Genomic DNA, 72089 nt, shown 5'->3' on the forward strand with positions numbered 1-72089 from the left:
CTGATATCAAATAATAATACCATCATACTGATACCAAAAAATAATACCACCATACTGCTACCAAATAATATTACCACCATACTGCTACCAAATAATAATAGTACCATAGTGCTACCAAATAATAATACCACCATACTGATACCAAATAATATTACCACCATACTGATAACAAATAATAATACCACCATACTGATACCAAATAATAATACCACCATACTGATACCTAATAATATTACCACCATACTGATAACAAATAATAATACCACCATACTGATAACAAATAATAATACCACCATACTGATAACAAATAATAATAGCACCATACTGATACCAAATAATAATAGCACCATACTGCTACCAAATAATAATACCACCATACTGATAACAAATAATAATAGCACCATACTGATACCAAATAATAATACCACCATACTGATACCAAATAATAATACCACCATACTGATAACAAATAATAATAGCACCATACTGCTACCAAATAATATTACCACCATACTGCTACCAAATAATAATAGTACCATAGTGCTACCAAATAATAATACCACCATACTGATACCAAATAATATTACCACCATACTGATAACAAATAATAATACCACCATACTGATAACAAATAATAATACCACCATACTGATAACAAATAATAATAGCACCATACTGATAACAAATAATAATACCACCATACTGATACCAAATAATAATACCACCATACTGATAACAAATAATAATAGCACCATACTGCTACCAAATAATTATACCACCATACTGATACCAAATAATAATAGCACCATACTGCTACCAAATAATTATACCACCATACTGATACCAAATAATAATAGCACCATACTGATACCAAATCATAATACCACCATACTGATACCAAATAATAATACCACCATACTGATACCAAATAATAATACCACCATACTGATAACAAATAATAATAGCACCATACTGCTACCAAATAATTATACCACCATACTGATAACAAATAATAATAGCACCATACTGATACTAAATAATTATACCACCATACTGATAACAAATAATAATAGCACCATACTGATAACAAATAATAATAGCACCATACTGATACCAAATAATAATACCACCATACTGATAACAAATAATAATACCACCATACTGATACCAAATAATAATACCACCACACGGATAACAAATAATTATACCACCATACTGATAACAAATAATAATAGCACCATACTGATACCAAATAATAATACCACCATACTGATAACAAATAATAATACCACCATACTGATAACAAATAATAATACCACCATACCGCTACCAAATAATAATACCACCATACTGATACCAAATAATAATACCACCATACCGCTACCAAATAAAACTAGCATAAGACCAATATTCCAAACAATAGCGCTACAACAGGAAGAAAATACCAACATCCTGATAATGAGCACAAGAATCTATACACAGACCAGTATTATCAATAATTTACCCAATATAAACTCCATTTACTGATGATCTTTAAAACCATATTGTTATTATACAAACACCACTGTGCACAGGACAATATCACTAATGACTCCTCTGTACAATGTCCAAATAATAGCATTACATCATACTTATTACCACTATACTGTATAATGACTGAATAATACTGCAATGCTAAAGGATAACCTTTACAAACAGACCAGTATGTACCACCATATAGTGACCATATAGTAGTAGTTACCAGTCCTGCACAGAGGCCGCAGTGCAAAAAATGACTTACAGTCTCTTCCCTTCAGTCTGAACTTCCAGGCGACTTCTTCCAGCCACGACTCGTCTCTATGGGTTCATAAAACAGACATGGTTGTATATTCGTCACACCTGCTTAATACAAAAACAGTGATGTCACCGCACAAGGGGTTAACACACACACAATGATGTCACTGTACAGAGTGTTAATACACACACAGTGATGTCACATTACAGGGAGTTAATATATACAGTAGTGTTACAGCACAGGGGGTTAATACAAACACACAGTGATGTCACAACACAGGGGGTTAATACACACACAGTGATGTCACAGCACAGGGGGTTAATACACACACAGTGATGTCACAGCATAGGGAGTTAATATACACAGACATAATGTACTATACTCACTCTTTCCTGCAGCATTAGCTCTGGCTAATGTGATTGACAGCTCCTCACACTAGTCACCTCCTCCTTGTGTTGTCCAGATCTCTTACTTCTGGCCCATTGAGGATGGGGCTCTCATCGTATATAAGAGTCCTGTCCACTCTTCCTAGGCTACTGACTATAGAGTTTATCCTAGTTAGCATCTATCCTTGCTCATTATTGTCCCGGTTTCCTTATCATTGGCTCTTGTTCAGACTACTCTACTGTTTTTGTGATTTTGTACTTCAATTACTCTCTCTTGTGTGATCCAGCAACTATACCAATCTGTACTGTTTAGTCCTTGTCTACATGTTTTGCACTTTGGCATAGGAAGGAATTGCCAACCAGATACCGACCCATTAGGGTGGCTTCAAATAAGTAGGAATGGTGAGTATGGTAAGTTCAGATTTAGGGCTCACCGTCTTGTTCATGTTCCTGTATCTGGTCCCCTCACTACAGGCAGAGAATCTTTCCGAAGGAGCCCCCACTCTCTAGAGATATGTTACAATGTTGTATATGTCCAGCTGTCGGTGTGAAATAATCAATAGGGAGGATATTGGACAGGGACCAATTGATCTAGAGCCTTGAGTGGAGGCTGAATTCCTTAATTACCCTCAATACAGCACTCAGGGAATGGCTTATAGGAAAAGTAGTGTGTCAAAAGCATAAACGCTCAACACCCCCCCCAACCCCTCAACGCCAGTCCTCGGACACCCACAGGTTCCACAGTCGAATACCTTGACTGTATCCAGTAAGACCAAGACCTTTGACCCAACATTGTCCTGGACTTCCTGCAAGTTTAAAAAGAGACTATGGAACTTCTACGTCAACCTAACATCCACCTGTTCCAGGGAGATAGGCCTGTAAGGCCCATAATGTGGGGTCTTTCCCCACTTGGGGAGTAACTACAATTCACGCTCCAGTCATTGAACCCGGGAGAACATCACACTATTTCGTTTTACACCTCTAAATCGCACCACTTGACAGGAGAAATTGTCACCAGATATTCCAAGTTATTCACTTGTGCCGTCTAGCGCAATGACAGATTGGCATAATCCTTATGTATAAGGCTCATTACTTACACACATAAATAAGTATAATCTCGATAAAAGTTGTAATTTATATCGCCTTCTTATTTATTCCCCTCCACTTTCTAATTATACGTCAGCCCCGGGATGGAAGACTCGATAATGAAACTCATGTAACTTATTTTCGCAGTCCAATCACAGAGAAGAAAACTCAAATTAAAATCTGATTTATGAAATTGACACGATTTTCCTGCTACATCGGGAAATATGATTCCGGCCTCTTCTGCAGAAGCGAAACGGGTAACAAAGCATTACGATATTTTCATTAGATCTAGACTATTTAATCCCACTCCTGATGAGTTGGCAAATATATTAAGAATAAAAGAAAATCATTTATTATAAATTGCAGAATTATATCTGGGAGAGATTACATTTCATTATAATTGTTATTAAGGATGGAACATGTTTTTTTTTTTTCTCATTTTTTAATTTGTAGCGAAAGGCGGCACGAAACAAAGACATTCAAAACACATTACGGCAAAGCAGATCAATATATCCCCAGCATGAAATCAAATTATACCAGATACTAAACACAAGTTATAAATGATTCACATTAGCAGAAAACAACATATACGTCGTAGATGACTTTTTTATTACAAAAATATGATGACATTTTTTTAAAAGTTTTCCGAGATACTAAGACAAGAAGAATATTGTGATGTCAGAAAACTACAATGAGAAACGAGTGAGAAGATCACCGTATAATAGATCTAACCTTTGAAGGAACCTACCATGCCGAATCTACCATCAGAAGTAGGTCTGATGGTAGATTTCTCTTGCCTGTCTCTGCTCTAATCTGTAATTTACAGTATATACTCGAGTATAAGCCGAGTTTTTCAGCACAAAAAAATGTACTGAAAAACCCTAACACGGCTTATACCCGAGTCAAGAAATAAACACCTTCCGACGCCCCCAGATAGGTCCTCTTCTATGCATCGCGACCATGGCATCAGCTCCGTTTCCCTGCTCGGTCCATCGCAGGCACCATGACGTCAGCCGCTCACTGACATGCGTGTGCTCGAATGTCAGCGAGTGGCTGGCGTCATGGTGCCTGCGACAGACCGTGCAGGGAAACGGAGCCAATGCCGGAGCATAGAAGAGGACCTGCCGGGGGGGTGTCGGAAGGTGAGTACACTGTTTGCTTTTTTTCTAACAGGCATTATATTGGGGGCAGTGGCTGGCAGGCTATAAACTAGAGGGGCTGGCAGGCTATATACTAGAGGGGGTATCAGGCTATATAGTAGAGGAGGCTGACTATATACTACAGGGGGCTGGCTGGCTATATACTACATGGGGCTGGCTGGGTATATGCTAGAGGGGACTGGTAGGATCTTTACTACAGGGGATGTGACCAATGTATCTCCTACCCTCGGCTTATACTCAAGTCAATAGGTTTTTCCAGTTTTTTGTTTGAAATTAAGGGTCTGGGCTTATACTTGGGACGGCTCATACTCGAGTATATACGGTAATAATCCTGGAACCTAACCTAAGTTGTTATAAACTTTATTTTAGTAATATGTAAATAAACTGAAGAGGCTACTTGGGCGTATCCTAGCATGGTCGGGCACTGGGAGCTTAGGGTACTAAACCATGTGCAGTTAATTTACATATTACTAAAATAAAGTTAGGTTAGGTTCCAGGATTATTAAATTACAGATTAAGGCAGAGACAGGCAGGAGGAATCTACCATCAGATCTACTTCTGTTATTTCTGTTTTGGCTCCTATCCCTCAGTGATGGTCAGTGTGTGATTCAGAGTGTGGTCGGGGACTCTCTAAGCAGACAATTCATGATTCCTCTTTGCTATGATATGCTGTAAGCTGCCAATGTGCTTAGATTATCAGGGTACAGGGTTTATCTACACTTTTATTTAGCTTCTGGACATTCTGCTAGTACCTGACACATAGAAAAAGAGATGAGACAGATCAGAGATGAGAGATGACAGTTCCATGAGATGAATATAAGACGTGATGACAATCTCAGCTCTGCAATAAAGACCTTATCTTGCTTGTAGCTGAGCTGGTCTTAAAAGGCGGGGAGGGGAGGTAGGAGGCAGAGAGCACAGCAGTGTGCAGACAAGAGAAGCTATTCATGAGAAGTATCCAAGAAGATCCAGTCAGATCCAGGGGCAAATACAATTGTATACACTAGGATTGTCTTTGTCTCTCACACTGGCACTGTTGGGGATTTAATCACAATTGATGGTATACTGAACTAGCATGGTTACCACAGCATCTTGCAGCGGCTACTGTTCCATCCGGTTTGCATTTAGATGGACCATCATTTATTTTTCAACAGGCCAATGACCCCAAACACACTTCCAGGCTGTGAAAGGGCTATTTGACCAAGAAGGAGAGTAAAGAGGTGCTACACCAGATGACTTTGCCTCCATATTCACCAGACCTGAACCCAATCGAGATGGTGTGGGGTGAGCTGGACCGCAGAGTGAAGGCAAAAGAGCCAACAAGTGCTAAGCATCACTGGGAACTCCTTCAAGACTGTTGGAAGACCATTTTAGGTGACTACCTCTAGAAGCTCATCAAGAGAATACCAAGAGTGTGTAAAGCAGTAATCAAAGCAAAAGGAACTAGAATATAAGACATATTTTCAGTTGTTTCACACCTTTTTGTCAAGTATATAATTCCACATGTGTAAATTCATAGTTTTGATGTCGTGCAAATCTACCATTTTTATGGTCACGAAAAAACAGAAAACTCTTTGAAGAAGAAGGTATGTCCATTACTTTAGTCTGTACTATATATATATATATACATATATACACACTCACCGGCCACTTTATTAGGTACACCTGTCCAACTGCTCGTTAACACTTAATTTCTAATCAGCCAATCACATGGCGGTAACTCAGTGCATTTAGGCATGTAGACATGGTCAAGACAATCTCCTGCAGTTCAAACCGAGCATCAGTATGGGGAAGAAAAGTGATTTGAGTGCCTTTGAACGTGCCATGGTTGTTGGTGCCAGAAGGGCTGGTCTGAGTATTTCAGAAACTGCTGATCTACTGGGATTTTCACGCACAACCATCTCTAGGGTTTACAGAGAATGGTCCGAAAAAGAAAAGACATCCAGTGAGCGGCAGTTCTGTGGGCGGAAATGCCTTGTTGATGCCAGAGGTCAGAGGAGAATGGGCAGACTGTTTCGAGCTGATAGAAAGGCAACAGTGACTCAAATCGCCACCCGTTACAACCAAGGTAGGCAGGAGAGCATCTCTGAATGCACAGTACATTGAACTTTGAGGCAGATGGGCTACAGCAGCAGAAGACGACACCGGGTGCCACTCCTTTCAGCTAAGAACAGGAAACTGAGGCTACAATTTGCACAAGCTCATCGAAATTGGACAGTAGAAGATTGGAAAAACGTTGCCTGGTCTGATGAGTCTCAATTTCTGCTGCGACATTCGGATGGTAGGGTCAGAATTTGGCGTCAACAACATGAAAGCATGGATCCATCCTTCCTTGTATCAATGGTTCAGGCTGGTGGTGGTGGTGTCATGGTGTGGGGAATATTTTCTTGGCACTCTTTGGGCCCCTTGGTACCAATTGAGCATCGTTGCAACGCCACCGCCTACCTGAGTATTGTTGCTGACCATGTCCATCCCTTTATGGCCACAATGTACCCTGTAACATCTGATGGCTACTTTCAGCAGGATAATGCGCCATGTCATAAAGCTGGAATCATCTCAGACTGGTTTCTTGAACATGACAATGAGTTCACTGAACTCACTGTCACCAGATCTCCACAGTCACCAGATCTCAATCCAATAGAGCATCTTTGGGATGTGGTGGAACGGGAGATTCGCATCATGGATGTGCAGCCGACAAATCTGCGGCAACTGTGTGATGCCATCATGTCAATATGGACCAAAATCTCTGAGGAGCTTCCAGCACCTTGTTGTATCTATGCCACGAAGAATTGAGGCAGTTCTGAAGGCAAAAGGGGGTCCAACCCGTTACTAGCATGGTGTACCTAATAAAGTGGCCGGTGAGTGTACACAGCCCTTAGGATTAGCCCTTACCAGTGTAAGAATAGCCAAAGTACCAGAGGTCCTCAGCAAATAGATAGATAGATATGAGAAAGATAGATAGAAATGAGATAGATAGATAGATAGATAGATAGATAGATAGATAGAAGATAGATCGATAGATAGATAGATAGATAGATAGATAGATAGATATGAGATAGATAGATAGATAGATGGATAGATAGATAGATACTTATCAATAAAAGCCATGAAAGTGCTTCCCATCCCCCTTCCCCTTGCTGGTCACATAACTATGTTATTACTATTGACTATCTTCTGTCCTTGTATGTAGCATTATCGAGGCATCACTTAGATCAGACCCTTTGTACACTACACAAAAAGTTACAAAGGGTCACATTTTTAGATGTTTACAAATTGGATTTAATGGGCGTTAAAGGACTGTCCCTGACTACTTAAACAACAGGTAACATTTACTAATATTTTAGTTGTAGATTACTCTACACCCTGGTCACCTTCCTATTGTAGACACATCCATTTCTGCAGCACAGATGACCAAAAGTCGGGTGAGGTCAAACAAGAAAGTGAAGTTCTCATTATGTAGACTCCATCGATGAAGAACTGCTCAACAATGAATGGAAAGAAAACAACACTCTCTCTATTGTTCCTTGTTCTTTTACAGAGTTGATCTCTGCAATAGCATATTGTTATAGAGAGAGGATTTATGCCTCTACAGCCTTGACATTTTTGATCAAAAGAACAATGGAGACTAGATGCAGAACTAGATACGGTCCATCATAACACATCCTTCCTGTGGGTACAATTTACCAGGTCTTGTAACAAAAAATATCCCAAAGAAAAATTTCTGAAAAATTCTGAATCATTTGATGAACATTAAAGGGCAGGATGAATGACTGGATGCAAATAAGCCTCAGGGGTTCCAGTCTCCATAGGTGTTAATGGAGCCTGGAGTCCCTCAGGCTCATTTGCATCCAGCCCTTCATCCTGGTGGTAGATATCCTTTAATGGATTATTATTACATTAGTAATGCTAAATAGGAAACTTATGTAAAAGAGTGGCCAACCCCTTTAACCTCTTCCCACTCTGAGTCCGACATATCGGACGCTGAGTACAGTGACTTACCGCTCAGCATCCAATATATCGGATGCAGAGCCAATGCCGGTTCAGCTCAAGATCTGAGCCGAACCGGCATCGGGAAACACAGGGTGCTGGCTATAACTAACAGCCGACACTCCACTGTAACACCCGCGGTTGGAGTGGGCTCTCATCGCGGGTGTTTAACCCGTTAAATGCTGCGGTCAGTGCGACCGCTGCATTTAACTTGGTTTTGGGGGGTCTTTTCCCCACGATCGCCACCCCAAACCGTTTTTGGGGGGTGCCGATTGTTGCTATAGAAACTATGACCCCAGAGTTCCCTGTAAAAACTGCCTGTAAGATGGAGTCAGTGACGTCATCTTACAGGCAGAGTGTCAGCCCATGCATATGCATAGGCTGACACTGCTAATACCCTGCAATACATGAGTATTGCAGAGTATTATCATGAACAAGCAATCAGATGATTGCTTGTTCATGTCCCACGATGGAAACTGTAAAAAAGTAAAAAAAAAAATAGTGTTATTCATTAAAAAATAAAGCAATAAATCAATAAAAAATGCCCATAAGCCCCAAAACATATAAAGAGACGTGTAATACAAAAAAAGTCTAAATCATAACACAAACCCCACATATATAGTATCACCGCGTCCGTAACAACCCGTAGAATAACAGTAAATCATTATTGAACCTGCACGGCGATAAAAAAAATCTGTTATAAACCCTCCAAAAATTATGAGTTTTACCTATTCAATCCCACAAAAAAAATGCAATAAAAAGTGATCAAAAAAACATATGTACTCCATAATGATACTGGTGTAAAGTACAACATGTCCCTCAAAAAAACAAGCCATCAACCAGTAAAAGTAGATAGATAGATAGATAGATAGATAGATAGATAGATAGATAGATAGGATAGATACTGTTTTTGTTTTTCTGGTCTGATGAAGACCTCAATATGGTGATAAAAGGCGTAACCCAAATAAAACTTCTGTAATTACATTCTAAGGTGTGGCGGGTCTACTAATCAAACTCCTCTTTTTTCTTGTCACAATTGTCTATACTGTGACTGGACCCTCCCAACTTGGGGTTTTTGATGCTGCCAGGTACCAACGTTCCCACACCAACTGTCACAATTTTGGCATTTTTAGCTCGATTTGAATCTCTACTTTTTAAAACTTTTCTTTATATACATTGAGTAAGAGCAATAGAAGGCTTCTGGTTGTATTTTACAGCAGAGGGGAAGGGCTTGCTGAGATCAAGGAACACAGCGGTGTGAGGGCACTCCCCCAGTTCACAATGTCCAGATACAATCCTGTAATATTAATGCATTTTCACAGTTCTGCTGCTACTAAGAAAGGTCTAATTGTTTTAAGAAACTCAATGTGGCTTAATTACTAAGGGTCTTGCGGCCGCATTTCCATCGGGTTTTCCGACTTTTCGGGGATTCTGGCGCCGGGACATGGATTTAGAAGGGGATTGAGATCGGATTGTTGCCCATCGCACCGTCTATCCGGCGACACAAATCGGGGGGCGGGCCATTGGATGATCCGACGGATTCAGACAAATCGCGGGATTTAACATTTATATTGTGTCGTAAGCCAAGCACTTACATGCACCGGGAAGAAGCTGAACTCTGTCGAACCTAAGCGACACATGCAGGATATCGGGTGCACAATCTTTGTGAATCGCGGCACAGTGCATTATCATCGGGGAACGCACCTCGGGGATTGCGCAGGAAGTGGTAAGTAAATCTGCCCCACTGTCTAACATAGCCATATCATATTAATTTTAAAGGGTGTTCCTGAAATTCTAGTCCTATAATAATAATTCTTTATTTATATAGCGCACACAGATTATGCAGCGCTGCACAGAGCTTGCAAATCAGTCCCTGTCCCCAATGGGGCTCACAATCTAATCAACCTAACAGTATGTTTTGGAGTGTGGGAGGAAAACGGAGGAAACCCACACAAACACAGAGAGAACATACAAACTCTTTGCAGATGTTGACCTGGATGGGACTTGAACCCAGGATCCCAGCGATGCAAGTCTGTAGTGCTAACCAGTGAGTCACCGTTCTGTCCTACATCTAAAACTCTCTATATCTGTCGAGAAAAGTAACATTGAAAATAGAAAAGACAATCCAAATCCAATGTGTTCTTCAATCATTCAGGACCCGCTGTATATAATATGTGTTTGGTTTTCATTGGCCCTTGGCAATTGTTTCTTAAGACTGTCACATAAAATGTTTAACTTCTTATCCAACGATAGACCAAAGAAATGTGAGTTTTACTGCTTCGGTAGGTTACTGGGTCAACAGCGGCGAGTGCATGAGCACGGTAATTCATCACACGAGCTGTCAGCCGGGGATCCACCAGAAAAGGAGTAATAAAGTTGTGTTCAGTCAACGGAGAACAACATTCAGTCTGAAGCTAAGACTTGTAATTACCATCCGAGAAAGCGAGAAGATGCAGGTAGGACAAAGGCCACAAACTACATCTTATTATGAGAGGGAGTTTGATAGATGTTTCAAAGGCAGATTTAAAAAAAAAAAAAAAAAAACATTAAAAAAATCTGTTTTCAGACCCTGATCCGAAGTTTTTTCTAATTCACTTCAGATGGATCTTGTATGAGTCTAACTGATCCACTACTTGTCCACTGAGTTGACTCAACTGACTTTTGATGTTTCTTTTATTGTCCGTCAGTTATTATTGTTTTAGTGAGAACTGAACACTCAAAAATGTATAAAAGAAAAACGGGATTGGAACTTTTTATTAAAAATCTGTGTTTTCCAGGACAAGAGAGGTTATCAAGGATGGATTGTGACTGCCATGGGCCCTGGGCTGTATGAATATTATAGCCCCTACAAGTCTGGAATCACTTCCTACATCTGGTACTAGAATCAGCTTCTTGGGGAATGGAGGATGTGTCCCTTCTACTGTTTCAATCTGAGGTTTCAGGACCATTGAAGGACCTTCAAAGGTCCTGAAATGGCTCTTGTTTAAATGTGGGAGCAGGATTAGATGTACCAGGATTTCATGAGTGAAGGTCCTTCTCAGTATAAAATTTGGTGGCCGATTTTAGAAATGGCTCTTGTGTGCATAGGCCTCCTTGAAGGCTTCGGCCGCAGGCTACTGCCCAAACCGCCTATATTATAATCCACCACTGGCAGTTATATACCAATTTCCAAGACAATTAAAGCAAAAATGGTTCAGACCAAATAATTTGTAACCCAAATTGAATCTCTCTCTTGAATAATTTGCTTATCTCTAGTCATTGGTATGGGATCGGTGAAGATCTGACACCCAACACCCTCACCAATCATCTGATGTCATCAGTTATGGCAAAAACAAAATAAGATACAAAAATTAAGATTTGGCGGCCAATAAAAAAATTTCTCACCTGTGCTGTCTCTATCTCTATATATCACATGATGATGGTTGCGACTCCTAGTTACAGACGGACCTTTCTGTCCCCTCTGACCTCTGAATGTGATTTCAGTCCAAGGCTGACATGACCAGCTGTAAGGTGTCTGTAATAAAGCTTTATTGATAAACCTTGTCCCCTTGACAGCACAAAATTTGGAAAATTAAATTGTCAAAAGACACAAAAAATTTGTCTGGAGCTACAATTAAAAAAAAAAAAAACTTTTTGACTTACATGCAAATTCAACTTAAGTACAAAGCTAAATTCAATTACTTCCTGTATTTGAACCTATGGAAAGCTATATCAGAGCTTGCTATATGATGATAGAATCTCCAACGACGTATAATGGCTACTTATAGTTATAAGATAGGTTCCTGTCACACAGTTTACTCCTACATCCCAAAAATAAAATTAACCGAGGGGTAATAAGGTTCATGACATTGATATTATGGAGGATGTCTGGAGTTTTTTAGACAATGAGAAAGAATGTTGCTACAACTAAACTAAAAAAAAAAAAGTAAAGTGTCTATAAAATCATTTGTTTCTACAATTTGTAGAACTTTAAAGGGGTATTCCCACAGAGACAATATTCTTAAATGTACTCACGATAACAAAATAACACGTTCTCTAATTCACTGTTATTAACAAAAATATAGGATTTCACAGCTAACCCGTCTCAGTTCTGGTGTTTACATTTTGGTTGTCCCTGGATACGACCATAAACTCCTGACTATGGTCAGCCAAATTCCTCTAGCTTCTCCTGTACTGCAGGAGCAGGGGGAGGGACAGGAGGTAGACAGCACTACAGACATCGGCACTTCCTATTCAGCAGCAGAGGAAACATCAGCAGCTCTACAGACAAGATAAGCTTTGGATCCAAGGAGTATGTTTTATAGGTGAGCTGAGTGTGTCATTGTGTCTTATATCCTTAGTATATCTCATGCACCTCATAACTCTGTTGTGTCTCTTCTCTCTTTTTCTATATGTCAAATACAAATTTTCATAAGTTAAATGAAGAGTAGCTAAGCCTTTTGCCCTGATAATCTAAGCACATTGTCAGCACACAGCATCTCATAGCACAGATGAATCATGAAGTGTCTGCTTAGAGAGTCCCTGCTCACACTCTGGAATCTTACACCGACCATCACTGAGTTATAGAAGCTAAAAGAGCTGAAAACCTGAGTAATATTGCAAAGTAAGGGGTTAAAAATGATTTTATTGTATAAACATCACTAGGGAATTAAAATTTATTTATCACACAGAACAATGCTACAGATGCTGCTAGTTTTGCGGAAGTGTACCATGGTCGTGCAGACTGCAAGGATGTCCACCAGACACATCTAACTGGTGCAACAACTGCAGACCACCAGCCCCGGACCTCCACATGAAGCATCTTCATAATACCATGAATAATAACCTACAACTGGTTGGAAACGCGTAGATCAGTTACCTCAAGTACATTCTTGATCTCGAGTACATGATCCAGTATCTTTGTCTCCAAGATCGTCTAAGACCAACCACCCGGACAGCTTCTGCAACAGTTGGCAAAGTCAAAGAATTTCTGCAAAAAATTGTCAGAAACCATTTCAGGGAAGCTCCTCTTCACGCATACAGATTTCATGGATGAATCCCGGTTTGCACCGTACAGGCCAGATGGCAGGCTGAGTGTATGGTGCGTGGGTAGGCGGTTTGCTGATATCAGCGTTGTGAATGGAGTGGCCCATTAGGGCAGCGGGGTTATGGTATGGGCAGGTGTGCACAAATGCATTTTATTGATGGCACTTTGAATGCACAGAGATACCGATATGAGATCCTAAGGCCAATAGTTGTGCCGTTCATCCATGACCATCCCCTGATGTTGCAGCATGATTATACACAGCTCCATGTTGCAAGGATCTATACACAATTTCTTGAAACTGAAAAGTCCCAGCGTAAATTTCCTAGCTGCCTCACCCCAAGGTAGATAGTGGGACTCAACTCAACCCAGTTATTCAGCTCAACCTTTTAATTACTCTATGTCAATCCCCTGGGTAAGCTATGTATGGCTACCACACTACCATTAAGTGGCTGAAATAGCAAAGTAATTGTACTGTATTATTAATGTGTTGAACTGTTTGCAACTTGTAAGAGTTAATGTTTTATTTATGTAATCATGTATCTTCCTGTGAGTTACCATGCTTATGATTTGCTGGCATCCCAGAACATTCCAGAACAGGGAGATTATAAATTTGTTTTCTGTCTTGAATTTTTGGGCTCCTTTTTGGATTTTTCTCACTCTAGAGATTAGTGTGTTTCTCATTTCTAAGAATGTCGGTCTCTCTCCTGAGATACGGGGGCACATTTACTTACCCAGTCCCCGCACGATCCCCGTTCCGGACTGTCCAACGAGGATGAACTCTGCCGCGATTCACTAACATCGTGCGCCCGATATCCTGCAAGTGTCGCTTCCCCTCTCAGGTCCGACGGAGTTCACCTTTTTCTTCCCCTTCCTGGTGCATGTAAGTGCATGGCTTGTGACACAATTTTAAAGTTCCGAATCCATCGGATTGTCTGACGGCACGCCCCCCGATTGTGTCGCACACGATCACATTTTGGCGCAATCGCGCCAGCTTCCATGCGCCACAATCCCCTTTTAAATACCTGTCTCAGCAGTGCAAAACAGAAATTGTCGGGATGTCCGACGAAAGTGCGGTCCGCGGGAACCTTAGTAAATGAGCCCCAGTGTGAGAGATTGCACATTTCTACTGTCGTGCTATTGATGCAGCAAAGCCAATACGGCTTTATCGGAAAACCTCTACAACTAGCTGACCAAAGGTGCAGGCTGCCATTCCTTCAAGCCACCGGCACTCATCGCCTCAACCAGCCAATCTACAACCCTGTTTGAATCCTGTCAATAAAAGAACTGTGCATTAAGGATCTCCTCTCTGTGTGTCTGTGGCCTCCCACTACCATCACGGGTCTCCCATATAACATCTGCTGGGAGATAGACCTCTATACCAGGAGTGCCCCAGGCAAATATCTTCTACGCATGAGCCTCCCCTTCTTCTTGCTTCACCTTGCCAGTCTGGACGGATGCGTAAGAGGCCCACATCAGGACATTGGGTTTCTATGTACAATCTGCTCAGCTCCTCCTGCTCTATAACATACAGCCTACACATAGGACACTATGTAAAATCTGTTTAGCTCACACTGCTCTATAATATACCGCCTATAGAACAGACTGCAGTTTTATGGTGACTGGTTACCTTTAAGTCAATATGGGTTTTTATTTTTGACACCTTTGCAGTTCGAGTCTCATTATATTTTGGGAATTCCTATTCAATTGTCGGTGATAATTTCCTTTTAAATAGAGTAAGTCGCGGGTAATCAGATCTGTGACATTATCTGTGCGGCTTTTGTACTTTTCATGTGAAAGTAATAGAATTGTTGGCAGCGCCGGTCCTCATCTACTATTGATTCTCCGCATTTATATTGATGTATTGAGCCTTCTTGTTATGCATTATTTCTGACAACATAATGATATACTTAAGGCATAATTCAGGACTCTTGTACTTTCCAGGGCCTTTTCCATTGTCCGTGTACAGTATTTGGAGTTGGTAAGTGATGCCTTGCAATGCGCATCTCTCATTTTGTCACTTCTATTTCACACTTCATAATTTTGTTTCAACCTCGGAGATGCAAGCAGAGGTATTTGGCTGCTCGGAGGATTACGCTGCTCTAATGAAACCATTGGAAATACAATTAAACTCAGATGCTTAAAGAGAATGCATTCCTGGTAATCTGGAAATCAGTTACAATCCACTTGTTCTTAGATTTTAGGATGTGGATAACTTTTAACATGAAGGAAGAAATGTTAAAGCAAATGAACAGTTTTTCAATTGCCTTTCATGTTGTCGGATCTGTAGGAAGAATAATGTAGAGCATGAGGCGCTGAGTGGATTGATACAAATTGATTATTTGGAAAATATTCAGTATACCTTGCTGGGTCGGATCATGAGAGAGGCTCCTGGGGCGCAGGCCCCGGGGCCCCCACCAATTTGCTTTTACAGGGGCCACCACCAATGGTGGATTACAGTGTGGGCTGTTACCTTGCATTAATGGGGTTCTCCAGTGACATACAAGTTAGTCCCTACACAAAGGATAGGGGCTAACTTGCTGATCAGTGGGGGTCTTAGTGATGGAACCCCTACGGATCACCAGGAAGGGGGTCTTTTGTACCCCTGTCATAGTCAGATATGAAGAGAGAGCAGCCGGTCATGCGTGTGCCACTTCTCTATTCATCTGTATCGCGCTGAGGATACTACCGAGAATGGCACTCGGCTATAGTCATAGGTGCCATAGAGATGAATGGAGTAGCTGCTGAATGCGCAACCTGGTGCTCTCTTCATACCTGACTATGACAGGGGTACAACAAACCCCCATCCTGGTGATCCGTGGGGGTCCCATCACTGAGACATGCTACTCTCTTCATATTGAGCTACTGAAGGTGTACAACAAACCCCTTTACATTTTATAAAACATTCCTTTAAGACATATTTCTTTGCTTAGGATTCCCATAGGTGGCCCAATCACCAACTTGGGCTTCCCAATGGACTCCAACATGAAGGAATGGATGAGGTTCAAGTGATGAAAATACAAGTTATATCAATCTTTCCTTTCAAAACTAAATATTAGTCTGCAGCCTCTTTATAAGATATTAATGTACAATCTACTGAGCTCCTCCTGCTATATAATATGCTGCCCACAGGTAACACTTCACCGCTGTTTCCTTTAAAGAATCTTAGCAAATTGTCTAATTAAAAATATGCTATAGTTTTGTGTGCACAACACCTCTGCACCTATAGAAAACAATCTTGTTTGTACTGTACCTTTAATCTTTCCGCTACTTCTCCTTCATACATATTTTTGGGACAAAGGCCAGATATAAATTTTGTTTGTATAGAACACAAAAATAAATGCTGCCTTTATGTAGTTGTATCCATACCTTTCTGCAAGCTAATTTTCTCATAGGGGGCTGGAACTCCACTCACCGGACCCTTCAGCCTCCCAGCTCCTTCACGTCCCTCCACGCCCACTTGACTTGGCGGTGGCATGAGTATGAAATAATTGCAATTCCTGGTGGGTCACAAGACCTGATAAATCTCCGGCATAAAGTACCTGACAGGGAGTGTTACTTTTTGGTTGACTTACCTATTAAATTTGTCAGTAACTTTGGAGTCTTGGCCTAACAGAATCCTTTCCAATCCTATAACTCGGTCAGATATTTTAATCTGATTATGACTTTGTTTGTTGCTGGTCGTTGTCTAGTACTTGGTTGGTTGGTTGTTTGTCTGTTCCTTTCCTTAACTTCTATTCTCTTGGCTCTCAAAGCTCTTCTCTGATTTCCTTCATTTTTCACCTGCCTATTTTTTCGGCTTTAACCATTTTATTCTGGCCTGACTCAATTGTAAACAAAGGGTAGCTCCCATTCAGACATGATACCTGGTGCCAGATGGTTACCCAGTGGTGGCTTTTAAAGGGGTTGAATGGAAAGTAAAATAACAAACACCCTATGCTCTGAGAGGTATATTTTCCACTAGGCACCAAGGACAAGGTGACTAAGGTGCCCAATGAAGGAGGGATGGCTGACGGGGCATGTAAAAAAAATAGTCAATAAGCAACAGAGGTAAGTGGCTCCCGGCTTGGGATTGATGGCTTGTTTCTTCCCTTCAATCATGAGGTAGGATGATGTAGGTAGTCTAAGAGGAGAGAAGCTTCTATGAGAAGAGGAGCATGCACAAGTTCTTCCAGCTGAGGTAGCTTAAACCTGTGTGCTTTGTCTTGGGTTAAAGCCAGTTAAACTCTAGAGCGGCATGAAGTCTAAACAGAACCCTGGCTGTGTTCAACTATCTCTAGCTCTGTAGTCCAGTGACATATCCCATCACTATTGGCTTCTGTTTGTATACAAAGGCCTAGTGGTGATGTCGGGCCACCCCTGCCGGAGCAAGCTGCTGACTCAGCATCACTGTTTAATCCAATGGGGACAGGAGACACTGCACTGAATTGACCAATGCTCTGGAGTGTCAGGTATAGGGTGTTTGTTATTTTCACACCACCTGCGGCCCATATAAAAAATCCTTTAAGGTCGGTGGGGTATTGTCTTGCCAGTTACCTGTAGACTTTGGAAAAGTACAAACAACTCCCAAAAGGATTGGGGTGGTCAAAAGTCTCATCTCGGAATCAAAAGGAAATGTAATAAGAAGAGGAATTAGTATAATTATTATTACTATTATGACTATTATTAGGATTTATATGTTTTATATTGTCTCTTTATTATATTGAATTTTCATTATTTTTTCAGTAATGAATAGAAATATATTTAAAAGGGAATTTAAAAAAAAAGAAACATCTTAGAGTAACTTCTTTTTTTTTGCCATCTTTGTAGTTTTCATATCTATAATTTATTTTATAGTTCGTCTGATTGCCAAAAGAATCAATTGCTTTTTATTGTATAGTAAAAAAAAAAATCTTGAAAAGGTTTTTGAAAACAGCAGGGTCCAGCTCAGCCGCCTGCTGCTACCTTCAACGCAACATTTTGAAGCTTCTGCCCTTCTGGCGGTTTCCATGTGGTAATAATTTCCATGCTGTGTTGTGAGGTCTTGTTTGCATTCACTTAACGCTCATGTCTGGTAATTCTAAACCAGAATTATAACCCGGACAATGTGCTTACAGGAGATTAAAATATATTCTAGTGGGATGTATTTATCACTTATCACTTTGTACTGAAAACTTAAAAATGTTCTACATAGTGTAGAGTATCACATCACCGACCAATATTCATACCATAAAGAGTATCTATGGTCGAGAAATTACCCATCGTAATAGAGCACATGACCCTGGGGGGGAGCTGCCGGCCACAATGTTGGAGAGGGGGGTACACAATGGGAGGGCAGTTTAAGTTGGGAGAGGAGGGATAAATAAATGGGAGTATTTAATGTGAGGGGCCAACAGAAATGAGAGGATTATGAGGGGGAGGAGCTAAAGAAAGTAGATTACAGGCACTCCCCGACTTAAGGACACCCGACTTACGGAATCATAGTTACAGATGGGGGTCTAGATGCTGATAACTCATTGAACTTCTATGAAACTTTATTGTTAATTCTTTTTCCCATGACAACAAAACATTTTGAAATTACCATTGTCCTAAAAACAAAAGTTAATTTTACCTGGAGTTACACTTTCAAAATATACGAGATCTGATTTGCACAAAAATTTACTTTAAGGACAAACCTACAGAGTCTATGTTTGTTGTACGTAATTAAGGGACTGCCTGTATTTTCATGGGCACTAAAATGAATAGGGAGACATTACATGTGAGGGTGAGGCAGGAAAAAGGGTGTTATATGTTTGTGGGACATTTAAAGAGACATTTTACACGAGGTTGACAGGGGGGAATAATATGACCAAATATAGAAATGTATAGCACAAACAATTTTCAAACAAAGAGAGAAATTACAAAGTATTCAGGATGGAACACAAATTGTGTTTTCTTAACCTGTTAAATTTTTAAAATACACATGATCTACTCTTCCTGCAATCCCTGCGGGATCTATGTGCCTATGCCTTAGAGAAAGCTCCCTAGCGATATTCCTGCGTTCCTGTGTCTCCTGGGTTCCTGTGTCTCCTGCATTCCTGTCTCCAACGTTTCTGTGTGTTCCCATGTATCCTGCGTTCCTGCTCCTATATGTTCCTGCTCCTGAGTTCCCGTGTCGAGCATTCCTGTGTCTCCAGCGTTCCTGTATGTTCCCATGTCCTGCGTTCCTGTGTCCCGTGTGCCTGTGTTCCCAGAGCCATCTGCCTGGACCTCCCTTTGCTGACCCCAGTTTGGGCTTGACGTTGCATCTCTGCCACCTGCCCTGACCCTGTGCCTGGACCTGACCACAAGACTGTCTTCCACTAAGGTACCTCGACCTTAGCTGCCACCACAGGCTATTCGCACCTGTGGAACGACCTGGTGGTCCCCTGCCGCAGTAAGACCATCCTTTGTGGCGGGCTCTGGTGAAGACCAGGTGCCACTTAGACTCCAGTCCCAGGTGTCGGCTAGTACCACCTCCCGTGGTGGTCCAGAGGATCCACTGATCCCGAATCCTGACACCCCTACAAGTTTTAGGGGACTGAATTTGTATATAATTGTGTGTCCACACATCAAAAAAAGCATACTTTGCAACGAAAAAAGAAAGAAGATGTGTATATAGGACACAATATACTTTATTGAATAATATACATGTTAAAAACACTAAAAAAGCTATAAAAGCTTGACAATACAAATCATGTGTACCGGGCAGAGTAGAACATATAATAGGACGGCAATATACTGACAGAGCTCCAATAGACAATTGGATAAGGATAACATCAAAGGTCAGGGGTCTGGGTCACAATGAAGATGACATGTATAGAACAAAATCAGATTCCAAAAAGTCACAGTCAAAGGTACAAGAGCCAATCAGGAAACCAGAATAAATAGAAGTATAATGAACTCACAGCTAACACAAAGCTAAGTTAGAGTATAACCATAAAGGTATAATGGAACTGGAAAGATATATAAAGGCGTTCCTGGGCATCTCCCCCCGCAGCTGACTAGACTGGCCAACTCAAGTTAACCATTAGCTAGACATAACTGAGCTGCAGAGGCACCAGGTGTGATTCAATCAGTCCCAGTACAGCCACAACCTAAGCACAGTTCACACACAAAAATATACAGGGCAAATATAATGCCATCTAAGTTGTTTTCTGTGGGCAGAAGACAATGATGACATGATGTCTCAAGTGCTCATTACTCTGATCATCGTTTTTCTGATTTCCTGATACTGGGCTCTTGTTTAGACTACTCTATCATTTTGTGATTTTGTACTTTGTTTGCTCTCTGTGTTGTGACACAGCTTTGGCGAACCTTCAAATCTGTATTATTTTATCCTTGTCTATGTGTTTTGCACTTTGGCGTAGGGAGGGAGTGGTGACAGTTACTGACCCATTTGGGTTGTTTCTCATGCTTCATTTTGATGGTAGATTTTCTTTAAAACAGGGATAAACATAGAGTTTTGATGTATGAACTGGTCCCAAGAATAGATCATATACAGTTAAATTCCAGCAATATCCCTCTAGGGTTCTTGCACTGGGCCACTCTCTGCTGTTCTTACAGTTAGCTCCTCCACCATGAATTCTTCATGAAGTTGCGTGCCATGCCACTATAATTCTTCCAGGAAAATCACATTCCCCAAAATCTTTTTGATAATTTCCCTGTAACAAAACAAAAACATGTCAGGAAGAATTAACTGCAAGGTTGGAGAAGAAGGAATTTTTTGTTTTGCTGGTGATGAGGAGTTCTGCTTCACGCCGGGGGGGGGGGGGGGGGGGGGAATGATTTATCGAAACTTCTGTAACCTGGCCGCTTCTGCTATCGAAATGTTGCATTCGTTATGGAACAAATTTATGATTCTCATTTGCATAAATGCATATTCAGATGGAGCATGAACCTATTGGCTGCCTTTAAAACTCTCATCCTCCCTTGTAATATAACAGACTTCATGAATTTGCACCATATGGCACCGTAATGACGACTAGAGTTGTATTTTCAGGTTGAGACATTTGAAGCATATGCCGTTCTACGAGACCCCGAAAAATCAGTTTTTTCAAATTTTAACATTTTCTAAGCTTTGTTTTTTCTGAAAAATCTGTTTTATATGTTCTATAGGAAGGTAAATAAATACAATGTATCCATCGACTCAATGTATAAATCGAGGTGGTAATAAAAGCTGTGGGATATTGTAGAAAACGAGAGCAGTGATTATGACTAAGTGATTTTTTTTCCCTCCCATGACAGATGGTACATTAGGTAGTTCATAAATTATTAAAGAAAGCCCAAACAAATGTTATAAAGGATGACACAATAAGGGCATTAACTGGGAGTTATGTCAGGGAGGCTTGAAGGTTACAATTTACAGTAATATTATGAAGTAGGAGCCGGCACATTCTAGGAAGAAAGTCTAATGAATGACTAATGTAGAAGCGGTGATGGAGGTGATGGTACCTGGTATTTCATACTGTTATTACATTAGAATACAATTTGGATATAAAGTACAAATCTATTTCGGATTTTCAAATGAAGATTTTATGTAGGAGCTTAAAAGAAATGTACTGAAAATATAGTCCAATCATCAGGCAGCATAGAGTAGGAGGAGCTAAGCAGATTGTACATAGTGTCCTATCTACAGGCAGTATGTTATAGAGCAGAAGGAGCTGAGCAGATTGTACATAGTGTCCTATCTGCAGGCAGCATGTTATAGAGCAGGAGGAGCTGAGCAGATTGTACATAGTGTCCTATCTGCAGGCAGCATGTTATAGAGCAGGAGGAGCTGAGCAGATTGTACATAGTGTCCTATCTGCAGGCAGCATGTTATAGAGCAGGAGGGGCTGAGCAGATTGTACATAGTGTCCTATCTGCAAGCAGCATGTTATAGAGCAGGAGGAGCTGGACAGATTGTACATTGTGTCCTATATACAGCCTATGGTACCCCTCGGAAAGAGGAGAAAGAAGATGAGGCAAAAACGAAATATCAAAATGGTTATAAAAATAACAAATTTTATTATATGCACAATAAAACACATAACCACAGTTAAACATTTGTTAAAAATTGTATGACAGGGTAAAGGGGTGAACATACAGCAGAGAAAGATACAGTCATACCCGGACACAAAAAGTTGCACAAAGAATTGCATCATCTAAATAGACTGGTATGCATACAATGTAGATCTCATATTGGCATTGCCTCATGCAATTTGTAATGGCACAGCATTGCTCGTGCCTTGTGACAATCAGTATAGAGCCAAATGAAGCATCTGAGTACCAGATCTTACCGTTGTAAAAAGTGGAAGTGCACAGTGTCCGGGGATGACTGCTTCCCCGACGCGCGTTTCGGCTCGTATTGAGCCTTCGTCTGGGCACCTACTCTTTGGTGCAACAACTTGTACAGTTTTTATAATTAATTGTATAGTCAACCTGTACATTTTCTGTTTTCATTTTTGTTATAAATTGTGTCCTGTATGCAGACAGCATGTTATAGAGCAGGAGGAGCTAAGCAGATTATACATAGAGGGAGTAGAAGACGTAGAAGCCCTGAAGTAATCTTAAATGTTATGTTATAGCTGCAGCTTGCAATTATTTCCCGCAATACGCCACCTCCATGCAAGGGGGTTTGGAGGGGTGTGAAGGGAGGGGAGTGGGTTGGTGCGGGTGTTCCCGTCCCCATGACTGCGCATTTTCTGCAGCCTGCCAATTTTTATATGTGGCCTGGCATAGAAATAAACACTGCACAGGTCCCAGCCAGATACATCAGGAGGCTGGATGCTCAGAGGGGCTATCATATGCCGGCACATATATTGAGTATAGCCGGGGGGTCTGTATGTAGATGGGGAGAGGGCTGTACTTAGAGGAGTTCTGTATGTAAATGGCAGGGGGCTGTAAACACAGTGTTATCCATGTGACGTTATACAAGTGACTGTGGTAATTTTACGTGCGCAGTGTGGAGATGTGCTGCTTGTAATAGAAGACATCTGGCGGCAAATTCAACAGTGATAAACCTTGGCCACAAGGAGTAGTGCTAAAGTCTTACTTAATGACCTGCCTACCTATCACTAACCTATCTAATATCAATCTACCTATTATCTACCTACCCATCATCTAACTACCTATCATCTATCTGCCTATAATCCATTCCCTATCAAATTCTCCTAAATCTCATATGACAGAGTACCTCACCATGTGGGCTTGGAAGGACATGTTGGGGACCAGGCAGCAAAGTGTTCCTGCACAGTATCTATAGCCTGCACCAGGGCAGCAGTGTAGTGGGGGGCTAAGTTGGTTTCATCTAATACGTTTCACGTGTGGTTCCAATTACTATGAGACCTCTGAGACCCCATTGAAGTATATGAACTGTGGTCCTTACATGCTCAGGTGACTTTTGGGGCCACAATCTTGTGAATTCTGGGGATCTCAGTGACCGTACCCCCACAAATTAGACACACGTCCCCTATCCTTTGTCTATTGTAGCACGGTCAGCATTTAGGGATTCATTGACTGTGAATATCCAACTTTTCTTTTTCAATGTCGATCCCATTATATTCACAACAATCAATTAAGAGTAAAATGTGATGCGGAATACATGATATTCTATGGCTCCCACAACACAAAACTCCTGATAAAAGAACTTGCCCCAAGGAATAATTTGGATGGTGAAGCCGTACACAGTAGTATTTTCCATTCTGAATACATATGAATTGTGAAATGTCTTTCAGATGATCTCCGCTGAATCTATGGGAGGTGTCTGCAAAAAAGTTCTTCCAAAACCTGTAAAAAACAATTTCGTTTTTTTGACATTTAAAAAAAAAATCCACTACAAAAATTAATTGTGAGCCTAAGTCAGGTTCTTCGGTCTCATTTGACTTAAGTTGAATTTAAATGAACCTCTTGCTTAAATATGTGTGTATCACCATATGACTTTGTCATGACTTTGGAGAATAATTTGCGTAGAACTTAAAATTCAGGTGTAAAGTCGGATTTGTAGCACATTAACGTAAGTGATTCTGTACATAAGATAAGACTGGAAACAGATGGAATAAAGCTCAAATTAATTTGTAAGGTTTTCAACCCATAATAATGTGATAAATGGGTAAATCATGAGGATTCAAGGAAAAAATACAACAGATACAATGTTGTTTTTTTTTTAATATTGGCTTGAGCAGTTCCTTGGGTATTCCCTAAATCCAATCCTATCCCATTGGATCAATAGAGTCTAAAAAAAATATTATCACCATATACAAAATTGGAATAGATGGAGAATGGTAAGAAATGTAACAACATGTGCAACTGCTACATGGAGGGGCTGTCCCACTGTCACCAGGGGTAGCTTTATTCTACTGTGTACTTTGACAAACCACATTTGATTCCAGTCTGTTCTCTCAAGGTTCCTTAAATGTAAGAAGTTTGGGGCAACAAAAACTTGTAAAAAACTTGTTGCATCATTCCCAAGAAGATTGGTGGCTGTACTAGCTCAAAAGGTGTCTCTACTCAGTACTGAGCAAAGGGGCTGAATACTATCCGTAACCACTGTAGACCCATCTTTTTTCAACTTTTTCCTTCATTGTGTGGTGTTGGGTGGGGTTGCTTAAAGGGGTTGTCCGAGGGTATAAAAAAAACAGTGAGTGTCCGAGATGAGACCCTCTGCGGTCCCTCTCGGCGTCCAGCGCGGGGGATCTCTCTGTTCTGTGCCCCTGTCGAGATGGCTGGTCTCACCCACCCATTCCTATTCCCAGGGTTGTGCCATGCGGGACAGGTGGGCATGCCGGCCACCTCGGACAGCCGGAAGATGAGTGCAACGTGGCGTCCGTGCCCCAATTTGTTTACATGGGGCATGGCCTGGAGAGATCGCAGTGCTGGAGGCCAGGAGGGACTGCAGAGGTACGTACATTTTTTTTAACCCGCCCCATCCCGGCTACCCAAGGTTTTTTTTATACCCAAGGAAAACACCTTCATGTTATTTTGTGGCTTTTTGGGCTGTTTCGAGTACACACTGTATTGGATGAATGGACCTTATTGGGTTTGGGTTTGTCCAAAGCCTGATAAAAGGTTGGTCTGGTTACTTGAACCAAAATTGAACCATCTGCTAACACCCGATTGTGGGTGTTATCCCTTTTGTCTGCAGCATTTAAAGGTTTAACACCCCAAACCAGTGCCAGCACTGATCACAGGTGTTACCAACAGGTGTGAGCATGAACGCTGTACCCAAACTTCTGGCTAAAGTTGTGGTTTGCATACGCTCATCACTAGTCTTGAGTAAATTTTAACAAAGAAAAGACTGGACGGCTACGTTTGTTTTCCTTCTTTTGGGGGAGGTCTACTTTTCATGCAGAGTTATCATGGAAACCCTTCCATTTACCTTGTGCACTGACGGTGCCGTACCTTGTATCACATGTCGTATGAATATTGCTTTGCATTTTCTATTCTAAATCATCCGACTTGTTTCGAGGAAGTTTTCGATTCATTGCATATAAGCTTAAAAAATGAACAGGCAGTTTTTACATTAGTTTTAATAGAAATAATGATACCAATTCATCTTTGACAGATTAAAATATTAAAGGAAAGGAACTACTAGTTATGCAGAGCCTGATAGTGTATCGCAGAAGAAAAATGATTGTCTGAAGCCGTAATGTAACCACGGCTAAAATAGCCGGTGTCAGCAGAAAGAGCAGACATTTAGAGGAAAATCTAACAAATTTCCATTTAAATGACTTTTTGAATGTTCTGTGCTATAATTTAAAAGTGATACTTCTAACTATAAAGAAAATTTCAAAACCCATAGTTTATTTTTCATATTATTAGTAGTACAAAAAATATTGAATAAAAAAAGTCATGTGGTTTGCGTATGATTTAACATATTGTTTAAATGTGGGGCATGTGATATTAATAATCTATTAAGAAATCAGGCATATGGTGGGCAGAGGAGATGGAAACTGAGAAGGTTCTTGCCAATAAAGCTGATTAGGGTGGGATTTTATAGGATGTCCTGCAGTTTTTATTGGTACTTTTGTTAAGAGATACAAGCAATAGTTCATGTAAAATGTATAGCTCTCCCCAATCTTCTCTCATGTATCCTTGGTGTCTTCCTCGGAGCACAGTCAAGACCCGGAGCTGCATAGACGCAGTACACTAAGGCTTGTGTTTCCGACACAACAAAGGAGGTTCATTATTAAGGATTAGAGTTTCCGTTCTGGTTCAGAGTTTGGATGTGTCCCATGCAACACGGACATATTGCCGAATTGGCAGCCGATTAGCCAATCCGGCAAATTGGCACTCTTGGCAACTAGTCATAGCTACGATTGGCCCGGGCTGTCCTCCTGGCCAATCACAGCTATGGCTTGTAGCAAGGGGAGTCAATTTGCCAGATTGGCTGTTTGGCCGCCAATCCTGCAACATGTCTAGGTCAAGCAGGACACATCAAAACCGTAAAACGTGAGTACAAACTTCGGATTCACTCATCTCTATTAAATAAGTATAAAGCAGATGTATTAAACATTATACTCCATAGGATAGGTACTAACCCACGCGTTTCAACATTACTACGTTTTTGTTAATTCTCATCATAATACAGTGGAGTTTAAGATACTTGCCAATAAATCATGTGATGGAAAGCACCGCCACCTGATAATGGAAGGGTTAAAATAAAAAACACTACACAACAGGGATCAAAAAACATAAAGGGAGTCATTTATATTTAGTAAGGCCATTTAGAGTGGAGTTTATTTGTGCCAACATTGTGTCTTTTTACCACGATTTGCGCCAAAATTGCAACACTTTCATGCATCCACATCTAGATGCAAGACTAAAAAGTTAGGGCACAGCTAACTTTGTTATGTGAGTGGAACACAGATGGCCCCCTACTTAAAGGTATATTCCCACGAAGACAAGTTTCTTATATGTACTCAGGGTAACAAAATAACACATTCTCTAATTCACTGTAATACCTGGGGGATCAATTTATCAAGGGGTCCTTTCCACTACACAACTTCAAAGCTTCACTCACCATCCATATCTTATGAAGGTCAATTTAAAACTGAAACGTCACATGAAACAGTTTGGATTGTAATAACGAATAAAACTTTTGAAATACTACCTACGATTGGTACTGGCACTGATAGTAGACATTTAAATCCCTGCCACCGGGCATGCCGGCATTAGCCGGGCTCTGCCAATTTGGGGAGGTTCATCACTCCGCGATGACTTCAACGGGAGCGATGGCCATCCACAAAATGACCACAATCGGAGCCAGCACTGATCAAGGGTGTTACTGGTGGGGGATCAGGCATGAATTCAGTACCCAGACCTGAACAGATTTTTAAAATGTTTTTAATTCGGATTTGGGCGGTTTTAACGAGTTTGCGAGTAATATTACTGTCTGATATAAAATATAACAGTTATCTAGGAAATATTTTATGACATTCTATAAGATAGCATTTTGTCACTTTATTTTCTAATATATTTGTAGGGAAAAGTTACACTTTTCTACCTTAAATGACATTTTATTTTTAAATAATAGATAAAATCTTTGGAGAAAGTGCAATTAGCTCAGTAGATGGTAAATACGATAGAGACAAGCTAACAGAGGCTGCGAGATTGACAGCTCCTCATAATTACCATATGTTTCAAGCAATCACTTGTGCTCTATTTTAAGTTCTGCAAAGATTAAGGGTGACAATTCTATTCTGTTGCAGAAAGAAACACAGTATTTGATTGTTCATGACATTTTGTTCAGAATCAATCACAGTCAGCTCAAGTTAGACTGATCAGACCGGCATACACGAGATTTGCCACAATTGGCAAGGCTCAAAGCTGTTTCCACGGAACTGAACATAATGATGGATTTATCACTCCAATCATCATGGTATAAGAGGAGGGTCCCCTGAGGAGCGAACTGGGCAAATTGATTACAAAATACCTCAAGATGCAAGAGATCTTTGTTTACCAAAGCTCAATGTCTTACATTTTCGTGGCTCAATCCCATGCAAGAGTTTGATATTAACTGCCACAGTGTATGAGAAAATTTAGGGGGTCGAGATGAGAGCAAAATGATTTTCTTCTTTAAAGGGCTGTCCTGGTATTTGGAGACATTGGAGGCAATGGGACTCGGGAGGCTTAGTTATGAGTTGTTCCATATATAAGTTGAAGGAAAGGAACGGAACTCACCTGTGGTTATCACTCACAGAGCAGCTTTATTGGACATATTCAGACTCCGGTTGGGGGATGGTGTGCAGGATGTTCCAATAGTTAACAACCGTTTCTCGCTTTTGTGGTCCTTCCAGCTACCATGTAGGGCCACTTTTTGTTGCCTCTCCACAGCACCATATTTGAAAACAAACCTCATTGATATGGCATCTGATGGAGCATGGCATGTAACATGTCATGTTTCATAGTTTCATAGTTTATACGGTTGAAAAAAGACACTTGTCCATCAAGTTCAACCAAGGAAGGGAAGGGATTGGATGAGGAAGGGATTTAGGGGAAACAATTCTATACAACATAACCATCAATGTTATTTAGGTTTAAAAAGACAGTAATGGAAAAATTCTATATGGTTTGTAATAAAATCTGTATATCTGAATCTACTGCCAGAATTTTACATACTGTACTCCAAAAAGGAGAAGAACAGGGCAGAACTGCTAAAGTACAAAATGAAAATTAATACAACCTTTATTAATATCGGTTGAAGGACATTGCATAGTAAAAATACAAAGATTGATGCATGGTACATACAGATGGTACACAGAAAAGAAGCAGTCATGCCCGGACATACAATGGAGGTATATAGTGAAAATTAAACATGGACTGGTTAAATAGTAAAGCACAACAGCCACTGCAGCTTCCTAAGTTAATATACAGCGGTTTGCTGGTATGTAGTAATGGCATGTGCAAATAAGAGGAAGGGGCAGTTGTGTTAGAATAAGCCAGTCCTTACCAAGTGCAGAGTGTATGCGGCTCCAATGTCCGGGGATCATTGCTGCCCCGACACGCGTTTTGGCTCCAAAAGAGCCTTCGTCTGGTATATAAAGATAACTAAAGCGTTTAAACGCTTTACTTCGGTTTAAAAACATAACGAAAATAAGCCCCGGCACCAGCTCGCCCTGAGCTGGTGCACGGCGTTTGCAGCTTATAACCACCAACGGAATTGGTAGGTTTCCTTTAAATAAAAATCTTCTCATTCAGACTATCCCATAGAATTAAAAAGTATAATAATTTATGAGATTCCAAATAATCCGCTCCCAAGCAAAAATAAAAAAAAAAAGCCAAAAGACAAATGATATATATACTTACATGGTGTCCTTAAAATTGCAAAATTACCCATTTAAAACAAGCCCTCATAATGCTATATTGACATAAAAATGTGAGGATGAAAAAAATGTAAATCAAATTCTAAAAAATATATTTTGTAAACTAGTTAAAACTAGTTAAATAGTGCCATTAAAAATACAAAAATACCAAAAATTATATATACGTAAATAATTTACACCCGCATAAAAATGTTAAAAGTTTTGGGTGTTTTTTAAAAATGTAATTAACCCCTAGGGGACACAGCCTATTTTGGCCTTAAGGACGCGGCCCCATTCTTCAAATCTGACCTGTGTCACTATAAGTGGTTATAGTTTTGGAACGCTATGAGATATCCAGGGGATTTTGAGATTGTTTTCTCGTCACACATTGTACTTCAAATTAGTTTAAAAATTTGGATGATATCTTTTGTGTTTAGTTATGAAAAAAAACTAAATTTGGCAAAAATTTGGAAAAATTCTTTATTTTCAATGTTCTAAATTCTCTACTTTTGATGCAGATAGTCATAGCTCCCAAATAAATTCATAACTTACATTTCCCAAATGTCTGCTTTATGTTGGCATGGTTTTTTAAGATTCCACATATTTTACTAGAATGTTATGAGGCTCAGAATTTAGGTATCATTTTTCAAATTTTTTGTAAAATCACCAAAACCTGTATTTAGATGGACCTGCTCAACTTCTAATTGACACTGAGAGGCCTAAATAATAGTGGGACTCGTAAAATACCCCATTGTGGAAACTACACACCTCAACGTATGAAAAACCACTTTTAAGAAGTTTGTTAACGCTTTACGTGTTTTATAGGGGTTAAAACAAAATGGAGGTGCAGTCTGCAAATTGTAATATTTTTTCACAATACACTCATTTTGGGTGAAAAATTAAACATTTACAATGGATTAAATGAATAAAGGCTCCACAAAGTTTGTTACCCAATTTCTCCCGAGTACACGGATACCCCATATGTGGTGGTGACCTGCTGTATGGGCGCACGGCCGGGCATAGAAGGGAAGGAGGCGCCATGCAGATCAGATTTGCTATGTCACATGGTACAGGCTATAATTTTTTTCTTTTTTTAATGTGGACCTATAGGGGCTTATTTCTTTTGCCACATGAGATGCACTTTTCTGGTACGTAATTTGGGGGAATCTATAGGCTAATTGGTGAGATTTTATTAACTCTTTGTTGGTGGGGGGAAATGAAAATCATCACTTTTCAGGAAGATTTTTATGGGGTTTTTTTTTTTTGGCTGTTTACCATACCATAAAAATAGTATATTATTTTTATTCTATGGGTCGCCACGATTACAAAAAGACCTCATTTATATAGATTTTTTATTTTTTCCCCATTTTTAGTGCATAAAAAGTAATTTGGCAAAAATGTTGTTACTTTTAGCATCACCGTCTTTCATATGCATAACTTTTTTATTTTTTGCCTCACAAATCTGTTTAAGGGCTTATTTTTTGCGAGAAGGATTGTTCTTTTTAGTGGTCTTATTTTAGAGTGCATAACATTTTTTAAATCCCTTTTTAGAGCATTTTTATAGGGTATTAATTGAAAATGATCTTTTTTCTGGAGCTTTTTTTTGTTTTGTTTTTTACGGGGTTAACTTTGCGGATCTAATAACGATTCTGTTTTATTATGCAGATTGTTACGGACGCAGGGATACCAAATATGTGGGGGTTTTGTGTATTTTATTCAATTGTACTGAATAAAAACCAATTTGGAGAAAATCTTGTTCATTTTAGCATCATCATCTTTTCATATGCATAACTTTTTTATTTTTCGGCTGACAAATCTAGTTAGGGACTTATTTTTTGCGAGAAGAGTTGTTCTTTTTAGTGGGCTTATTTTGGAGTGCATAACATTTTTTAAATTACTTTTTAGAGCATTTTTTTATAGGGTATTAATTAAAAATTTTTTTTTTTCGGAACGTTTTTGCGTTTTTTTTTCTACGGCGTGTACCGTCCAGTAACGATTCTGTTTTATTATACAGATTGTTACAGACGCGACAATACCAAATATGTGGGGTTTTTTGTGTTTTTGTGTTTTTTATACTTTATTAAGTGTTTTTATGGGAAAGTGACATTTTAGGGGCTTATATTTTTATGTATTTATTTTTTATTAATTATAATGTGTAGTGTTAACTGTTTTTTCATATTTTTACTTATACATACTTGAACTTGAACCAGTGATGCTCTGATCACTGGTTTAAGTCCAATACACTGCTCTACAATACTATTTTATTGTAGAGCAGTGTAAACTGTCTGAGCAAGCTTGCGCATGCTCAGACAGTTTACAGTCAGACCCGGAAGGGGTCTGACTGCCATGGAAACCGGGCAGCTCCGGGGCACATGCCAGTCCTCGGAGCTGCCCAGAAGTGGATCGGATCCCCCGGTAAGCGGCACGGGGGATCCGATCCACAGCGCAAACACCCTTACACGCCGCGGTCATGTTTGACCGCGGCGTGTAAGGGGTTAACACCCGCGATCGGAGCCGGCTCCGATCGCGGGTGTTAGCGCAGGCTGTCAGCTGTACTAGACAGCTGACAGCCGCTGCTTCTGGTACCGGCTCCGTTCGTGAGCCGGTGCCAGAAGCAGGACGTTATAGAACGTCCCCGTGCGCTAAGCATCTAGCCCCGGGGACGTACTATAACGTCCTGGTGCGCCTAGGGGTTAAAATTAAATTCTGGGTCCTTAAAACCAGCACTACTGTCCTAAAGATATGTTAGAATATTAAGATACGATTCATTATTTATAACTTTAAGAAACTGTAAGTAGCCACTTAGAAAGATTGAATACGACTTTCGCTCTCCGGCTTTATAAACTGTTCTGCTCTGATAACACGGACAGAACATTTTCGCCATTTGTTTTTCTACTGAATATTAAGTGAGACACATTACAAGCTGTTCTGGTCCTCGCACAGCGGGTCTTAACAGACAAAGCTTATATTAACAATATGGTTTCTCGTGGCAGCTGGAACGAAGACACATGAGATACTCGTGAGTGTAACCAGCCGGGTCAGACATTTTTCCTCCACTCCGGGCGTTGCCATCTGTACAACACACGTTTCTTCTGTCCTTCCTTGTTACCTTTCATTTACGTTATTTTTCCCCATTTAGATATTATTTTATTTGAATCATTTTTTTTTTACATTTATCTAAATATTTCTTTGTTTTACTAATACAACAAAGATTTTTTTCAGGCTCAGCATTTTACGCAGGTGCATCTTAATAAATTAGAATAACGGCAAAAAGTTATTTTTATCAATAATTCAATTCAAAAAGCGAAAGTTAAATATTATACATATTCATATTGTAGTCATTGCAAACCGAGGGAACTTTTTGAAGCGTTTATTTCTGTTAATGCTCATGAATATGACAACAGCCAAGGCAAACTCAAAAGTCATTAGGCCACATTTACTAAGGACCGTGCACCCGTTTTCTGTCAGACTTTGTACGTTCTTTCATGTGCAAACAGCCTGCACAGGTATTTAAGAAGGGCCCGCGCCATATATATGTCACACGTGACCCTTTTGCGCCACGGCTGCACTATTATTCACGTAACAAAAATTTAGTTACTGAAAGGGCGTTCCGGTGCTTAGTTGGACCGTCCACCAAATTTATCATGCAAAATCCGACAGAAGTGTGTCGAACGTTTAAAGGAAACCTACCTCTCTTGTACGTGAGGGGACATGGAGTAGCTGTAGCTGAGGCTATATAGTGAGGCTACTCCACACCGCAGTAGTCTCTTTGATCCTTTTACCGGCATATCTTGTCGACCTATCAAGGTTTTCCTTGGCAGTAGCCTTAAACATCAACATTAACATAAGTAAACACTCAAAAAAGTTTACTCTGTATAATTCCGGGCTAGGGGATAGACAAATGACACAAACAGTCAGCACAGATGCTAAACCTAGTACCTAACTGTCCCTCCTATTGCCCTGCCCCCTAGGTAGGGGGAAGACAACTTGAAGACGATCCCTTATTATGTCTCAGTTCAATCATGGAACATGACAAACAAAAGACACAATAAGGCAAGGTAGGCGAACCAAGTCAGTAACAGAAGGAGCAAACAATGACCAAAACGCAATCCAAATATGGAAGTCAGAAATGCAGATACCGGGAGGTTAGAAAATGTGAGAGCAAAGCTATCGTGAATAAGGCTTGACAGCAGTTTGACTAGCAAGTGCCGGACACTTATAGGAAAGCTAGGCCCTGTGACTGGTGGTAGGAGCAGGTCATCACAGGCACTCAGAGGTAACTTCTACAACAGAAAGGCAGAGTGCAGAGTGAAGGATGTGGCAGATAGCAGGTCAGTAAGCTACTAGAGTCCAGTTCAGACTGACAGACTGACAATAAGAGTAAAACTTAAAGGGAACCTGTCAGGGTGATTTGGGATTTATGTTTTACACCCCATCTTCACTGAGCAAGCGTTGTTGGTACAGTAGATACGCAGTGGTGCAAGCTTCACTTCCCGCATTGTGAGAAGAGGCACCAGCGTTGTAGCACCTGATATGAGCCCGATGTGCCTCATTAAACTCACATCCAGGTAAGTATTTAAGCTTATCTTTTTTATTTATTTATTTTACATATAATGACTTCAAAGAGGTCGATTTGTGACCCAGAAGGACCTGTAGTTGGTGTAGGGTCCTAAACCGACCTGCCATGTCTTCTTTAACATCTCCTAAACTTATAAACAGAGTGTCACGCCTGTGCCTGCCTCCTCCTCTATCCGTGCTAGTAGGTTTAGGAGACTTTAAAGAAGACATGGCAGGTGGGTTTGGGACCCTACACCAACAACAGGTCCTTCCAGACAAGGGGTTTGGGGTCTCAAACCAACCTGCCATGTCTTCTATAACGTCTCCTAAACCTACTAGCATGGATAGAGGAGGAGGCAGGCACTAACGTGACACTCTGTAGGTTTAGGAGACGTTAAAGAAGACATGGCAGGTCGGTTTGGGACCCTACACCAACTACAGATTCTTCTGGCCCAGAGTTTAGGGTCCCAAACAGACCTGCCATGTCTTCTTTAACGTCTCCTAAACCTACTAGCACGGATAGAAGAGGAGGCAGGCACAGGCGGGACGCTCTGTTTGTAGGTTTAGGAGATGTGAAAGAAGACATGGCAGGTCGGTTTGGGACCCTACACCAACTACAGATTCTTCTGGCCCAGGTTTTAGGGTCCCAAACAGACCTGTCATGTCTTCTTTAACGTCTCCTAAACCTACTAGCACGGATAGAGGAGGAGGCAGGCACAGGCGGGACGCTCTGTTTGTAGGTTTAGGAGATGTTAAAGAAGACATGGCAGGTCGGTTTGGGACCCTACACCAACTACAGATTCTTCTGGCCCAGGGTTTAGGGTCCCAAACAGACCTGCCATGTCTTCTTTAACGTCTTCTAAACCTACTAGCACGGATAGAGGAGGAGGCAGGCACAGGCGGGACGCTCTGTTTGTAGGTTTAGGAGATGTTAAAGAAGACATGGCAGGTCGGTTTGGGACCCTACACCAACTACAGATTCTTCTGGCCCAGGGTTTAGGGTGCCAAACAGACCTGCCATGTCTTCTTTAGCGACTCCTAAACCTACTAGCACGGATAGAGGAAGAGGCAGACGCAGGCTTGACGCACTCTATATAATATATGAGTTTCACTTTTTAAATTGAATTACTAAAAAAACACATTTTTGCTGATATTCTACTTTATTGAGATGCACCTGTATATTTTTACATGTTTTGGATTTTTACGCTTACAGTGTAATGCGACTGAAATATGCTACTTGAAGGCTCTTAAAATAGAATGGTGCATATTTTAAAGGTGTATTAATATTTTATACATGTGTGTATTTAATCTTCAGGGCTTTGTTCTTATTTTAATAATCTTTTCCATGTGTAGTGCCAAAGCACATCTCCTTGCATGTATAGAACAATTAGGTAAAATAATGTATGGATGGATTATTTTAACATTTTAACATTGTCTTCTGGTTTACATATAGAATAACTCATATTTGCTTGAGTAAACCCTGCATTATTAATATTACTCTAATCCTGCACTACTGCCTGCTATATTCTGCTAAAATCTCAAGACCTCAGAGCTGAAATCCATGAGCAAAACCTGTAATCCCAGGATAGTTCATGGCTAAAATGTTTATTCCTGGTATATAGTTCATGTAATTAAAGGGATTGCATTAGACATGTCTCTGCATGTATATGTACCTGTGTTTTTGCCTCCTTTGTGAGCTTCATCCTTTCCTTGTTCTCAGCATTCTGCCCTCTGCACATGTAGAAAACTTCCTGTGTCTCACTCCTTTAGTCCGTTCTATTGGCATCACCCACTGTGCCTCTTTCTCTCACAGTCTGTCCTCAGATAGAGGGGGTTGGGGGAACAGTATGAGTAATAATCTCCTCCTGCAACTCTTCCTATTAATTCGGTCACACTTGTAAACAAAGATCTGTGGAGAGTCTGAAGACAGCACTAAAGTAAGTAGCAAGAATGCAGAATCACTTGACATTCAACAATTATTATTAAGGCAGAAAAGGCACATGGCCAACTTATGTAAATGTGTGGCAAACCCCTTTGAAGTTTTTTTTAATTAATTACTTATTTTCAGATATGGAATCTATCAAATTTGTAGGGGTACAAACCTTACACACCCACCAATCAGGGGTAGGAAGCAGTATGGCTTCCCCTTTATTGCCCAGCAATATCACATTCATCAGTCAATGAATATTTCTGCGATGTATATAGAATAAATGATTGTGATCTTGGCAAAAAGTGAAAGTTTGAAGCTTCCTAAAGGAATGTTGTAAACCTGTCAAAAGACCTATAGACCTTCTGATCTATAAAAAGGCTTTCAGTGGTTTCCTTGGGTATAAGGTGAGTGATCGTTGACTGCTGGACAAGCCTCAACAATGTACCAGTTGAAAAACCTTGACAGAGGGCAATCATTGAACTGAAATCGTCAGAATGGTTGTCTTCATGAAGTGCTCACCATTATCAATGGTCTCAACAAGTCATTGGGAGGTATCGGGAGCAGTGCTGACTTGAAGGCAAACAAGGTAGACAGGATTTGGACAGACCAAACAGACTAAGGCTACATTCACACTGCCGTATGGGGGACGTATATACGGCTGACGTGTATACGGCCGATATATGTCCCCCATAGACGGCAATGGCCGCACAGCGCCCAACGGGAGCGGTACGGTGCTGCACACGTGCGGCACCGTACCACTCCGTACCCCGGAAAAAGATAGGACATGTCCTATCTTTCTCCGTAGTACGCCGCCGTGCGCCATAACTTCCTATGGAGAGGGACGGGGGTGAGCTGCGCTCACCTCCTCCTCCTCTCTCCGTGCACTGCTGTTGCCCACTACGGTACGGTACGGCGGGCAACGGCAGTGTGAATGTAGCCCAAGGCTGAGACCATGCGTCGAGGCCATAAACTGGTTGTAAAAACTGCGTCCAACTCCCATCCTCCATGAAGGAGTATTAAACCCTCTTACGGTGCGGTGAGCCCACCATGACAGCAGGGCAGCTATGCAGTCAATAGAGTAGGTCCTATTTTTGACCTGATTTGTGATGCGGCTGCTCGGCTTCCTATCATAATGGGAGGATTGAGAAACACTCACGTCCTTCCCTTCTTCACCCGCTGTGTGTTTTCTCTGGATTCCGGCCCGGGTGCATGAGACTTAAAAGTGTTACCTGCCAACAAGCAAGAGCAGCTTCCACAGTTTTGTAGAATAAATAGTCCAGTTCGTCACAGAATCTGCTCACCCACAATAGAGAGGCAAGTGTTGAAAATAGCAGCTCTGCCTTTAATCGTGTTCACTGTATATAGATACACAGTAATCGAACCATAAAAGTTAATGTACATCTACCACCAGGATGAAGGTTTATAAACCAAGCACAATTACATGCTGGTATGTGCCCCCTCTGACAGGATCTGCTCTTCTTTTAGCTACTTATGTCCTTATGTCCTTCATCCTGGGGGTAGATGTCCTTTAAGTATTAAGAGCAACTAATGGGCAGAAAAACCTGGTGTAAAAGCATATTGGGGAAGATTTACTTACCCGGTCCAGTCGTGATCCAGCAGCGCATTCTCCGCTGCTGATTCGGGTTCTGCCAGGACTCACTAAGGTCCACTAGGTGTCGCTGCTGCACTGAAGTCCGCCCGAGTTCACCTTCTCTGTCTCGGTGTATGTTAGTGCTATTCTTGTGACACAATTTTTTTTTACATTCTGTGGTTTTTCCGAATCCATCAGGTTTTCCGACGGCCACGCCCCCAATTTCTGTTGCGTGAAAGCCGGTGCCGATGCGCCACAGTCCAATTGCATGCGCCAAAATCCCGGAGGAATTTGGCGCAAATTGGAAAAATTTGGGAAACCTGGTGGAAAAACGCGATTCGGACCCTTAGTAAATGTTCCCCATTGTCTTCGTCAATGGTCCAACTGAGTCACATGCAGGCCCAATATACCGAATATGTGTGATATAGATATGGAAAAACTTGGTCTTCGTGTGACGAATATGATCTGTAAACTTAGCAGGACCTCTGATTATTTCCTGTTTCCCTCATTCTTAGCAGAGATCTTTCATTATGTAGCTGAAAACAATTTCCATTTCCAATATGTAGTGCGTGATCAGCTGACGACTGGTACCTTCTCACTTTCTGGCGAGCTCAATCATCGGCATGCATATTTTACTATGATGAGGTCTTGATGAGGAAGCTGCATATGAAATGAGTTACATAATAAATAAATAAAGAGACTCATCTAGATGTTATTCTACATTCTCATCCGGTACATTCATCTCACAAAATGCTCGGCAATTGTGGTGGGCACATAGAAGGAGCCCTCTCCAGCCCTCATCACCGTGATTGTTTTAATACCTGCTAAGCTGTTTATATGGTGGTGATTGCTAGCAGGACGCTTTATTTATTCTTCAGATCCATTTGCATAATAATAGCCTCCCATTCTTCCTCCCGGGGAAGGTGTTCCCGTCCTCCATCCTTTCTCCTTCTATAATGAAAGTCATTTTGACTTCTTAAATGTTAATATATATAAATATGTAGAATAAGATGAAGTCTGTCTGAGGTTCCACCGGGATTTGGGGGAAAACAGATAACCCAGATGAGTTTTGGAAGCCATATCAAAGAACTGGAACTTCAATTTCTTCACGCGGCAACAGCCTACATATGGCCAACAGGAGAACAGAGGATAGTTCAATAAAATTCTAAAAATACATTTTATTTTTGGATTCAGGAGAATTTTGGTAAATTAAAAATTTAACATGAATCTTTATAAATTTTCCATAACAGATGATTCTATACAGGGTTAAAGGGGTATTCCCACGGAGACAAGATTCTTAAATATACTCAGGATAACAAAATAAAACATTTTCTAATACACAGTTATTAACAAAAATACAGCATTTCACAGATATAATTCCAACCTGTCTCTATCAGTCCTGGTGTATACAATGTAAGTTGCTCGGGATCCGACTACAAATCTTCTGATTATGGTCGGACAGGCAAGATTCTTCTCATGAATAGCTTCTGCTGTCTGCACACTGCAGTGCTCTCCCCCTTGCAAGCTACAGATAAGACAAGGGGGGATATTTATCATATGATAGCCAAACCGATGCATTTTCGCAGTGCGATACATCAAGAGGCTCCAGCCTCTTGATGTATCAGGCAGGGCCCTGCGCAGCGTTTATTACTACGCCAGGCAGTAGAAGTAACAACAGCCGGTTACTTATCACATGTGAACTGGCCCCCTCTTCACACCCCACTGCCGTGAAGGTGGCAGATTGGGCTAAATAATCGCAAGTGCTATAAGAGGCATGGTTTTCCTTATCCCATCCTGGAAAACTTTGCATATTTTCCCAGAATTCCCCTAGTGGAGAATCCATGGCTATAAGACTCAGATTCACAGGCTTTTACACTGTGCAAACAGAACTTAATATAACTTTTATGGCTCTTTTTTTCTGGAGGATGAGGGGATGAGTCCCCTTAAATGGTCCAAACACTAATGTGTTCATAACCATCCAGGCCGGTCCTGGCATTAATCCTTGGCACTTTAATGAACTTCGCCTTTAAGGATATATAGAATTAACGGATCTATTCTATGAATATACCATTTATCCCAGTTGGTGTCATGAATACACCCTACAATCCTTTTTTGTCAAGCAGTGGCCACACATGTTATTTATTTCTATACTTTTTAACACGCATGATAGTGCTCGCCTTTGTCTTCCTTTACCATGGTGTTAGAATCCTCCTCTGTTCCCACAGCGCTTGCACCAATTTCCGGCGCATGCGCATTGGGGTCCTGGAGACATGGTTCACATGGCACACATGCCACTTTTTGGCGCACGTGCACTTGATTTTTTGAGACACTGATACATGTCTGAACAAGATAGGTAAACATATGGAGGTGCGTCCCCAACCAACAGAGGTAATTCTACAAACATATTCACATTGCATCGAGAACTTACATATTGGGGCAGATTTACTTACCCGGACCATTCGCGATCCAGTGGCGGGTCCGGACGGGATTTATGAAGGTAGTTCCTCCGCCGTCCACCAGGTGGCTGCTGCGCTGAAAATCATCTCAACGCGCCAGAATGCACCACCTCGGACCAGGTGAAGGTAAGCGCTTCCCAAGCGACACTTTTTCGTTTTTGTAAATGCGGCGGTTTTTCCGAATCCGTCGGGTTTTCGTTCGGCCACGCCCCTCAATTTCCGTCGCGCGCAAGCCGGCGCCGATGCGCCACAATCCAATCGCGTGCGCCAAAATCCCGGGGCAATTCAGGTACAATCGGCGCAAATCGGAAATATTCGGGTAACACGTCGGGAAAACGTGAATCGGGCCCTTAGTAAATGACCCCCATTATTTTCACATAAACGATGTCACATTGTCTATATTTATGATATAACGTTCATGATGTATACAGAAGGAATAGTGAATTGATATTATATGGATTATAAATTGTAATTTATGAATATACTTCTGAATAACTTATATAAATCATGCACGTTGCACTTTATGACATGCCCATTTGTATTTATTGTATCATGTATTTCCTATTTAAACCCATTGGGTTCACTTGTTATACTTGCGTGATGAAGCTGGTTCACACCAAAACGTCACCACTGCTTCAAAAAAAACTTCACTTCTTTGAAATTTTTGGAAGTCTGGAGTGCTGCCTGCGCTTTACCTATGCCCTTGGATATGACCATCCCGGATATGACGCATCCACTTTTGAGGAGTCGGACCATGTGGATTAAGCGTTCATTACCACGAGACAGTTGGGGGACATGCACTAACTTCTGCCCATTTCACATCCAAAAACAATCTTTTGCATATGAATCACTCCAGTAGCGGCGGTCGTATCCAAGGACAACAATCTAATTTATAAGAGTTAACATGGCTACATTTATGGGGAATTATGTTAAAACAAGTCCATTTTTTAAAAAAACCATCCAGTCAAAGAAATGCATCTATATAGCAGGTAAATTAAATTAAATGTCAATGCTAAGATGAGAATACCCCTTTAACTTTATGATGGTGCTGGTACCAATTTTTTTTTTCTTTTAAGAGAATCAAAATTTAAAAATTTGATTCCCTGTTCTGCCCCAGACCATGTAACGCACAGGCGCATCAGTGGACGGCAAATGGTGGGGAGTGAAAAATGTAATGCAAAAACAAACAAGGGTCAGATTATTAAGAAAAATATAACAAAACAAGTGTTAAGTTAATATTTTTTTGTATATACCACAATATATATATATTGTGAAATATTGAGAAATATTCTGAAAGCAAACAACTTTTCCATTGTATTTATAGAAATACATATAAAAAGTAAACACTGGCATTGCCGATGACGCGTCTGAAGCCAGAGAAGCCGAGCAGATTGATGTATAAAATGCTGGAGGAAAAGACTGACAGCTTTCTCTGCATGAGTGTACACACTGAGATAGCTGTCAGTCACTAATAGGACCACCACATGGCTCCTCAGCATAGAGGGAGCAGAGAAAATCAGCCACTTTGAAAAGTAGTATATGCTCTACAACATGCTGTCTGCAGATAGGACACTATGTACAATCTGCTCAGCTCCTCCTGCCCTATAACATTCTGCCTGCAGATAGGACACTATGTACAATCTGCTCAGTGTCTCCTGCTCTATAACATGCTGCCTGCAGATAGTACACTATGTACAATCTGCTCGGCTCCTCCTGCTCTATAACATGCTGCCTGCAGATAGGACACTATGTACAATCTGCTCAGCTCCTCCTACCCTATAACATTCTGCCTGCAGATAGGACACTATGTACAATCTGCTCAGCTCCTCCTGCTCTATAGCATGCTGCCTGCAGATAGAAAACCATGTACAATCTGTCGGTTTGATATCAGGGCAGAAGGAAGTAATGAGAGAATTCTGCTTGGGGTTGGGCCCAGAACAGAGAATTGGGTAAATTTGCCATAGAGAAACTGCGGGAGCAAACTGACCCACAAAACATAAGTTATTCTACCTTTTGGAAAAGTTTACCTTTTATGTAAAGGTAACATTCATTTTAGAGTAGAGTGGATGCTGGTCGCCTCCATTTAAAAAAAAATCAACAACTCAATTATGTAGTAAAACTAATTTTTTTATTGTAATAAAAATGAAAACAAGATTTATTAGAAAACCACACGTTTATAATTACAGTTTCAACCTCTATTAAACCTATTGAATGCAAGGGTAACGTCCTTGGGGGTCCTGGAACTTTGACACCACTGTGTGACCCAGTTTTTGAAAAATGGGGTTAAAGAGAGCCTGCCATCTAAATTAACCCACCCTAAATATTATATTAAAATTATATGCAACCCACCTGATGTAAGTCCAGCAACACAAAGTGAGCCCTGCATATGAAATTTTACTTGATAAACAGGTCTCACTGCTAGGACCTGCTGCTGTATGCAGAGAGCTCTGTTACATCATTGATCAGGTCTTGTGTCCAGGGTGATGTCATCTAAGGTCCTCTACCCAGTAAGATTTGCTACTCTACTCTACTCCATGTATGTATCTGATCACATGAAATCACAGAAGCTTCATGGAGGATGTGGAGGAGTAGAAGTCCATTGAGACCGCTGTGATTTCATGTGATCAGATATATACATGGGATAGAAATTGCAAATCTTACTGAATAAATGACCTTAGATGACATCACCCTGGTCACATGACATGCTGAGAGGAGTCATGGGAAGCAGGACAAGCCCCCTCTCATGCCAGGAAATACAACATATAGTTGATTTATAGGGATGTAAGGGAAACAATTTTTAGCTAAAGGTGGCATTTAGTTTTTAGGGCTCTCTGGGAACCTATCAGTGGCTGAATTTATGAAAATGTGGTGACAGGTTCCCTTTAAATGGTTGACATTCACAATTCACCTGTTCATGTTCCTTTGTGATTACCTTCCTCTTTCTATTAATCCTATTGATCAACAATCAACAAAAACTGATGAATTGGATACATAACATCAAAAATATTTACAACATGAAATATTTATGGAGTTTGCCATTCCACCATGACCTCGGTCACATCCTTCACGTCTCTTCCGTATTTCTCTTTGATCCTCCTTGCATTGAGCGCTATATTTAGGGACCCCCTCCCCGTCGGGACTTGTTTATCTGTACATTATCTTCATGGACTTTGTCATCTTTTATTTATTTAGCGCTGTCATGGAGACACATCAGGTTGACTTGAAGTCTGAATTTTTATGTTTTGTACAGATTTGTGCATTAATTATAAATGAGGATTCCTTCAGCAAGTTCAAGCAAAGGACAAAATGAACTTTTGAACTCGAAGGGAAGGAAAGAAAAGGCTTTTTGCTTCCTCTTGTCAACTTGTAGTCACCTTACGGTAACTTTTTTTTTCTCCGACGCATAACACTCCAAATGTTACATCAGAGCCGTATTAACATTTAATCAGTTTGTATGCTTTAGTGCTGGAAATGGCTCTCCGATGTGACTTGCTCAATAGGGCGAAGAAATGTAACTGCTAAAAAAGCACCGGACATTCACGAAGGATCGGAGTGTAAGAACTGCCTGGGGATCAAGGAAACAAGGTGACATTTATTAAAACTGCTCATGGGAAACTCATGAAGAAACTGCAATCAAACCTATTGCTATTGATTAAGCGGTCTTAAAGGGGTATTTATAACTCAGGCCTAAATTTGGCCAAGATTGAGCTTCTACTTTAAGATATATAACTCAATAGCTAAAGGTACCGTTGCCTTTTCTCCAATTTTTCTCAAAGGGAAGATAATAAATAATACAGAGCTGCTTCTCTCGTCCACAAGGTCTGGAGTTGCAGTAACAGCCAAAGGCGACTGTCCTGATCCCTTTTCCATAATTCAAATTTACCTCTACGGGAGTAATGAAAAGAGCGTAGAACAGCCATGGTCAGCAATTTTAGCGACCTCCAACCACCTCAAAAGCTGAAGGTAGTTAAGTTGAGAATAACACTCATTTATGGGTACGAGGATAGACACAAATAACAGAGGGTTCTTTGCAAGACATCTGTATAGACACATGAAATAACTGCAAAACACAATAAGACATTAAACATTGTGCAGCTCAGATGCATACAAGCAATATAAAGATTATAAATAGTGATGAGCAGACCCGAACCCATAATTAGAGATGGGCACATTTTTCAAAAATTTTATTCCCCGAGTTTTCGGACAAAATTCAAATCGTGGTGGAGAGTGAAAACAGCATTACGGAAATCACGGGGTGTTCCAGGGAGACAGCGGTTAGTTGGCAGCCGCATGAGTAGGCCACAGAGTGGTAGAATGATAGAGTGTGGAGGTGGCAGCAGCAGCAGGAGGTCAGAGACTGGCACAATGACAAATTCTGGTAGTGGCAGCAACATTCATCTTGACAAAGGCCAGTCTCTCCACATAACGGGTTCTCCTTGGGGTAATGATGGCCCCCGTTGCACTCAACACCCGCTCCGATGCCAAACTACTGGCCGGCAGGACAGCTTCTCTACTGAGAACTCCACAAGTTGTGGCCAATGCTGTCCAAGTAGGCCACCACCTGCTGGTGCAGGGTCTGCTCCATGTCCTGCTACTGCTGCTGGTGGCGGCTACCCTCCTCACTAGGCGGGTGAAGGGAGCTGCTCATTAAGGACTCCAGACTTAAGCTGCTACTGATGGAAATTGAAATTTGGGGAATACAGAACCCCAAAAGCTGACACCCCGGACTTTGAGAAAAAATCACTACATCAACTATGTTGATTTGACACGGATTTCTTGATATCAACTTTATCAAAAGAATTGAAATTTGGGGTATATAGAACCCCAAAATGAACACTGTGGACTTTGAGGAAAAATCACTCCATCAGCTACTATGTACAAGCAGCTACACGCTGGAAATGGGCATCTGTTTTTATAGGGCTGTGACATCACATAAGCCTGCTTGTCACTGATTGGCTTACATGTCTGCACATGTGATCGAGGGTGTTCCTTTCTTCCTTCCCAGAGTTCTCTGCCCCATGTAACATATGTTCTTGTGACCATTTTGCTAATAAAGGGGAAAAAATTTGTCCCAAAAATCACTGTAAACTTCGGATACGTGCCAAACCGAAGTTTTCCTAAAATTCTAAACGAATTCCACTCAGTTAGAATCCATTCGCGCATCTCTACCCATAATGTTTTAGCAAAAAATTTTGGTTCAGTGATTTGCTACCCTCACCCAATGGTGTTGTATGTAGGTACTTAGGTCCATTTTGCTATTACTGAAAAATTCCTACACTGCCTGATCTGTGATATTGTCGTCACCATCATCAACTTATTTATTCTGTAATTCACACAGGACCACTACAGCCGTAGAAAACAGGCAGTAGTAATGCGCATTCCGGCTCTTTTCAGTAAGCTGGATCACTAGACACCGGTCACTGAATAGAGCTGGCTCTTCTGGCTCCTGGACGGCTCCAGTGGTTTTGCTGAAAAAAACAATTATAAAATTATGATAATGAGGCTCTGTCGCTCCTGTGGCTGCCCCAGCGCTTCTCCTCTTACCCTAACTATGCCCTGCTCCAGCCTTGTCCTGCCCAGCATAAGTTTAGAATACATCATCACTGTGTTGTCCCTGACAGGCAGAAGTAATCAATCGCTGCACTATCCCCCATCTGCTGTGAATAAGTCATCCAGCTCAGGTTGATTTGTGTCTGGACAGTTCAGTGTAATGTGTGTTTATGTAGGTAGCCTGCATGTAACCCAACTTTCCCAAGGTCCTGAATTTTATAATTGTTTTCTGAGTAAAACCACTCAGTTCATTGATTTAACAAGATATGTTTCTGCATCAGTGTCGCTACAGCATTCTCAAGGTATGTTTGGTTCACAATGCATAAAAACAAAAGGTAGATTTCTTTTAAATATAATTTAGGAAGTCTATGTTCAGGGGCAGAGGTAACCAGTAAGGGGCGGGGTTAACTTAACCATTTTTGTTTCTGTTTTTACTACTAGACTCCCAAAAGCCTGAACTTTTTTAATATTCCATATAATGTACTAACTGGTAAGTTCTAAAATATTCCAAATGTAGAGGAATTGAAAGAATTTCAGAGTTTGACCATTTTTAAAAGGCTCATCCTGATCTCCACATGGGGCCGTTTCCCTTATTTTCTCTTGTAATGAAGGTGATAGTTAAACGTGCAATGCCATGATCTGAGAAGATCACAGAGTTGTGAGGGTCAATGGTCAATGATCCACCACCCCTATCACCAGGCATTTGCTGTGTAAAATTGATGAGAATTAGCACCTGATGCCCCGAAATGCCATTCTTTAGACTAAAATATTATATTCCATTAACAGACAAGTAACAAAAAAAGACAAAATGTCTACCCCAAAACTTGTCAAAAATTATATCCCAAAAAGATTTGTCATGGCCCAGTAAAAGCTATCATCAGACTGAGATCTGACATTAGCTACTACTATTAAAATTAAACAGCTTTTTCTCAAAGTTCTTCTGACTTTCATTTGACCTGACCACATAAAATGTTTAAATATTAACCATGCTACATGTCGTATTAGTCGAGCTTTTCTTAGATTTCTTCATTTCCACTTTATTAAGTCATCAATGTTCCCCTGTGATTCTGAAATTTGAAGATTAGGAGTTTCTGAGTAATAACTTGAAATTCCCGTAGCTCAGTACAATCTGCTGTTGTTGCCGACTTACCTCTAGACTGTCTCCAGCTTCAAGTACATGAGGTGAGACTATTGCCACACAATCTCTTATTCCCTTCTCTACAGATAGGTTAGAGTTTACACGCTGCCTGTAACATACATAATGCTGGACAGGAGTCCTCAGAGTGGTCCTAGAAATAGGAACTGTCCAGAACAGGCAGATGGAAAGTCAGTGGTGACCTACTGTAGGTCTTGGTGGTGACCTACATTCGTAGTCTGGTCATCAAGAGGAGTTCCTACAGCAGAATGACAATGTCAGAAGTTCAGGAAAATTGGATACAACACTGGGATCAGAAAAACGGAAGTGAAAAATGAGTACAAATCTTGACAAAATAATAATTGGACCTTAATAGGTTCATTACCGAAAACTCTTTCCATTTTTTAAAGGTTCCACTGATTTCACAGATAGAAATTTGACTCTAGACATTAACCTTTCCCGGTTATGAATGTCATTAATTTTGGATTTTTACAGACAAACGGGAAGACCAGGGCGTCTGCTTCACCAGGGACCTTCAATCTGATAGTAAAGAACTTTGTTAGTGTAATTCTGCTCTTTGGAAACAGACAATAAGATGGAAAATGAAAGGACAAACACATACAGTGAGCCCTAAAGCTAGACCAACTCAGTTGGACCAATCTGTTTGCCTCTCCTACCTTAGACAACCGGTTTATTTTCTCTTCCTGCATAAAAGTAAAACATGTAGACAAAAACAGGACAAACAGAAAAGATTGGTCACACAAAAAATAATACAGAAGCCCAGAATACACATAATACAGAAGCCCAATATAAAGCTCCAAAAAACTATTTTAGTAGGCACTGGGAAGTAGGCAGACAATTCTATAATGAGACGTGAGAGACCAGTTACAGAAAGTGATTGACCAGTCCCCTGACATCCACAAAAATCAGATTATCAGGCAAATAATGTGGTGTAGGAAGCATCTGTCCATCATAGCTATCTTAACCACCTGCAACTGAGAACAAAGTCAACAGGAGACAAACAAGTGGGGTGGCAATAAAGACAGACAGGAGTAAAATAAGGCAGTGTTCAGAATAGTATAGGACAGAATGCACCCAGAAACACCCAGACGGCAATGCATCATCTGCTGCACTCTTCATGCAGAGTATGGAGCTGAAGCCCGAACTGCCACAGAGGTTACAGTTAGAATACTTTGTACTAAAACCAAACCATTTGGGATTTTTACTGTAAGATTGGTGGCCGTGCATTGGAGCAGACAGCCTTGCATGACCCATCTGACAGTAGAGAGCCAAACATCTTGACATTGATTGCTTGGGAATGGTGGTCAAAGAAATAATTCCAGCTATGTCTGATTTGTAGTTGGTAAAGGTGGTGAAACTTTCTAATAGTTAGATACCTTCACAAGGGATTAGATGCCATTTATCACCGGTGATGACAAGAGAATGATCTGGGACACATGACATGGACCACCTGGCATTGTTAGCCTTGTTGGTGAATGCCAAGAAGTTGTGGTGCTCAGAGGAGGGAAAGGAAGGATGCCAGTAACACAGACCAATGACATTGCGGTAGTGAAGGACACAACTGAACATTGGGCAGTAGACTGGATAAAAAATGCACGGTAGATCTATTAAAGAGTGCAATTCAATAAAAAACAATTTGTTAAGGAAGCCACCTCTCCGCCTCTTCGCCATACAAGACACAACTGAATGCATTTTTCCAAAAGCAATAAATACTACTCAATACAAAATCAAATCTTTGCTATAAAAATGTCAATGACAAATACTTTTTTTCCTGTAACATGGAACAAAAAACAAAACAAAACATGAATTACATTTTTCTTAAAAAATGACATATTGGATTTCATGGCTGTAGAGATGAAAATATGTTGTGAGCTTTAGAATAACAGAAAATATGTTATTTGCAGAATCCAGAGATCAAGAAGATGCTGGAGTGCTGAACGAGCTCTATATGCCTGAAGTAGCACAGCAGGGTTACATACCAAATTAAAGGAAAGAGCTTTGCTGTCTGAGCTTAGTACATCTCTCTCTGACCATTTCAATTATTTATAAGATCTGTTATGTTTTGTGTGGTGCTTCTACGAATTTAGAACGTATGAACCAACTCTATTTCTTTCCCCCACTGACTTTGCTGAACACGTTAACCAGATACATACTGGCAACCTGTCATACCGTCAGCAATTCTTAGATGTCCTTTCTTAGAGCAAAGTTTTGGGCTTGGGGCTAATTGAGAACATTATTCTCTCATTGCTTACCTTAAAATACAATACAAACTTAGATGGTTACTGTGGAGGTCACCTTTGCATGAGTATAAAGAGTCTACTTGGCGATTCGAGGATAACCTCATCAATGTCATCTGCTGTAGACCATCCATGACTGAAGAGTGAAATCCTATATCTTATAGCAACACTTATCTGTGTCCAGGAGCATCAATTCTTTTTTCCTCATTAAGGTTCTTTCCGTAAGGATTTTCATCATCAAAAGATCGATGGGGATCCAACACTCAGAACTGATCAATTACTATGCACTCAGTATAGTTCTCATTGTAAGAATACTATACATTAGGTGTCTTCACATGGTTCTACACGTAGTTCTATTCCATTCATTGGTATCTCAAAACTCTATCTCTTTTATTTTTGACCCTTGGGTTAAGGACCATAACAGAGACTTATCTAAAGTGATGTGTGGGCTGAGACAAAACTTCCTTAGATATCTGTGAGTTTAGAAGGATGTTGGTTCTTTGTCTGCTGCCAGACCATTCCAGATTCCGACATGAAGTGTCATAGTAAATTTAATAGAAGACACCAAGCTTCAGCATTGGAAAGAGGTATTCTTCAGATCAAGAACAGATGACCTTCAGATGATGAGCAGTAGTACAATTGTTTATTTATAATTGTTCATTATTGGTAAGGAGAGCGATGGGGAACAAGTGTCAATACACATTTGTGCCAACGTTCGACTAAAGGTTTTTTTGTTCTTACAAACCGGAAAAATACATCACTTTTATGTCAAAATTCACTGTCTTGTACTTTCAATAGAATTCTGTAAATGGCTGATTTGGAACAGAAGGTTATACACAGACTGTGAGCCCTAATTATGAACCCACCAACTGGTTCCTACCTATTTACTGAAGACCACCCCAAGTGGTAGCCAATAACCAGGTAACGATCCGTACTTAACTCTAAGTAATACAACAGATAAGGACAAGACAAACAAACAATTAAGAATAGTCACCAGAGCCGAGTCAAAACCTAGAATACAATGAAGTACTAAATCGACAGAAAATATGGAAAACCAGAAAGACTAGCCAAAGAGTCAGAGGATACCAGATATCAGCATAAGTTTGGTCAAATGTGGACTATATGAAATACTGAGGGCTATATCCCAGGACCTTTCTCAACCAGAAATCTTGTACAGATACTGATAAGATGAGGATTTTGTCCATCACAGTAGGTTAAAGTGGTGATCCCCAACCACCGAGCCTTGGCCCAAAACCGGGCCATGGAATACCAGGTCCCGGGCTATGGCCAAAAGAACTTAAAATAAAAAAAACTGTATAATCACCTCGGACGCTCCTCTTCTCTCTACAGCTACAGGTTCTTCTTTGCCCTGTAGTTTCCCGGCAGACATTACCATAGGGGCTGCGATGGGACAATACTATGGGGGATGCAATGGGGACAATACTATGGGGGCTGCAATGGGAACATTGCTATGGGGGCTGTGCAGGGGACATTAGTAAGGGGGTTATGCAGGGGACATTAGTATGAAAGCTGGGCAGGGTGCATAACTATTGGAAGAAGAAGTTCAAAAAGGAGCGGATCCCGCCAGAGGGGACACAAACCAGTATATTAGTGTGCTTGGTTTACAGTCCTTCATCTTGGTGGTAGATATCCTTTAAATGTTAAATGTGAACCAGGAAGGAGACTACTGAGCGTGGTACAAAATCACTCAATACTGCTAGGAAATAATAAACCAGTGTTCAGACAGAACAATGCAAACAGCAAAGCCTCTGGCGCACCTTGCTGACTAAGGAGGATGCAAGGACAGATATTACAAATTACACTTACACGAGTCATATTCATTCTTCCACCACAATACCGTTCCACTGCAAACATTTATGATGTTCTTTTACAATTTTTTTCCACAAATGTTATCCTACTCAGCAAAAAAAAAAGATTAGCCAATACGTTTTTTTGGGTAGAAGAAGGAAAACCTAAAAGTCAGTGCCTGACTCTCAAGAAGCCTAGAGCCAAAGAGTAATTTTTTCCAGTTTTTTGCTCCTTGTCAGTGCAGAGCAGGTAGGGGAGACCACCATGGGGTACAGCTGATAAAATGTTTCCTTTTTCCATCCCTGAATATTTATCTTTATATCCTTTCGGAAAAATCCTTAGGAATGTCAGCGTAGTCTATAGGTTTCTACACATCATGGTCTACTCAAGAAGATATATTCCCCACACTGACTTTATTCACATCATACACAGTAAAAACTATTGGGTAGCTGCATGGATCCTCAGACCCAGTAGGGATGATGCCATATGCTCTACATGACTTATCTGTCTCATAAACACCAGTTTTTATAATGGGGTTAATTTCTGGCACATAGTTCAAACAAATAAAAAAAGATTGAATAAACAAAACAACGGAATTCTATTATGTCGGTAAAATTACATCCTGTTTTCCTGATTTTCAAGCGCGAAGAAAAATATTATATTAGTATCCCCCAAGGGCAAACACTATGCAAAATATCTATATTTGGATCTCTTCTATTTTATTGGTAATATAATAGAACTGTTACAAGTGAATGAATACTTGGATGATAGCAGCGATGAAAAATTGATAGTATACAATTAGATAAAGGGCGTCCATTTTCTGACTTTAGTTCCACTTTTTGACGTGACAAATGCCCGTGTTGACAGTGCGCCATCTAAGCTCATAAGCCGCTCGCGGCATCATTTATCTACGAGACGTTTTGATTTATAGGCATTTCTGAAATGACATTACATTATCTCGCAAAAAGTTCCACTAAGAAATAGAAAATATTAACCTTGACACATTTGTTCCTGGAAGAAGATAAAGCAATAATAATAAAAATAATAACAACAGTAATAATAAAAATAATAATACATACAGCGACTTCACATTCATCATTGTGTTGGACGGTATCTTTGCTGGTTTCTTTCTGCCAGGAGACTTGGCAGTGTTTTGTGCAGCGTCTTACAGAGCGGTTAGAAAAAGTTTGGATAATTCTCACAGATCATATATTTACAAATATATGTGGAATATTTCTAAGTTTGAAGAAATGTCAGATAAAGTTGGTGGTCTGGCTATTAAAATTTAGAAAAAAAGAGAATAATTGAAACAGCTCACCATAATGGGAATGGTTTTCTCACTCCATATGTCCTCCTTCAGTGTGAACCAAGATCCGAGAGTAGCCGTGCCAACTTCGGTATGGCAATGGTAAAGAGTGTACAATGTAAGAGCACTTGTGGTATATAAAAAGATAGATTGCTTTATTTCATCCAAAATTTTTAAAAAATCAGTATGCCAGGTTAAGGTGCATAATGCCAATGTATATCCATAGAATACAAAAAGAGAAACAATTAGACAACCTGCGCGGTTCGGACAAAAACATTCATGTCCTTACTCATGGACCATGAGTAAGGACATGAATCTTCCATCAAAACCCAATATGATAAACCAGGGGCATTACTCAAAGATCCAGGCACCGTGACTGTGATATCTTCTTATATGTGTTATCCAAATTATGCAAATGAATCAGAAAGCCTATGGGCATGTTGTCAGAGCCCCTCTGTGCTGCAAATTCACAGGCTGTTACACTCGGGAGGAGTACTTCCCCCTTCCACTGTGTGCTCACTACTAACTGCTTTCAGAATTACAGGAAGTACAGGGGGCAGGGTGAGACAGAAACATGCTGCTGCACAGTGTAACAACAGCTTGTAAAGCCAGAGAACAGAGGGCTTCTATAACACACCCATAGCCCTTCTGGCTCATTAGCATAATTTGAAAAGTTAATTTTAAAAGGAAGGAGGCCACGAAGAAGATTACCACAGTCCTGGACCTATGAGTAAGTGTCACTGGTTTATCATGATTGATTTTGATGGTAGATTTCCAGTGGTCCAGTGTGTACATGAGAATGACACTGTTTCTGTTAATTATGTGACATAAAGTCTTCATTTTATAGAAGTTCTGCATTTGCAGGCTCTGTCTATGAATGTGCAAATTTCTTTGTGGTTGTGGATGAAGATCTAGGAACTGTGACTCTGTCTCCAGAGACTTCTTAGTAATCTGACATCATAGTGGAATACTGTCCTTCTTGCCAGCACGGTGGTTTCAGCCAAGGGACGGATTCCTCCTGATCTCACACAGGGACCCCTTGGCATTTACAACATTCCCACTTTCTAAGCTCCCTGGCAACTCCCTTCTTGTTTTCGAGACAATGGACTGGGTTTGAGGGGTCCTGTTAGAGGTGCCCTTTCTCTCTCTCTTTTAATCTCCCCTCCACAGGACTCTGTCGGATTTTTGAGGTTTCCGGCATTTGCGCCACTGTGGAAGGTATTTAACTGGAGATTGTGTCGCACGCGATCGGATTGTGGCGAGGCTGCGCTGGTCTTTATGCGACAGAAATCGGGGGATGATTGACCGATTCAGACTGGGCGCGGGATTTAAGATTCCAATTGTGTCACAAGACAATGCACTTACATGCACCGGGAAGAAGAAGGTGAACTCCGGCAGGACCTGAGCAGGGAAGCGACACATGCAGGATATCGGGCGAACGATCTTAGTGAATCGCTGCACAGTGCATTCCGGTAGGACAATGCACTTTCGGGTATCGCATCGGGACAGGTAAGTAAATGTAGCCCCTAGTGTCATGTTAAAACCACTCAATATGACTTACAGGTGTCTTTTTTCGTACCATGCCTCTTTCCTAAAGCCACAGTATTGGTCATTAATAGATGATTATGTAAGTGGGGCAACTGTGTTCTTGAGGCTTCTTGTAGCAATGATCCATGTTGTCTTCTAAACTATGGACAGAACTGTCTTCTTCCAGAACTAACGGGCAAAGAATAATTGCCATAGGTGCCGGTGTAGAAACCCCACCTGATCACCTAGTTGACAAAATATTAACTAAAGTAGGGGTTAACAAGAATTCTTTTTCTACTATATAAAAATATATAGATATCATATTTAATTACAATTTCTAATATCTCTGTCCCTAGAGGCATCTGCTCTAGAGACTGTGAGAAAAAATATAGAAATATACTTTAACATCAGTTGATAGGTAATTAGGAAGAATGCCTTCCCCGCGAGACACATACAATTTCCTGATAAGATTCTTATGAGATCTTCAGGATCTTTTTTTGACTTTTCTCATAGCGAACTGTGAAAATGTGCCTTACTAAGCATCATATCATCACCACTATCCTCAATTAACACCGAATGTGACAGAATCTAATGCCTCGGTCTGAACCCTAATAATTGCTATTTACGGTCCCCATGGCACCTGATGTGTCGCTGAAGTTCTCCCACAATAGAGACGATAAATCTGATATTCACATATTCTGCTTATTATTTTGTCCTATATATGCACAGGGCTTCAATTTTGATTTTACCTAGGAAAAAGATGGTTAATTGTGAGCTTGTCTTATCTGCTTTCCGTGCTCTAAACTCCGAAAAAGGTAATATTAAAAGTGACAGGGACTCAGAATGATAAAATATCAGTTACATAACACATTGCTGAAATATTTATACCCACAGTATAAATTACCTTGTGTTTCCATATGCAAGAATATAAAGTGGGAACGATCCACATCAATTTCCCTTCTATATATTCGCTGTATAATTTTATTGTAAATAGTCGGCATAAAATACAAACGCTTTAGATATAAGTGTCTTTTAAATAAATTAAACCCTAACAGATCACCATCACATCGGAGGTAAATGTCATTATAAAGAGAAGCTGCAATACAATGTATATAACTGCTCCACATGGAAATGAAAGACATGACTTGCTAAGAGCTATGGCTGTTGTAATGTGTTCTGGAGTCTGTGTTAAGACGGACTAGGCCCCGGTAGTCAGAAAATGAAATAAAAATCCATATTCCGAGTGAAAGGTTTCGAAATGAAAAAATTATATAAAATGATAACTGCAGACTCCAATAGGGGAAGAAACCCAAAAAAATATATAGTCAATATCTGGGTTACGTATAGATAGATTTTTTAGCTTTGTTCTTAATGGGGTTGTCCATAAAAAAATCTATTGGTGGCCGGGAGGGAGCTGGTTCGAATATATAAACATTTACTTACCTTTGTGGTCCCTCCCGGTATCCGGGCTGCCACCACTCTGGTCCTTGCCCTATGTAAACAAACAGGGGCAAGGAAGTCGCACTGCCTTTAGATTCTGGCAGGCAGAGGTGGACGGCCATGCCCACCCATTCCACATCCAACGGTGGGAATAGAAAAGGGTGGGCGTAGCTGGCCACCGCGGAACCTGAATGCAGGTTGACTTCCGTGCCCCTGTTTACTTACATTGAGCACGGACCGGAGTGATGGCCCCGTGGATGCGGGATGTCGGGAGGGACCACCAAGGTAAGTAAACGTTCTTTTACATCGTTTTAACCAGCCCCCTCCCGGCCACCAATAGGTCTTTTTATGTTCTCGGACAACCTCTATAAGTTGAATCTATATGTAAGTCGGAACGGAATATATTTTGCAATTGTAACTCCAGAAAAAAATGTTTTTTGACGCTGTGACAATTGGATTTTCAAAACTTTTCAAAAAAGCTTTAATACAGACACCACATGGCTGATCATTGCAGCCTGGGACTAAAGTAAAGCATCCATAGAGCTTCACCAGAGGTCATAGAGAGCAGAGAGGTCCATCTGTAACTAGGGGTCGTCTGTAAGTCAGGTGTACTAAGTCCTAAAGGGTAAATGTGCTGTTTAGATGGAAGTCGGCAGGATTGGGCTCATTCGTTTTTCCATGGATGGAAAAAAGGAAAATGGTGCATTTAGTGCCAACTTTTGTATATTTAACCTCTTATAAATAAGTTCCGATAAGCCTTTTGACATGACTTGGAATTGAGCCAAACCAGTTTCAGACTTTTGGTTCATCTTCAGTGCAGAGCAGGGAGCTGGGAAGTGGCTGGACCATGTGATACCGACAATGAAAACATTCAGGATATGTGTCATTGAGGAGACCACCATTGTCTAATAGACAATAGTCCATACTCACTTGATTAAGGATTCAGTGAATGGAATTTTTCCATAATGCAAAAGAAAAATCTTTACCTCTATAATAATAATAATAATAATTCCTTTATTTATATAGCATCTGCAGATTCTGCAGTATTGCACAGAGCTTGCCAAATCAGTCCCTGTCCCCATCTAATCAACTTACCAGCATGTTTTTGGAGTGTGAGATGAAACCCATGAAAACACAGAGAGAACATACAAACTCTTTTGCAGGGGTTGACCTGGATAGGACTTGAACCCAGGACCCCAGCACTTAAAAAGGCTGTAATGCTAACCACTGAGCCACAGAGCTGCCCAATTAATAGGTAACTATAAGTCAATGCAAGAAACCATCTCAAAAGTCTCCAGTCACCTGCAATGGAGACCATTCCAGGTCATTAAGAAAGTCTCTTGATACTCAGGTTTCCCTGAAACCTACCAAACTTAAAATCAACTTTTAAAATTTTATTAAAGAGCCAGAAGGGCTCTGAGGAGTGGTACCAGAGCCCCTCTGTGTTCTGGCTTCACACGCGGTTACACTGTCTCATCCTCCACCTCCTCCCGCTCAGCACTAAATTCACTGCCTGTTGGAATCTCACACAGTGATGGGGGTAAGCGTTTTTGAAGGTTTGATGCAGACAGACTGTAATATAGGAGCAGTTTATTCTCAATATACTGCAATACAGTTTTATTGCAGTATCTTTTATAAGTGATCAGACCCCCTAGGGTTTTAGTACCCAGGTGGGCCTGAAATAAAAGTAAAGAAAAAATGTACATTTAAAAAAAAAAATGTAAGAAAATTGAAAAATTGAAAAAAAAATCCCCAGAACACATACAAAAATAAACAATGGCACTTTTTTGCCATTTAGCATTAAATAAAAAAAATAATAAAAAGTGATCAAAATGACGTTCAATTGTCAAAATGGCAGCAATGAAAATGCCATCCCATCCGGCAAACAATTACACGATACACACCTATGTACAATGAAGTAAAAAATTGCGTTAGGGGTCTCAAAATGGCGATGCAAGGGTTTTTAACCTTTTTTGAGACAAAAATAAACTATATAAATTTGGTATTTCTGCAATCATACTGATCCAAGCAATAAAGTAGAGGTGTCTCATTGAAAACAAGCCCTCATATAGTTTTGTAAACTGAGAAATCAAAAAGATACAATTTCCTTATTTTTAAATCCGACCCATCAGTAGGCGGTCTATCTGATTTGAGGCCCAGGTTGTCTGTGCATGGCTATGGTGATGGTTCTGGCTAAATGATAAAATTCCACAACTTCTTTTTTTATCGATCTGTACTTTTAACTTTTTAGTAAATATTTAGAGGATCCTTAATATTTAGTAACCCTTAAAAATAATTTTATTTGTGCCGATTCTGATTATCTAATATTTATACCATTTCATCACTTCCTGAAGTTGCCTATAAATAGTCTTCATCCTAGATTTCAGATTATCATTATATTGGTGGAATTTTTACATTTGATTAATCTGCCGTTCACGGACAGCTCTTCGGGAAAACGTATGGAGAGATTATATTTAGAGCATTTACTGCAAATGTCAGCTGTTCTTATTTTATTTATAGACTAACAGTAGGGAGTGTGTCTCGGATCTCAGGAGAGCTTCTGAGTGATTCAAGGCTCTGGGAATTGTACATCATGATAGCTTTAAAATAATTTATGGTAGGAAAAGATTTTCAGTTCTTTTCACCATGAAGCTCAATTTTTCTCGAAGCAGTTGAAGAAGGTAGAAAGGAAATGAGCAGAGCTCTGTCTAGCATCAAAGGAATAAGTGATTGTATTCCTTAGCAATTTGCTTTAAATGTAAATTTTATGTGATAGGAAATGCTATACTTTTGAAGTCAAAACCTCCCAAGGTGGAGACCACCATTATGTTTTCTACTGAGTTATCTACGGTACTTATTGCCCATATTCACCAGAAACAGTCCTTGTCCTCAATTAGGTTCACATTCTCATATTTCCATCGCATAGTGTAGGGTCTACATTAAAGGGGCATCCGACTGCATAGGTAATATGTTAAAGCGTAACTTTAAAATTATAATGATTTTACCAATTTATTATATGTGATTCCCCCTTTGAAAACAAACAGAATGATGTCTACTTTGTGCTTCTCGTCCTTTTCTTCCCAAAGTTATGGAATTTTCTGTTCTGAAAGTATTTGAAAAAAATAATTTTTTAGTGTGGAGACTAATATCTGTCAGTCTATGCCCTCAAGCTGAGGCCAGTTAGCTTGCCCACAGATCCCATTGTCACGGATGACCCCACGATCCATGTCTCGAATCGCGGGTGCATCCGTGCTTCGCTGTCTGTCCGCGCTCCCCCGGTCCGCTACTTACCTCTCCAGGCTCCAGGCTGTGGTCTTCGGCCAGGCCGCACTCATGTCTCGTCTGGCCGCGCGCTCCCAATGCTAGGGTGCACGCGCACTGTATGTTCAAGATTTAAAGGGCCAGTGTCCTCCCGATTGGTGCTGGCTCAGCTATATAGCCTGGCGACTCCCAGCATCCCCTGCCAGATCTTCAGGTCATTCTGCTGAAGAGAAAGCCTTCCTGAGCATTTCCAGACGCCTCCAAGTTTCCTGAGCATTTCCAGACGCCTCTGTGTTCCCGTGTTCCTGTGGTGTTCCTGTGTTCCTGTGGTGTTCCTGTGTTCCTGTGGTGTTCCTGTACTCCTGTGGCGGTCCTGTACTCCTGTGGCGGTCCTGTACTCCTGTGGCAGTCCGGTATCCTAGTGGTCTTCCGAGGTCCTGCCAGCCATCCATCCGAGGTCCTGCCAGACGTCCATCCGAGGTCCTGCCAGCCATCCATCCATGGTCCTGCCAGCCGTCTATCCGAGGTTCTGCCAGACGTCCATCCAAGGTCCTGCCATCCTGAGGTCCTGCCATCCCGTGGTGCTGCCTGCCTGTGGTCGTGCCTTTCCGTGGTCCTGCCTTCCTGAGGTCCTGCCATCCCGTGGTCCTGCCTGCCTGTGGTCCTGCCTTCCCGTGGTCCTGCCTTTCCTGTGTCCCTACCTTGGCTGCCACTGCGGGCTTAGTCGCACCCGTGGAGCGACCTGGTGGCTCCCCTCCGCAGCAAGACCATCCCACTTTGCGGCGGGCTCTGGCAAAGACCAGGAGTCCACTTGGACTCTACTCCCGGGTTGCAGCTAGCATCTTTATCCCCCGCGGTGTTCCACAGACTTTAGTCCCAAGGGATTATTCCCAAAGACTGTGACAGTAAGATCCGGACATGGACTCTGCCAAGGTCTTGTATCCTACAAAAGCTACACCTGCTACTGGGTGACCTCCCTAGCACCATCGCCCAGCAGTCCCAAGAGATTGCTGCCCAAAATGAACTCTTGGACAAACTTGCTGCCATTCTTCGGATGATTGCCTCCCAGCAGCAGGCTCCCGCGACTCCTCCCGTTGCTTCAGTCACCCCACTATGTTTTCCGGCAGTAGAGACAGTAGTAGTATATAGCCAGCCAGCCCCCAGTAGTAAGTAGCTAGCCAGCCCCCAGTAGTAAGTAGCTAGCCAGCCCCCAGTAGTATAGAACCTGTCAGCCCCCTGTAGTATATAGCCTGCCAGTCCTGTGTAGTATATAGCCAGCCCCCTTTAGTATATAGCCTGCCCCCTTCAGTATACAGCCAGCCGGTCCCCTTTAGTACATAGCCAGCCCAGTGTAGTATATAGCCACCCCAGTGTAGTATATAGCCAGCCAGGCCCAATTTGCCCAGCACAAAAAAAAATCAACTTACATAATCACCTTCTGGCAGTCTCCGATGCTCGGCACAGCTCCCCAATGCTCCAGTCTCCGCGGCTCCTCTTCTTTCTTCTCTCAGCTGCAACAGCAAGTAGAGGCCCGTCCATGCGCTCTTCCAGCTGGGGCACACTGCAACTTTATCAGTGGCGACACCATCCCATCATAATGTGTGCCGGCCAGCAGAGAGTATGGACGTGAGAGCAGCAGAAAGAAGAAAGAAGGGAAGCCGCGGGGAGCCGGATGAAGCATCAGGGAGCAGCGGAAAGCATCAGGAGCACTGGAAGGTGAGTATGTATTTTGTGCTGAATAACTCAGCTTATACACAAGTATATATAGTAGTTACAATCATTTATTAAAACTAGTGAGAACCTGGGATGTGTGTTGGTTCCGTTTCTTCCTATCCTATCCTGCACTAGTTTAATAATAACAGGCATCAAGTGTTGATTTAATAATTGAAAATCAAAGTTGGGAAAAGAAATAAACATAATTGGGCACATTTACTTACCCGGTCCGCGGGGTTCACAAAAAGTGCATTGCCCGACGAAAATGAACTGTGCCACGATTCACTAAGTTTGTGCGCTGATATCCTGCATGTGTCGCTTCCCCGCTCAGGGCCGACAGAGTTCACCTTTTTCTTACTGGTGCATGTAAGTGTATTGTCTTGCGACACAATTTGAATCAGACGGATCGTCCGACGGCACGCCCCCCAATTTGTATCACATGGAAGCCAGTGCCAAAAACCCAACACGTGCGACACAATCCCAGCACAGACACTAGTGATATAGCTGTACAAGCAATGCAATCCCCAAAAAAGAAGAACAGTCTGACAAAAGTGTGATCCGCGACCCTCAGTAAATAAGCCCCAACAACTTGCCAAACCTTCCTTCAATGTCCTATACTTGGCTAGCCTATAGATAATATATTTAATCTAGTACATAATAACTCCACTCTTCCTTTAATATTCATACTAAACATTAGTATTGGCCCTGTATATGTATAGAATACCGTAATACCACAATCACATACTCAGACACCCACCATTCAACCCTCTACTCGGGTATCTTCCGGCCTTCTTTAAGACGGGTCGTCCAATCAGTTTCTGGTAGGATAATAATGGTTTCTGGATTGGCTGTCATTCTCCTGTGGATTGCATCCTTGCACCTGAGATAACCTCTATATCTATGTCAGTATTAGTCATCCCAAGGAACAACCGCACCACTCCGGGTGAAGAGGGCACAACATTCAACAACTTGTTGATACAGGTACTGAATTATAGCTCATAATAACAGGAGAGTCCAGCTTTAGGAGTTTGATCAATATCAGTTGGTTTACAACAGGTAAACAGGTTAAATCCTGCTCCAAGAGATTAACCGGTTGTTGTTTCGACCTGGCATTGGCTTTAGTGGTCCATCTGTGACCCCATGCAGGAGTTGTCTATCCCATGACCTTCTTGCTATTTTATTTGATATTAACAATAATTGATATTAATCCATGTTGACGTGGGTGAAAACATCAGCAGATCATTGAGTGGACTACAACTTCACATTGATCCATTCACAAACAATTTTCTAAATTTGGACAGCCCCTTTAAAACTTAGTGTAGAACCCCTACACCCCCACCTATCACCTATTAATTTGTAGATCTTACCTAGAGTGGAGTTTCCCAACAATAACCTGTTCATTTAAAGGGAACCTGTCACCAGGAGACCCATTCCCCACAGAGCACAGTACATACACTGCCAAAGTGCTTTTGTATAAAAAATTGGTTTTACAGAAAAAAAGATATGTTATATTGTACCTTTCATTAGCATCTGCTGTGTGACTAGGCAGTTGCCTTTTGGGAGGAGCTGGAAAGGAGCAGTTCCCCCCCACCCTTGTGATTCAGCTTCTCCATGTGACCTTTTCAAATATATGAAAACCCCTGCTCCTCTACAGCCAATCCCGAGTGAGGGGAGTTATTCATATATTTGAAAAGGTCACATGTTTCCCAAGGGTGGGGGGAAACTGCTCCTTTCCAGCCCCTCCCATTTGGCAACTGCCTAGTCACACAGCAGATGCTAATGAAAGGTACAATATAACATATCTTTTTTTCTGTAAAACCAATTTTTTATACAAAAACACTTTGGCAGTGTATGTACTATGCTCTGTGGGACTGGGGGAGTGCTAAAAATGGGTCTCCTGGTGACAGGTTCCCTTTAAATATCTTATCTAAAAAAACATTGTTAGAAAAATTACAATTGGGAATGTTTTTCATATTTTGAATTAATTTTCATTTTTTAACTTCAAATCAGAGGTTATCATTGTCTCAATAATCACAACCAATCACTTTCAGGTACAATCGTTTCACATTTTAAGACAATTTAGAAATTGTATTTTATTGCTCAATGTCATAACACCATGACATTGAGTAACGCCCTTATACTGTGTAGAAAATCTTGTGAAGTTTCCAAAAGATTTTTTTTTTACGGAAAGAAAAATCAGTTCATTGAGCATAATCCACATTTTTTATACTCTCTCTTATTTTATGAGTATTTTAGTTATAATAAAGCATAATGGGTCTGTTTCATGCTCCATTTGCGAGACAACAATTTCAATATTTTTACCATGGCTGACTAATTTTGGTATCCCACTCAATAAGATTTAAATACATCTATGCTTATGTTCAGTGTCCTGGATAAAAATACAGTGCACAGCTGCATGAAGGGGAAGGTTATGTATAGTCTGTCTACATATAACTATAGGGAGCTGAAGGGTTTCTATTATAGCCATAAGTACATCTTATTTTCCCAATTTTGGTTCATTTTATGCAAATTTCCTGTGCATCATTTTATATTTGTACTATAATATTTAAAGCAAGTTATTACTGTTAATTTTAGGATGACTGTTTTAAAGGGTTTGTCTAGGTTAAAATTGCAAATTAAAAAAAAAATACAATTTTGTTCATCTTATATTAGAAAACAAAACAAGGTTGGATCCAGCACACAATAACCCAGTTTCATGATTAAAACTTTCCTTTTATTTTCATGTTTTCTTAAAATCCCAAAACGCTGAACTTGATGGACAAGTGTCTTTTTTCAACCGTATAAACTATAAACTATGAAATATAATGGAGAAAGGGGCGCTCCTACGAGTGTGTAACGCGTAGTTCCTAGAAACATTTTTTAATTGATGTTTTATATGCAAATTATAAGCCTTAACAAAAAAATTTGATCTGGAATCATCAATTCAGTCATCCAGCAGCTTCAAAACGGTCACTATATTTAGAAAAGTACCATTGGAAACATACTGGGGCACATTTACTCACCCGGTCCTGTCGCAATTCCAGATCCGGACGGTCCGACAAGGATGAAGTCCGCCGTGATTCACCAAGATCGTGTGCCCGATATCCTGCATGTGTCACTTCTCTGCTCAGATCCGCCGGAGTTCACCTTCTTCTTCCTGGTGTATGGGAGTGCATTGTCTTGCGTCACAATTAGAATTTTATATCCCGCGCTTAGTCCGAATCAGTTGGGTTTTCTGACGGCCACGCCCCCGATTTGTGTCGCATGAAAGTCGGTGCGATTGTGCCAAAATCCAATTGCGTGTGCAAAAAAAAACCTTTTTAAATGTGGCGTAAATCGGAAGTAGTCAGGAAACCCGGCAGAAATGAGGTCCGCGGACCCTAAGTAAATGTGCCCCACTGTACTGATCAGCTAGAGAACAGATTAAAGCGTTTCAGGTATTCACACACTGCTGTTACGCATGGCCCACTTGCTGATCAATACAGCATGTTGGGATTTTAGGAAAACATAAGAAGGAAAATTTTAATTGTGAAACTTGATTCTTGTGTATTTAATGCAACCTTGTTTTGTATTCTACATTATACTCCAGTCCACGTTTAAGATCTGTGCAACAGAGAATCCATGCAGACAACCAACTGGTGAACTTCAAAACAAAAGCTTTTCTCATCATCTCACATGACCCTTCCACTCTTGCTCTACACATCCCAAGTCCTAGCTGGTCCTTTCCTGTCCCCACTAGAAACCCAGTGGTGTTAAGATATTGACCAACTGGGCCTCTACAAAGTTGAGGATGGGGTATTACTTATTTTCCTTTTTTCATTCTTTTTCTTTTTCAATTTTTTCATTTGGCAATCCTTTAAAAGGGATTGTCCCACCAATTCATCTTATCCAAAGGAAAGGAGATAAGTTAAACATCACTGCTTGACTGACCATCAGGAGATACAAAAGAAGTGTGAAAGTCCAAGGCAGCTCTGTGTAACCAATGAGGCTGGATGCAGGTCCATGGGTTTTCAGGCATAAATCTCTTCATATAAAAATAGGAAAAACAGGCAACACTTCCAGATTTCCTGATGGTAACGTTTCGGTTTAGCAGACCTTCTTCAGGCAAACAACAAGTGATTACACACACATATATATATATATACGCTCACCGGCCACTTTATTAGGTACACCTGTCCAACTGCTCGTTAAAACTTAATTTCTAATCAGTCAATCACATGGCGGCAACTCAGTGCATTTAGGCATGTAGACATGGTCAAGACAATCTCCTGTAGTTCAAACCGAGCATCAGTATGGGGAAGAAAAGTGATTTGAGTTCCTTTGAACGTGGCATGGTTGTTGGTGCCAGAAGGGCTGGTCTGAGTATTTCAAAAACTGCTGATCTACTGGGATTTTCATGCACAACCATCTCTAGGGTTTACAGAGAATGGTCCGAAAAAGAAAAAACATCCAGTGAGCGGCAGTTCTGTGGGCGGAAATGCCTTGTTGATGCCAGAGGTCAGAGGAGAATGGGCAGACTGGTTCGAGCTGATAGAAAGGCAACAGTGACTCAAATCGCCACCCATTACAACCAAGGTAGGCAGAAGAGCTTCTCTGAATGCACAGTGCGTCGAACTTTGAGGCAGATGGGCTACAGCAGCAGAAGACCACACCGGGTGCCACTCCTTTCAGCTAAGAACAGGAAACTGAGGCTACAATTTGCACAAGCTCATCGAAATTGGACAGTAGAAGATTGGAAAAACGTTGCTTGGTCTGATGAGTCTCGATTTCTGCTGCGACATTTGGATGGTAGGGTCAGAATTTGGTGTCAACAACATGAAAGCATGGATCCATCCTGCCTTGTATCAACGGTTCAGGCTGGTGGTGGTGGTGTCATGGTGTGGGGAATATTTTCTTGGCACTCTTTGGGCCCCTTGGTACCAATTAAGCATCGTTGCAACGCCACAGCCTACCTGAGTATTGTTGCTGACCATATCCATCCCTTTATGACCATAATGTACCCAACATCTGATGGCTACTTTCAGCAGGATAATGCGCCATGTCATAAAGCTGGAATCATCTCAGACTGGTTTCTTGAACATGACAATGAGTTCACTGTACTCAAATGACCTCCACAGTCACCAGATCTCAATCCAATAGAGCATCTTTGGGATGTGGTGGAACGGGAGATTCGCATCATGGATGAGCAGCCGACAAATCTGCAGCAAATGTGTGATGCCATCATGTCAATATGGACCAAAATCTCTGAGGAGCTTCCAGCACCTTGTTGAATCTATGCCACGAAGAATTAAGGCAGTTCTGAAGGCAAAAGGGGGTCCAACCCGTTACTAGCATGGTGTACCTAATAAAGTGGCCGGTGAGTGTATATCCAAAGCATCATGGATAAATTACCAACTCATTACATATTCAAATTAGATCTAAGTCCATGATGTAAACATTTGATACTAAATTTAAAGTTAAAAACTTGGACGTCTTACCATCAAGAGATACAGAAAGTCCTTTTAATTTCAGATTTTTGTTGTCTCATCTCCAGGATCTTATAATGTAAGCATATTGAAATGGTCGCAGCTCTCAAATAGATGACATTGTATCTCAGAGAGAGAGCACGACAACTACAACGTTGGCACAATAGTTTGTAATCTAGGTTTCCCGTGAAATCATTGGAGCTGCTACCAACACAAGAGCCACCGAACATGGCATATTTATGCAAATTCATTTGCTTTGGGGGTCACTGGTCCACCACTTTCACCCCTTCCTAAAGGTCTTGTCCTGTTAATAGTTTGTCTATAGTAGATGACCTGTAAAGGACTGGGAGTTGTGGTTCCACTGTGCCACCACACCTGGATTATCCAAGTTTTCTCCCTTTATCCGACGTATAGGAATATGGATGTTACTGTTGCTACCTTTCGAAGTATTTCAGGGTCAGGTGAAAGTTAACCGATGCAGGAAGCTACCTTTCAGAGTCAGGTTGTCAGGTGTTGTCACTCCTGAAGGTTCTTTTTATAACCACAATGGGCAGTGTTTAGCTGGGATCAATTTTACAATGGGTGGACTGATCCCCCCAATTTCTTTGGATATTGTCCCTTAGGATTGGGGCATTAGGACATCTGTGAGCAGAGTGGGCCATAGTGAGGAGAGAAGAAGCAGGAAATTGGTGGCTGTGTGGAAGATCCAAGCTGTCCTTATAGTAGTTAAAAGTTTTAGGTAGAGGTTGAATGCAGAATACCAATTATATTTATGCTTTACTAAATCAAGTATTATGGTTCACCAAGTAAGTCAGATGGACCCCATGGCCCTACAGACAGTGGCCCGCAGATGTGAAATCTGTCTCTGCACATCTTATTGCTATGTCCCATGAATAAATTCCACGTTCTATATAGGTGGCAATAATTTTTGAAGAAATCTACCTGCGATTCTGTTTGTCTTACTTCGTAAATAAAGAACCGGTCTATGGAGCTGAGAAGATTTACTCGGAAGATGGTTTATTAAATAATCCGATTCCTTTCTCTATACTGCTCAATGCTCAACACTAATATTTCTTCTCTGCGATGGATCCATGGATCAGAGTTAGATAAGAACTAAATTTCATCTTGGGCAAGGGAAGTTAAGAAAATACACCGCTCTAGGGGATGAGAAGTCAAGCTTGATATATGCTAGAACTTACTAGAACTTTGCATGAGAATATAGTCAATGAATTCTATATAAATTGTGCAGCAGATAAATTGTTGTAGGCAATGTGCTTCATGCTCAGCCGGCTCCTGAATCCACATATTCTGCTGAACTTCGAGAGTACAAATCAGGCCAGTGACTCCGGCATCCGGTACAGGAACCTATGATAGATGAATAGAGAATCTCCAGCACCAACTGATTCTTATTTAAAGAAAACCTACCATCTTGGATCTACCTAATAAGGTAGATCCAGTGGCAGGTTCCTTTATTTACTTGCAGCTCGATCCTTTTTGTGAAAAAATTTTAGTGGCCCACATTTATATCAAACGTTTATCTGATAAATATATGCATTTTCTTTGGGTGGAGTAGCCAAGCCCTGAAACTACAGGTACAGCTACTCCATGCCCCAGTAGCCTCTTTCGATACTTCCTACAGGTAATCTTCCGTGCACAGCTCTTTATAGCTGCACGCACTCATCTACAGAGCCAGAGTTATGCGCATGTGCATCAGCTTCGGCCCCACGGATGAATGCGCTCAGCTACAGCGCCCCCCCCCCACCTATTCTTTAAAGCCGGAGCTACTGCGTATGCACAGAACTCCAGCTTCACAGACAAGTGCAAGCAGCTACAACGACACAGCCTCTTCTCCAAAGCTGGAGCTACTGCGTATGCACAGAACTCCAGCTTCACAGACAAGTGCAAGCAGCTACAGTGACACAGCCTCTTCTCAAAAGCTGGAGCAATTGCGCATGCGCAGAACGCCGGCTTCACAGGGGAGTGTGCACTGCTAAAGAGATCTGCGCGCTGAAGACTACCTGTAGGAGGTATTGACAAAGGCTACTGGGAGGAGCCGCAGTTCTCGCTCCACGGCGTGGTTACTACACGCAAAAGTAGCCACCAAACAAAATTTATATGATACAAATCTGGGCCACTAAAAGTTTAAAAAAAAAAAAGCATCGAGATGCAAGTAAATAAAGTAACCTGCCACCAGATCTACCTTTGAAGGTAGATGCGTGATGGTAGGTTTTCTTAATGTGAGTAGCTAGGGGGAGGAGTATGTACCACCCCCTCGGATCCTAACCATTTGTCAGGAATATTCTATCACTCAACAGAGAGAATATCAGATAGAACATAAACTACAGAACTTCTATAAGATACTGTATATTTCTAATCTTAGTTTAAAATATTCAAGATATAATTGTTTATCCAACATGACATAGAAGATATAGTACAGACATTTGAATGTCCATATTCGAACCTCTTACTGAAAAAGGTTTTTTTTTAAGGAATTGCTTTTATATTATGGGGATACCAGATGAGCCCCAGTAGTGAACAGAAGCTGCAACTAAAGAAGTGATTAATATGTTACCTTAATGGAAGCCGTAGCTGCATGAGCGTGCCCAACCATTACACGACCCCAGGGCAACTTCTATTGACTACACATTTTTGGGAATATTTATCATACAACAGCGCTCATGTGTAGGATGAAACCTTCGGCCCAACGGCTCCACTGGATACATCAAGAGGCTCCTGTACAGCTTTTATTTTTTTGGATCTGGCTTAGAAATTTGCGCACAGGGAAAACTTTCACTAGCAAAGGTTCACACATTGCAAACCCCCTGCTCCCGTCAGCTGCGTCACTATTCATACCCCCCCCCCCGCCAGCCGCGTCCCTTTTCATACCCCCCACCACCCCGCTCTGCTAGAATTTGAGATTATTTCAGGTCTTCTACGCCAGCAGTGAGACCACATTGCTTGTTTAGTCGTGAGAACAAAAAATGTATTGCATTGGGTTTTATGAGGATCATTTGCATATTTATAAGTTAATGTCATCTTCACCATAGCCATCTCCGCTCCACACTACATAGCTTGCAGAACAGTTCTGATAACTTATCTCCATAAATCAACGTGCTATAGATCACATTTTTTGGCAGCACCGCCTCTGTGCCACTCTCTCTTTTGCGGTTTCATCAATAAATGACTCTACAAATCATAATCTCCTGAAAATACATTCACAGGCTGCTTTCAGGTAAAGAATGAAATGAAATTTACCTTAACCCCCTTTTCGTATTTCACAGCACTGATCCCCCTGGTGGCAGGTGCTACAAACTATCCAAAGCCTCTTTTCCTTCCCTGTCGGCACTTTTTAAAATCTAACACCAGGATGAAGGATTGTAAACCCAGCACACTGACATACCGGTGTGTGCCCCCTCTGGCAGGATCTGCTCTTCTTCTAGCTTCTTATTCCCTTGTCTTTACAAAAAAACTGTGAAAGTTATTCAAATGAGTCTGAGGAGCTCCATGCTCTATTAACAGCCATGGAGCTCGGGATCCTTAGGCTCATTTGCATATTTTAAAGCATATTTTGGAGAACAGAAGCTACAAGAAGAACAGATCCTGCCAGATGGGGGCACACCAGTGTTCTTGGTTTACAGTCCTTCATCCTGTTGTTAGATTTCCTTCATCTTTATTATAAAGGTCCAGTGTGTGTCACAATTCCGCCCGTTAGTGTCTTACTATTCCAAGCTGTTTAAGGCACCAAACCTAATAGGTGCCTTAACAATAAGTTCCCTAAATTCTGCATTATCTTTTTTTCCTACCGGTAATTTTTCCGCCTGAATCTGTTTACATGTATTTCAAGCTGTTTCACCTGTTGATCGCTCACATGCCACACTTTGGAGTAGCCCTAAGTTAAACCAATTAAGTGGGTCCATACCAACTTCTTATGTTTTAGCCAATAGTTAAGAGGTCTTAGGCTGCTGTCATTTTATAGAAGTTTAATCTAAGTGTGGTTCATTGTACTACAGATAGGGGATGAGCTACTATGGTGGGACAGCCCCTTCAGTTGTGGCTTTATGAGCAGCCGCCTGGCATTATGCTCATTTGTGAAAATCAAATCTAGAAGCGTCTTCAACCCAAAAATAACAAGTTTATCACACAACTGTTGTGCATCACTGCTTTTATTATGTTTTACTTCATCAATCTCATTGTTCAGAAGTGTACATGACGTTGATTCCTCCGCGAAGTTTCAGATTCGTCGCTGCTTTGCCGCATGTCACCATAATTACAAGCAAAGGTTGAGGATCACTTTTGAGCATCTGTCTTCAGCTTTCAGATTTTTCACAGTCTATTGATTGGGTTATCTCCTATATTATTCCAATGTCCACAACTGTCAAATAAAATAGGAACTTTGTTTCTCGGAGCCCGAGAAAAGGAAAGGCGGCTTCATATATTTCGCTGTAATAGACGATGACACTTGGAGCTTTGAACAAATTGTTTTCTGTTGTTTGATGGGTCTCAGCTGTAGAAAATTGGAAAGTGACCAGGTTTTCATTCATTTGGAACTTCTTAATTTCCACTGCATTTAGTTTGCTTCTCATTTTTGTCTCATTTTTATTTGTTTTTTTTACAGCTAGTCATAATCAGTTAGCACAAACCCCCATTACACAGTGCAGCAATCCCGTGTAGGAGCGAAGGCAATTAAACTATTATTATCACACCAATATTTGGATTGCGTAGTCTCCAAGTCAAATTTATCTTTGGCGTGTCTACGTGATGAAACTGCAAAATACACATTTGTAGAAAGGTCATTGAGGTTGTGATAGGGGACAGGGGCTTATGTCAAATCCTACTTCTACATCCGACACCTTGTCAACTTGTCTTCTACATCGGACATTGGGTGCTACTTGACCTTGACCTTGTCTGACCTTGTCTGTCATACTTCTAGATGACACCTTCACCATTCAATGATGTCGGAGAAAAAAGGGCCATATTGAAAGGTGTTTGACATAGTTCTGTCCATATTATACATAATTGACCTGAACTTGTCTTATCTGACTGTGAACCTGTGTCCAGTTCCCATAGAGCCCTATTAACTTAATGCCACCCTTCTTTTAGCTAAAAAGTGTTTCCACATCCCCATAAAATCAACTTTATGTTTTCTTAGCTGGAATTAGAGGGAGCATGTCCTGGCTGACCAGCCCTTCCCACCTAGACGGGGGTATAACTAGGAGAGGCTGGCCCCCCGCAACAGATGTCTAAATTGGGCCCCCTTTCCCATTCCCCAGGCAGTCTTCTTATCCTAGTGGGGTTAAAAGCACATATCTGTTTCAGTAACTAAAGACAACATGGGGGAAGTAGACAACAGGAAGCTAGAGATGAGAGATTCCTAGTCCTGTTGTCTCCTTCCATGGCATTTCTTATTTGAGTTCCTCAGTTCAGATGTGTACTGTATAAGATTTCACTGTAATATACATATTATGATGTACAATGTGCAGCAGAACAATGTGCCAGAACAGATGCCAAGTCCCTATGAGAATGCAGGACCCTTAAAAGCTGCTATGGCTGCTAAAACTGTTGTTATGCCCCTGCCTCCCCATGCCATATGTCTCCTCACCACCCAGCCCTTCATGTCAAGTGACCAAGGTGATGTCATCTAAAGTCCTTTACCCAGTAACATCAAAATGTAGCTCATGCATGTATCTAATCACATGCCTCCATAGGACGTCTACTCTTTCCCATGGAGTAAAATTTTGATTTCATGTGATCAGATACATGCATGTAGATTTTGGAAAATTCAGGATAAACAATCTTAGATGACTTCACCCTAGTCACATGACATGAAGTGCTCAATGATGTAACAGAGCTCTCTCTCTCTCAACGGTCTAACAAGACACTGTCTAACAAGTTTCTGCCTTTAATAATAAGTAAACAGAGCTCTATATATTTGTAGTTGAATATTGGCAGATGATACCTATGAACTAGTTCCAGCAGGTTCCATTTAACAGGGTAGTATCATGTTTGATTGTTATACCCTGGATAAAAAGGGAAAATCTTGATTGGTGGGAGTCCAACCGCTGAGATCCTCATGATCACAAGAACAGGGGGCCCATTCTCGCTCACAGTGGCGTAACTAGAAGTTGATGTGCAAAGTCTGTGCCAGGCCCCCGACTATAATTTATGGTTTATAGTAATAGTCTCATATTGGAAAGTGACACCATAAGGGCCCCCTAAACCTCTTGGGCCCAGGTGTGATAGCAACCTCTGTACCCGCTAAAGTTACGCCCCTGATCGCTCACTGATGGAGTGATCGGTCCAGCATGAGTCCTTATTCTCCATTCAATACAGAAATAGGATTGGAAATTGCTGGGTACAGTGCTTAACTTTCTTCGAGGAGAGCATGACCACTAATT

This window comes from Engystomops pustulosus, chromosome 3 (assembly GCF_040894005.1).
Source record: "Engystomops pustulosus chromosome 3, aEngPut4.maternal, whole genome shotgun sequence".
Lineage (NCBI taxonomy): Eukaryota > Metazoa > Chordata > Amphibia > Anura > Leptodactylidae > Engystomops > Engystomops pustulosus.